We start from the raw sequence: 72,089 nt of genomic DNA on the forward strand, positions 1-72,089 counted from the left end.
CTCAACTAAGACATGATCAACATAATTATGTATTACACAAATACCTATAAGGTGATAAATGCAAGGCAAACCATAACATCACTTCCAAAACAAAGAACTTTTGCCAAGAACAAGAAATGCTATGACAACCACAAGCAAAATTTCTAAAAGACATTGAAATTGCATAAAGCTACAATGGTGAAAACCAAGCAAGACAATGAAACATCCCATCAAGAAAAATATGTTCTTAAGATAGAAACAAAAAAAATAAAAACAAATACAACATTGAAAAATTACCAGCAATGATTACAACTTTGTTCCCAGATGCAAACAAGCAAAAATCAACATTGTTTATAAAGCAAGGCTAATCCTGGCAACCTATACAAAACAACTAAAAAAGCTAATCACAGAGCCAATATTTGAGACAAAAATATCATTCTACTCACCTATGAAAACAAAATACATTGAATTAGGAAGTGTTTCAAAAAACAACAAAGCAAGTATTGACACGTGTCTCGACATCTAACAATATAAAATTATGATTATTACAGGGAAAACCATATCTCTCACACACACCCCAATTGACTCCAACAAGCCAAATTTATTAAACCCCGTCAATCTAAACACAAACAGAATTGAGCTTGCAAGCAATCGTCACACCTAAATTCTAATCGTTATTAAAAAAGAATTGCATGGACACATTGTAACATGAATAACAAATACAAGCCTGCACCATTGAGTCAACAACATTACACAATCTTGGTGCCAAATGGACATAATGTAGAGATCCACCACAACTAACAGTGACACATTACATATAGTAGCCATTTTAAACAACATTGAGACATGTCATGCCACCACAACCTAAAACTTGAGATACTAAGCAAAGATGAAAACATTGACATAAATGAACAAATGGAAGATCCAATGTAGACACAACATATATGTGGTCAGAAATTCCCGAGCCATGATGGTTCATCCAATGAACACCAAAGCATCTCCTTTCAACCATCCACAAGCAAAATCAAAACCTTGTCACTTTAGTATCCAAATGAATGTATGTCAATGATTCATGCGCTTCTAATTATATCACATGACCTTTGTTTATAATGCAAGTGTCTTAAATATCAACAATTTATAAGATATAATTACCATTAAGACACTCGGATAATCAGTTAAACAATCAATACTTCTTCTAAACCAACATCATTAAACTACTTACCAACTAAGTTTAAGGCAAATGTTGAAAAAAGTGTAACTAGATTCCGTCTTCATGACATTGTAATTATGATTTATAAGAAAATGAATTTGTTATGCCTTGTTGCATGGGTTTCATGAGCAAGAGGTTTATTTATTAGTGGCTCCCATTGAGAGCCTTAGGATAAGTCAAAGAGTCAATGCCATGTATTAAGAAACTCTTCTTGAGCATGAGAAAAATATGAGTCTATAGAAATGACAATTATCCCTCCAAGACAAGCACAAGATGAAGTATGCAAGCTAAACAATGAAGAAGACAGTCGTGTCAGCCTCAAAGCATATATAAATGTCATGTCAACTCAATAAAAGAGACACATCGGTTCACATTGACACATCGGTTAAATATGGGAGACATAACCACTATAAATAGGCGTTAAGGTTCAGAATTACAGTCAAGGATTTTTGGACAGCGCTGCAACTTCGATAAAGTAGTGGCTTAGAATCTCAATCAAGTATAAGCACAGTGTTTCAGAATCTCGGTGAGTACAGTGGCTCTACATTTCTCAGATGGTCATCATGATTCCGGTCTCGGTGTAGGGAAGACCTTAATGTAGGGAAGAACACTTTCATAGTCTCGGTGGAGCTATCTCCTCGCAGTGTTTGCATATACGTGATAAGAAAGATCTCGGAAAACCTCACTGTCTCAACATACATTCTAGGTGTAATCTCAATCTTACTGTCTCAACATAAGGAGGATCGCAATGATCCCACAATTGCCCTCACAGTCTCAGCATACTTGTCATGAAATACACTCTCGGCATGCTCACTGTAATCACATAAACACATTCAAGATCCCAATGAAGACAAGGTCAGTACAAAGACCTAGTTGACATGATGATGATCAGTGAGAGTGCAGTAATGAAGATGGAGATATAGTACAGCAGTCATCTTAGTGAAGGTGCAAGAATAATGATCAAGGTGAAGCAGCAGTATTGATCATGATCTCAGCAGTAAGAAGAGCACTGGTGTCTTGGTCTTGGAGTGGCCTAGTAGATCAAGGGTCACGGTCTTGGTATTCATCAATTGGAATCTCTATAGCAAGGATTTTGTGTGGGTTTTCCTCTCCAAGAGGGAGAGATTTTGGCCCTGGAAGGATGCCAACATCTTATGTTCTTGTCTCTTTGTTTTGGTAGCTATTTGATGAACTAACGAAGACACACTCTAATAATAATAAGTGAAGATTGGAATAAGAATAAAAATTGAAAAACACCTCACAAATAGTTATCATGCCTAGAAGAATCTCATTAACTATAATTGCCCTAGATTCTTCAACATGGTATCGAAGCTAAGGTGTTGAAGTCAAAGGAAGGGCAGCAAAAGAGACATACAAGGATCAGTCTTCAAGAAGGGCATCAAAGCAAGATTAAAGAGCTTTGTCAAGATTGAAGGATTAGTCTACAACAGAAATCAAGAATCAGTCTACAACAGTAAGAACTTGTGTCTCCACAACCATCATTCAAAGACCACCAAGACTCTCATCAAGATATCTACAAAGCTATGAAACTCAAAGGACCTCAAAATAAAGATCTCATCATCTTGGAAAAGATTGAAGCAATCCTGACCTACTCTACAAAAGAAGGCAGAACATATTGAAGGCAAGAAGGCATTGTCATCTTCAAGGTTGTAATCAAGCAAGGATCATTTCCTTATCCAAGAAGAAGATCATCCAAGGAAGCAGCAAATCATCCCTATCAAAAGGAGCAACCTTTTCTATTAAGAAAAAGCTTTCTCATTTGAATGAAGATCATTCAAGAAGAAGCCATCATATATCTTCTTCAACCATCATCAAAGCAATCAAAGTGAAGATTTCATCTTCACATGACAAGTAAGTATATTTTCATTCTATTATCAAATTTGGTTCAATGACCTATGAATAGTAAGGACATCTATAGGTTGATGGGTCATCAAGATTCCTTGCATGAAGGAAGGTAGACATAGTCCTCTAAGTAGATGAAGTCATTAAACATATCAAAAGATCTCCTCTGAATTTATGGAAAGGGATACTTATGAAAGATCCCCTCACATAGCAATATTGGAGACATCAAAGTGATGAAGATGATAAATTCAAATTCATTCTCCGAATGTGCAATGAAGAAGGTCACATGAAATCTTATCTATGTGAAAGTAAAAGGTATCAAAGGATGTAGGATATCTTCATAAGGTCTCATATACAAGATCTAGGAAGGAAGATAACCATCATTGATCTATAATGCACTAACAAGGTAACAAGTATCCATGAGATAAGGAAGTTACCTCATTCGACAACTTATGGTCTCTATGCTAAATAGAGAAAGACAAGTTGATGGCAAAAATATTGAAAGGACTAAAACATGTGCAAAAAGGAAAGGCAAGCTTTCAATGCTATGAAAAGTTTATAGAAAGAAGCTCATACCACTAATGGAGGAAGTTGAAGAAAAGGGGCCAAGGAAAGAGGGAGTAACAAATCTCTACTATGAGTGAGACGATATCCCTCACAAAAGGGTCTTGTCATAAGCTTATGTTATAAGATATGACAATTATGATAAGATGCATCGTGGCATCATGGAAGCATTAGAAACAAGAGCTCGTGACATCACCATGGGAATCATGAAATCCATGACAAACAAAACATGAAGGATATAGCTCTTGGGAACCTCAGTGGACATTGAAGGAAAGAATCATCTAGGACAAGGCTCATCATACATCAAGTCAAAAAGGAAAGATCTGTCAGTTGAGGATATACAAGATCCTCAAAATTCTCTGATGAAATCCTCATCGGAGGGTTCACTAATCTAGAGAGGAAGCAAGTGTTTCAACAAGAACTCCAACTTATGGAATCCATGAGATGATGATGTGATGACATGAAGAAAATCAAGGGATTGAAGATCTTTTCAATCAAGGAAGTTGTTGGAAGAAGCCTTGATGACTTGAAGGTAAAATAAGGTATGTATGCTTGTGTTTAATATTATAATGTCATGTCATATGGTTGCAGGTAACATAGATCATTGCTTCTATCTTAAGAAGCACGATCAAGAGAAAAAAAGATCTCCTCTGAAAGGATGCAGGTAGGCGTAAGTCACACTAGATGATATCAACACAATATGTCCTCATATGAAGTATGAGGTGGTTGACCACAATTTAGAAACTCTTATTGAAAGCTCCTGGGAATGGAATGTGTGAGGAAAGAAGAGATCGTGAGATATGCAACCGTGATGAAGGCAATCAACATCCAAAAGACCAAGAAGATTTGACTAGGAGATTTCCCAGAAAGAAATGAAAACACTAATGAAACTCAGAAAAAAGATAAAGACCCTTGACAATAAATATCTTAGGAAGATGTGTCAATATATGTGCAAGATGTTGATACCTACAAGAAGATGTCAAGATGAAGAGCCATCTCGTAAGGTATGATTTAAATAATAATGTTTTGATTTCTTGAATAAAATCTGGATATTGCAGGGCTACTCGAACAAGAGTTGTAAATACAAGTACAACTAGCATCCATGTGGTGGATGGAAGACGCATGATGAGAAAGAAGTAGTTATATAACGAAGGTTCCAAATATGAAGAAGGCCACTTTCCATGAAGAAAGGAATGACATTATGAACCAAGGAGGAAAGTAATCATTGGTTATTGCCCTACAAGGAAGAAGCTCAACTGGTTTTCATGACATCAAGCAGAGAAGTTGATCAAGCAGCTAAAGGACCCACGAAGAAGAAGTTGTTGACGTATAGAAGAGTCCCTAGCTAAGAGGAAGCTCTGACAGGTTCATAATCAAGAGGGAGCTTGGATTGGATCACCCCTGATTAAAAAGGAGTGACAGTGGTGCTTTTCTATTTCATGTGTCATGCACTAAACTAGAGCTAACAATCGTAAGTCTAGGCGAAGGCCATGAAGAAAAATGTAGACACATGATGTCCTCCCTAGTTGAGAGGGAGAGATAGACACAACATTCTTGTCTTCACTTTCAAAAAAAGAATGGAGCACTGGGTAATCATCTGGCATCTGATGCTCTTTGAGGATGTGTAGGGCATCCAAGACAAGAGTAGGCAAGGGGACCGATATTCATTGAGGGTTGGGAACCCAAGATAAGAATAGTCCTAGAAGGTCATACTCAATGAACACCCAGGTAGGTATGTACCTTGAGAGACAATGATGAAGGTGTTTATAGTCATTGGTCTCGCCAACATTGTGCTATGATCTAATGAGAGATAGAGTTGCCAGTCAAAGTCTTGCTGTGAAAAAAATATCGGTAACTATGATTCTATACATATGGGTTACCAAGTTGATTCTTCTTATGAGAAATTCTTCAGATTGAGAATGACCAAGTACCATCATGAATACCTCCCTAGTTAAGAGGGAGTGTTGAAGAAAGTGCAAATAGGTTCGGTCTTCATGACATTGTCATTATGATTTATAAGAAAATGAATTTATTATGCCTTGTTGCATGGGTTTCATGAGCAAGAGGTTTATTTATTAGTGGTTCCCATTGAGAGCCTTAGGATAAACCAAAGAGTCAATGTCATGTATTAAGAAGCTCTTCTTGAGCATGAGAAAAATATGAGTCTATAGAAATGACAAGTAGCCCTCCAAGACAAGCACAAGAAGTTTGCAAGCTAAATGATGAAGAAGACAGTCATGTCAGCCTCAAAGCATATATAAATGTCATGTCGGCTTCAATAAAAGAGACACATCGGTTCACATTGACACAACGGCTAAACATGGGAGATATAACCACTATAAATAGGCATTAAGGTTCTGAATTACAGTCAAGGATTTTCAGACAGCTCTGCAACTTCGGTAAAGTATAGTGGCTCAGAATCTCGGTCAAGTATAAGCAAAGTGGTTCAGAATCTCGGTGAGTATAGTGGCTCTACATTTCTCAGATGGTCATCATGATTCTGGTCTCGATGTAGGGAAGATCTCAATGTAGGGAAGAACACTATTACAATCTCGGTGGAGCTATCTCCTAACAGTGTTTGCATATATATGATAAGAAATATCTCGAGAAACCTCATTGCCTCAACATACATTCTAGGTGTAATCTCATTCTTACTGTCTTGGCATAAGGAGGATCATGATGATCCCACAATTGCACTCACAGTCTCGCCATACTTGTCATGAAATACACTATAGCCATGCTCATAGTAATCACATAAACACAGTCAAGATCTCAATGAAGACAAGGTCAATATAGAGACCTAGTTGACATGATGATGATTTCAGTGAAAGTGCACTAATGAAGATGGAGAGATGGTACAGCAGTCATCTCAGTGAAGGTGCAAGAATAATGATCAAGGTGAAGCAGCTGTGTTGATGATGATCTCAGCAGTAAGAAGAGAATTGGTGTCTTGGTCTTGGAGTGGCCTAGTAGGTCAAGGGTCACAGTCTTGGCATTCGTCAATTGGAATTTCTATAAGAAGAATTTTGTGAGGGTTTTCCTCTCCAAGAGGGAGAAGTTTTGGCCCCGGCAGGGTGTCAACATCTTTTGTTCTTGTCTCTTTGTTTTGGTAGCTATTTGATGAACTATCAAAGACACACTCTAATAATAATAAGTGAAGATTGGAATAAGAAGAAAAATTTAAAAACACCTCACAAATAGTTATCATGCTTAAAAAAATCTCATTAACTATAATTGCCCTAGATTCTTCAACAGCAAACACATTCTACACTAATCGCATTCCTAAATTCTCTACAATCAGTTTTCATTCACACCAAAGAGTTCTTTACAATCATTATTCTCTTTACAATCAATATTCATTGCACAAGATCCTCTACATCTACGAGGCCCTAAAATTCTACCCTAATCACACGCTTACAGGGTATTTATAACCAAAAATTTTGCACGCGTAAAGCAATAAAAAATCATATAAAAGACATTTCAAAATTCTCAGCCAAGTTTTATGATACTTCACCATTATCTTTCTGTTAACATGTCTAGATTTTTAAGGTTTCACTATCACTTTGGATAAGATCATCGATTCACTTTGAAAAAATTGAAGTTGAAATTGCAAATTATATTAGTGTTTTTAAAAGATAAGTCAAAAGCTAGAAAATACAGTGAGCATTTATAAATTAATAAAAAGGTGAAGCATTTTTAGCCAGATAGCGGGGGCTACACAAATAAACCACTATACAGAAAAAGAAAAAAAACGAATAAACCGTTGAAAGTGGTCTTGGATAGTATTTGTCCATGCTTCTCATATTACAAAACCTTATCATTAATAACCATAATAAATTCCTAAACGTGTCATACAAATCCCATTACTTTATCTTCTAATTACAATATTATATTGCAAAATCTTGAAATAAATAAACATAAAAGATTTCCCAAACATATTGTATATAAATCTCATCAATATATCTTCTTATCTGCAATTACAATCAGAGAGAGTTTTGCGCCAAACATAAAAATGAACATTCCCCACCATAAAGTGCACATATCAACCAGCTGTGGACATGCAGTCCTATGAAAAAAAAGTTATTGCACAGAAATCTCAATACCCAACAAATCATAGCATTGGACAGGCTCTGGTTGCTCTGCCCATCAATCGGTTCTCTTATAGTAGTTGATCATTATGTTGAAAACTGTTTTCTGTTTCGACAGTATGGCATTTTTCATTGCAAATCAAAATAACGTTAAATAGTACTAAGAACCGTCCCACATTATTAAAACACTTTTGTCCCTCAGTCCATAAGAGCCTCTCTCGAATACTGCAAACCATACCGCATTTTTAAACCACCTTTTTCGTAGTGTGAGATGTAATACGAGAAAAGAAATTTCAGTTATAAGAGCTATAAGCGTTGGTGGTAAGTCCATAAGAGCCTCTCTGGGATTCAAACAGGAGGTGCTGAGTAGCTGACCACAGTACCCGCAGTATGACTATAGCCTAGAAGAAAAGGTTAAATATTAAATTTGGGCTTGCATTCCTCTGAAAATATATATTGCACAGAAGGACTACTAATTCCAACAAATCATAAAATGTTACACAAGTTCTGGTTGGTCTGCCCATTAGTCAATTTTCTTGGGATATTTGATCCTTACATTGTGAAATGTTTTTCTTTTAAGTTTTGACAACGACCTTTTTCTTTGCGAATCAAAATAGAGCATTAAATAGTATTACTGCAGACCATCCCACCTTATTAGAACACTTGCTTTCTTGATTCCACAGGTTCCTCTCTTAGATTCAAACAGTATGTTGGTTCTCATTCAAATGTTAGTACCATGCAAAATTACAAAAGACCCTTCACTGGGATTTTGTTAACATGTGGATTGAATGTATTATAAGATATTATCCGAATAACAAGCAAAACATTTAAAGGTTACTCCACATAATTACACCTGCTTTCTTAAGTTCAGAAGAACCTCTCAGATTCAAATAGTCCACCTGGTCTCATACAAAAATATTAAACAGAAATTACAAGAGCCACTACAATGGCCTTTTGTTAAAATACGGATTGTATACATCTTGATATTTTATAAGCATAATAAGAAACAAAATAGTTGATAAGTACTCATTCCAAATATTTAATTTTTGGGCAGCTTAGAATATATTTCTTATATACATCCAATCACGAAAGCCTAATTCTAGAGTCAAGATATTTAAACAAGTCCATTAAATTGCAGTTCTCAACATTACCAAGCCTTCAAGATTACTTGTTTTTCCATGACTAGAATGCTTTCTAGAGTCAAGATATTTAAACATGTCCATTAAATTGCAGTTCTCAACATTACCAAGCCTTCAAGATTACTTGTTTTTCCATGACTAGAAAAGGGCACATACGTCTCTGTGTCAGAATTCATCTATGATGGAAATGGCATGCTCTCAATTTACTTAACTATTTTTCAACAGGAAAACCAGCCACCTCACCCAGTTCTTGCCTACTCATGAAGTTCACTCATACCACATGACAAAATACATGCATTAATTAGAGAATTTTCCATATGGTTTACAAACCCAGTATCAAAATTGTGCCTCCTCTGTGAGAATCACTGGAAACAACTACTTAAATCGGCAAGGAAGAAAATGATGGTGCCATAGTATGTAAGGCAAGTTCCACCTTTGCCTCTACAGTATATTAGATTGCAGATCATGAAAAATATCGTCCAAGTGAAAGACCACAAACTAATACAACTAAGTAAATGCTAAAATCTATAGACAGAGCATTTACCACCTTCCTTAAAATGACTAAAGTCTGCAAAACATTTCCGATCTTATTTGCCAAGTTCCAAGCCTCTGATGTTGAGTATGTTTCTTCAGCAGTAGGATCCGCAATATCCTCAGGATTTGGTTTTTCGGAACTCAAGATCATAGTTGCCATAACTAGTGTTATATCTGTTACTATTATTAGAAAGAATGGCCATGGAGGCACAAAACGTTCCAGCACACCACCTAGAGGGTTATTGAGAGATAAAAGGACACTGTGAATGACCAGAAAAACAGCTATTGCTACAGCACACAAGATACGAGCACTTTCAGACGAATCAATAGCACAACTGAATTTACTTATTGTGAAGCGGCTTGAAAAGGTTGATGCAGGGAACTTTTTGCCATCTCCTTTCTTACACACTGAAGGGGAAGAATCTAAAGATCTCGGTGCCAAAGAACCATTTTCATCTCCCAGTTCTGCAGTGTTACTCTTACCTCCTGAATTGAATGGAAAACGATCTAGCAAAACTGAACTGCCATTCATATTATTAACAGCAATAGTAGGTTCATCTGCAAAAGAAAAATCTGAAGATCTCAATGCCACGGAACCTTTTTCATCTCCCAATTCTGCAGTGTTACTACTATCTCCCGGATTGGCTTCAACATGAGCTGGCAAAACTGAACTGACATTGATATTAGCAACATCGGTAGAAGGTTCGTCTGCAAAAAGAAAGGATTCAATAAAACACACGTTACATTAAAGTGTATGCCTTCCTATATCCTTAATAGGAGGGCATTGCCTCATTCCACACCTCATCTGAAAACTGTTTCCTGAATACAACTGAGAATCACAAATCTATGTGGTATGTACTACAGGAAACACAAGTTTACATCTGAAATATTAGCATGCCATTATTTTATCTTTAAAAGCTTGCAACAGAGCAATTCACAAGGCAACAAGAAAATTAGTGAAGTGGAATCATTAACAGTTATTATTACATATTTCATAAAGTGTAACAGCATGTTAGAAAATGGTCATTTTGTAATCCAATCGCCATGTTTTCCATATTGGCATCTGAAACAACTTTATGTTAGAGAAAAAAAAATTAGAAAACTACTTCAGTAATTATAGTGCAAGCAATAACTACAATTATTTAGGATAAGAATCTATATATGGAAACCAGTCAAAAGCACAGGCTTAGATTCTTATCCTAACTAATACACACAGGCACAAAAGGAGTTGGATCTATTGGTGAGGAGCAAGGAATTTTTCAATGATGAGAGAGGTTCAATTCTGATGAGGACTCTTTCTGAAGCCATGGAGTCACATTGATGTAGTGGTCAAAAATGTGGTTGCAACCACAGAAATTAAATTAAATGATATTGTAACCAGTGCACAGATAAGTTGATCAAAGCCTACCCCCATGTCCTTCCAATTTTAAGAGCCCAGTGGGCTAGCTTGTGGATAAATGCTTTGAACTTCATAGTAAGATGTCTCAGAGTCAATTCGCAAGGATGGCTGCCTCTGTTGTGTACCTCACTTGATGTCCCTAATGGGTTTATCGACAGGGAAAACTACAAATTAGGTTGAAAGGAGAGTAGGACCATATAGTTCAACTAACTCTTCAAAGAGTGTTAAATTTAGGGCAGGAGATTCAAAAACCAGGTACAGACCAATTAGAGGCTACGCCACAAAGTTTGCCAAACTTCAATCTTGAGGATTGAAATTCAGTGAACCTCAAACAAATTGAGGTTCATCAAACCTTATGGCCATTAACTAAGTCCACAGCTGAAGCCTGTAACCTTGTGTCACAGCTCAAGCTATAATCTATCCGTGTAGTTTCCATATCCATCATAGCATTTTTATATTTATTAATGTTGCCTTCTTACTACTTTAAGTTTATATTTCATTTTAAAGTTTATATATATATATATATATATATATATATATATAAAAGAGATGGCAAGAACGTTGAACTTTGGGTAGCTGCAGGAGATATTCCCCAGCTACATTAGCCCACAAAATAATAAGAAGGGAAAATTCAAAATTGAACTCAAGTTGGCCACGAAAGAAATTTAAAATGGAGGGAAAATCAAATTTAAAATTTGAATCAAATTAATTTGTTAAGGTCAGCTCCATCTGTTCAAGTTGGCCCAGCACAAACAGACGTGCCCCTTGGGCACCACAGGACCACTATATATACCAATTCGTCTCCCTCATTTGCACACACCAATTCGGATCATCTTTTGCTCTGTTCACTCATGCGAAGAGGAGGATTTCTGGGCTTAATTACACATGCGAAGAAGGAGGATTTCTGGTCTGTTCACACATGCATCAAGACCTTGTTTCTGTATCTGTTCTGAGAGGCCCAAAACCCTAGAATGCTGTCACAGGAAGCCTCAGGACCGAAGGCATGAAGTTAAGAGAGGGCCACAGATGGAGAAGAAGAACTGAGACCTTAGAGTGAATGCTGATCATTGGAGAAGAGCTGGTCAAGCCCTAGGAATCTGTTCATGGCAGAAGGATTGTTAAACCCTTGGAATATCCAGGTTATCTTATAAATCTAAGAATGTACTTTTGATGAATTGATCAATTTCTTCTAAGAAAAGATTGCTGGGTTTTTCCCTAGTTAGAGTTCTCCCGGATAAAATTTTGTGTCTCTTGTTTTTGGCTGTCTCTTCATGATCCTACTGGTATTATTGTATTGTAGTTGAGATTTTCTATGTATAATTGCTTAATGATGAATGTGACATAAGATGAATAAATTAAGAAATCATCAGAAGTAATTATCAGTCTAGAAGATCATGAAAAATCAACATGGTTTCAGAGCAAGGACAAGTTATGGTCTGTGCTTGAAGAAAGTTCTGTGCAAGAAGAATAGGCTGAAGTCTGTGACCCATCCAAAGTCTGTCACGGCCAAAAATATCAGACTGAAATAGGAAGCAGGCCGGAGGCCTGGCCACAGGACCGAGGGCCTCAGTCTGACTGCAGACGGGGGCAAAAATACCTCAGTAGGCAGTGAACAGGACCGAGCAGCCTCAGTCCTGTGGAAAGGCCAGCAAGGCACAGAGAGGAGCTGTTGACAATGACAAGGAGTATCTAAGGCCAAGACTAAAGCTTGTTTTTGAGACTCTCACTGTGGCTAGAATTAAAGCTATATATGCTTGACAAGTCCAAATGAAAACCAAGCTGAACTGATCAACAGGAAAGTCTGTGAGGATACAGTTCAAAGATAAATTTTGTGATCTGTTTGAGGGCAAAGAAGGCAGACTTCTTCAAGCTTGAGAGGATGTTCTGATTGCATTACAAAGAAGTTTTATACAACTGCCATGCACTTTTCATGATACTGCTTATGATGCATGCTAACAATATTTGTCTGTAAGGGACCTTGTTGATGATTACATTCTAGTGGAGCATTGGGCTGTTGTATAAACAGAGAATTTGCACTATTTTTGCTATAAGCCAAGTACTGTCATGACAGGGGTGCTGTAGCTCGAAGAAGGCAGAGTACAAATCTTATAAAGGCTCTATTGGATCATTGATCTTAATACATTTGCTTGGACTGAATTACCAGAAGTAGATATTGGTACTCTGACCAAGACGGAACATCATTGATTGAGTGGTAACATGGCCAACTGCTCACTAAGGCAAGATAAGACCTGCTCAAAAATCTTGTACTATTGTGAAAGTGTAATCGAATAATGGTACTTGACAAGTACGTGTAAGAGATGTCTTGTATTTGCTGTCAATGTTTGCATTGACTTAGATATATTGCTAGGGTTTTGCCTGAACAGGTTGAAAGAGCCAGAGAGAAAGGCTCTCTCGTATAAAACAAGAAGAGTCGTAACACTTGTGCTAAAGTGTGAATCCCTCTTGGAAGAACTGGTAGACTTTAGGTTTTGTAAACCCTTGAAGCCCTGAATCATGATCCTGAGTTTATTCTGAAGTCTGTATTGAAGTTGTGGCATAAACTCGAATTTTTGAAGCAAAACCTGAGCCCCATTTTAAGTTGATCTTTAGACCTTATGTTGTAGCAAGATTGTGCTTTTTGCTGATCACAAGGGTTCATTACTGAAGCTACTAAGAGTATCAATGTATTGATAGCTGTTTATTAAACTGATGTTTAACTTGCCATGGCTAAGTTTGGCTCATACTGATGCCATTGAATATAGTGAGTGTGTTGGCTGTGTCATGAGTGAAGGGCTGCCTGAGCTAAGAGGACAATTGTTGCCATTATGACCATGAAGAGGTTTTATACTGCTGAATCTGCTTGACTAAAGCCTAGTACTGCTAGGGCTGTTGATACAGATGTGTATTTAGCAGAATCATTTATAGCAGGAGTGCTAACATGATGGCCTAACAGCAAAATGACTGATTTAGTACTAAAGCAGCAAGATTGATAGTAATCAAAAGGACAGTCTGATACAAAATTAAAAATCCTAGGGTTTGTGGAATGAATCCCTAAATCAAGACCTATAATGTTGAATACAAGTGAAGTGGGTGTGATTCATCATCATGATGGCATGAGGATGACTTGGACAAAGAAACCCTAGCACATGCAAGGAAGCAAAGGAAAGCAACATGCTGATGATGTGGACAAGGATGATGAGTTTGCAGACAGATTTCAATGATTTCTGCATGAAGGCAAAAGGATCAAGAGGGAGTTGACAACTCTCAAATCAAAAGATAAGTATTTTTCTTCCTCGATTATTGCTTTATTACTTTATTATTAAGTTAGCCTCTTGTCTTTGTTTCTTTTGCTGGGTTATAATTGTTTCTTCCATGCCCTCTTAATGAGGGTTGTAGGTACATCGTGAAGGTTGCCAAGCTCAGGGAGAACAAAGCAATGTTTGTGGCAAGAGAACTCTCCTAGGATCAAGCATAAACTCAGCTAGAGTGATTTGTGTTCGAGAGGGAAATTGTAGTGACATCTAAAACCGTGCCTGATGACAGGAAGAGCTCAAGTTAAGACAGAGCAGGCAGGCCAGCAAGTTTGAAGGATGCCATGATGGAGAAAATTGTGCCGAAGAGAAGTCAGTGGTGACTTCCAAGTGGATCTACAATATCAAGTATGTTGTAGATGGCAACATAGAGAAGTACAAAGCAAAATTTGTGAATATTCTCCTAGAAAGAAGCAGGGGACTATGAGGAGACATTTACTCCAATTGTCAGGTACACTTCTATTAGAACTATTATTTCTATTGCTTCTATTGGAGGTTACATCAGATAGATGTAAAGACCGCTTTCCTCGATGGAGTAATTGAAGGAAAAGTGTACATAGAGCTACCTCAGGGCTTTGAAGTACATGATGTTGAGAATGTCACTAGTATCAGTGTTCATAATTGTATTTGAGTCATGATGTAATGTATTTGTCAAAAGAAAGAAAAAGAAAATTATTTATAAGCATGGGTTTCATGCTTCATTCATTTTATTTCTAGGTCAAAGCCTCCATTGAAGGCTTCTAGGGTTAATGTCATGAGTCATTGTCCATGTCATTTCGTCCTAGACCCTTATTGGGCTCACTATGTCAAAGAAGAAAATTATTTTTATGTAAAAAATAGTCATTTGTCACTCCACCAAATCAGCCTACCCTCCAGTCAAGTTGGCCTCATTGTAGTAATTCGACCTCATAGGATGACTATAAAAGCAATGTTAATCAACCTCATTTGTACATCAATCAAGCAAATTTCGATCTGCAGTTGCAAGAGCAAGAAAGGAGTGTGAAATACCAAGAAAGGAAGGAGAAACCCCAGCGAAGAAGAAGGAGACACTTGTCAAGCAAAAGGAAGCCGAAATTCTCTATTTTTCTGCCACACGTGCAAGTTTCTAGGTCGCTGCAAGAGGGTCGTGTTAGCGCTTAAACTAGCAGGGGTCCTAGGAGGGGATCCTATAGAGCGACTACTAGATCAAGTGGCAACAATCTTGCAATAGCCCACTATCACCTCAGCTAAAGCTCCCTGCTATTTACGTGTTGTAAGATGTAACTAGGTTCGGTCTTCATAATGACATGTAATTATGATCTTTGTAAATGATGAAATAAAAAGAATAAAATTATTTTTGTAATGCCTTGCTTCATGGGTTTCATGAGCAAGAGTTTTTATTTCTAGATGGCTCCCATTGAGAGCTTTAGGATTTGTCAAAGAGTCAATGTCATGTATGAAGATATGTCAAAAGTATTCTAGTTTATAGGACTGTCAAAATAGCCCTCCAAAAGACAAGCACGGTTCTCCTCTTCATGTTGGCCTTTAGAAGGAACAACTAACACAAGTTGGCTCACAAATAAAAGACACATCCCTTCATGTATACAGGTTGGCACCGTTGGCTTATTTATGGACATACTACTATAAATACATCGCTATGATCTTCGCAGAAGGACAGTTCACAACTCGGCTATCTCTGAGATTTTCGGAGGTCAATTATAGAGACAAAAGTTCGGATTTGGATGAATAAAGACAATCAAGCCTTGAAATTCGGGTAACAAATAGAAGACAAGTTTGGACAAAACACAGAAGCGTAACGAAGGGCCAGCAAGGGTTTGTTTAGGGCCAAACACAGAAATATCAGTTCGGATTTATGAAGGAAAGTCTCGGTACCTCAGCAAAGGAGCACTGCCTAATCAAAGACATATATATACTACATTTTGGTACTGTGGAGAAACCACAGCTCGCTGAAATGATAGGAGTCAGGACTATGATTCGGTACTATAAAGGAGACAGCTCAGTAATATACCATGGAGTTTCGGTGCTGCTTCAGTGATATTCCAGTGAAGTATCCGGTGCTACCTCAAGAGGAAGGTCACAAGTGTGTGACATAATCTCACGACTGTTACGAGGGAGAAAGGTCTTTGTGCTATCAATAGTATCTATGGTTCAGTGACATGACTTCAGAATTGGTGCTATGGGAGAAGGAGAAGTTCGGCATCCTTAACAAGTTCAGTGATTACAGTTTGGTATCATCACATATGGTGCAAGATCTAAAGTAGGAGAAACCAAGGAAGTTTAAACAAGAAGATGAAAGAGAACTTGTGTCTTGGTCTTGGAGGGGCTAATCAGTCAAGGGTCTTGGTCTTGGTATTTGTCAATTGGAATCTCTATAAGAAGAATTTGTGTGGGTTTTCCTATCAAAGAGTGAGACATTTTGGCCCTGGCTTATAGCCTACATGATGTGTCTCTTGTGTATTTATGTTCATGCATTGGTTATTGTTTGATGAAGAAGAACACTAATAATCTAGCATAAAGAAGAAGATCCTAATCTAGAGAAATAAAAAACATTCACAAGTAGTCACTAATGGAAGAGAAATCAACTGACACTAATGCCCTAGATTTCTCAACATGGTAACAAAGCTAAGGTGTTGAAGTCAAAGAAAGGGCATGTAATCAAAGAGACATTCAAGGATCAAGTTTCAAGGAAGGCATCAAAGCAATTTGAAGGTTATCAAATCAAAAGATCAAGATCTACATTGAAGAATAAAACCCTTGATCAAAGAAGCAGTATGCAACAGCAAGAGCTTTTGTTTCTATAGTTATCATCAAAAGGCCACAAAGACCCTCATCAAGTTGTCTACAAGGCAAGATAGCTTGAAGGACTTTAAAGATGAAGATCACATCATCTTGGAGAAATTTGAAACCCTAGAAGCATTTCTGATCTATGCTACAAGAGAAGTCAAAGTATATTAAAGGCAAGAAGGCATTGTCACCATTTTCAAGGTTATAAAGCAAGCAAGAATCCTCTCCTTGCCCTAGAAGAAGATCATCCGAGGAAGCAGCAAATCAACCTCATCAAAAAGGAGCAACCTTTTCTATTGAAGAAAGGCTTCTTCATTTGGAAGAAGATCATCCAAGAGGGAGCACTAATACATCTTCTCCAACCATTATCAAAGTGATCAAGGTGAAGATTTCATCTTCACTTGTCAAGTAAGTATTTTTCATTCTTTAATCAATTTGGTAAAATGACTTCGTGTTTGCAAGGAGATCTATAAGTTGGATGGGTCATCAAAATTCCTTGCATGGAAAAGGAGGATAGATATAGTCCTCTAAGAAATTGAAGTCATTGAACATATCAATGGAAAGGTCTCCTCTGAATTCATGGAAAGGGATTCTTATTAAAGGTCCCTTCATATAGCAATATTGGAGACATCAAAGAGATGTATATGATAATCTAGTAGGAATACTCTCTGAAGATACGGTCTACACAAAATCAAAGGTATCAAAGGATGAAGGATATCTTCATAAGATCTCATCTACGAGATCTAGGAAAGAAGATAATTATCATTGATCTATAATGCACTAACTGATAATCAAGCTAATAGATATCCATGGGGATAAGAAAGTTACCTCATTCGACAACTTGTGGTTTCTATGCAAGAAGACAAGTTGAGGGCAAAAGTGTTGAAGAATCAAATGAAAGGATTCAGACACTTTGTCAAAAGAAAAGAAAAACATAGCTAAGATTCATTGCTATGAACATTACAGGAAATATTGTCCTTAGCTTAAGAAGGACAATATCAAGAAGGATAGAGAAGAAGTCCATTTCACCGAAGAAGTGGAGGAAGTTGAAAGAAGGAAGTCCAAGGAAGAGAAGCATTAGAAGCAAGAGCTCGTGACATAACCATAGGGAAACATGAAGGACTGCTGGAACAAAATCTATGGTAGTCAACTTTGAAGGATATAGCTCTTGGTGACCTCATTGGAAGATCAAAGGAAGAAGTCATCCATGACAAGTCTCATCATACATCAAGGAAACATCTGCTAAATAAGGATATGCGAGATGGAATCCTCATTGGAGGATTCACCAATCTAGAAAGGAAGCAAGTGTTTCATCAGGAACTCCAACTTATGGAGTTCATGGGATGATGGTATGATGACATGAGAGATGAAGCAGATCAAGGGGTTGAAGATCTTTTCAATCAAGGAAGTTGCTGAAAGAAGTCTAGATGACCTAAAGGTAAATAAGGTATGCTTGTATTTAATATTATAAATTCATGTCGTATGGTTGCAGGTAACAAGGATCACTACTTCTATTTTGAGAAGCATGATCAAAAGGAATCTCCTCCTATGAAAGAATGTTAGAAAGGCATGAGTCACACTAGATGAAATCAACATAATATGTCCTCATATGAAGTATGAGGTGGTTGACTACGATTGAAGAACTTTGATTAGAAGCCCCTGGGAATGAAGTGTGTGAAAAGATAGGAAGAGATCGTGATAATATGCAACAAAGAAAGAAGGCATTCAACATCCAAGAAGATTTGACTAGAAAATCTCCCAAAAGAATGTGAAGACTCTGATGGAAGTCGAAAAAGATAGAGACCCTTGACACTGAACATATGTGGGAGATGTGTCAATCTGCATGCAAGATGTTGATACTTACAGGAAGATGTCATGGTGAAAGATCATCACAAAGGTAATTCTAATTTGAAGTGTACATTGATTATTTTTTAACTAACATCTGGTTGGGCTTATGTAGAACTGTAAAAGGGAAGATCTGTGAATGACTTCCAAGCAGACCATATGGAAGGATGTAATGTTCTTCCGGAAATATGGCATGAAAGCAGAATGACATGAAGCAAACATGGATGGAAAATCTGATGGATCACTTTCTGATGAGTTGAGAACATGACTAACTCATGAATAAAGTGATGGATGATCTATGCCCTATATATAGAAGTTCCCAAAAGTTGAAGACTCCTTAAAGAAATTCATGACATCGAAGAAAGGAGCTCTTCATGCAGCTGATTGTTTTAGGATCTCCACATGAAGAGCTGCTATAGGTCCTGGTTAAGAGGGAGCCTGAGAAGAAGTTTCTTACTTGGAAGAAACTCGGAAATTCCTAAGCCGGAAGCTTAGGTACATTCCTCTGTGATAGGAATGAGTACATTCCTTTAATGGAATAAAACCTCCTGGTATAAAAAGGAGCGATAGACACGTTGTTTTGTTCTTCACCTGGGAAGACAGAATGGAGGATTGTGTAATCATTTGGCATCCAATGCTCTTGTGGGATGAGATAGGGCATCCCATGAAAGAGTAGTCGTGGAGGACCGATATTCTTTTGGGACTGGGGAGTCCAAGAAAAGAATAGTCCTTATGGAGCATATCCTGAGAGAACCCGAGTGGGGTATGTTCCGAGAGAGACAATGATGAGTGTGTCTATAAATCATTGGTCTCGCCAACATTGTGCTCTAATCTTGTGGAGAGATAGAGTTGTTAGTCAAGGCCTTGCTATATAACAATGTTGGTTGATATGATGCTATACAAATGAGTTACAAATCTGAATTCTTCTTATGAGAAATTCTTCAGATTGAGAATGACCAAGTACCATTATGAATACCTCCCTAGTTAAGAGGGAGTGTTGTGAAATGTAACTAGGTTCGGTCTTCATAATGACATGTAATTATGATCTTTGTAAATGATGAAATAAAAAGAATAAAATTATTTTTGTAATGCCTTACTTCATGGGTTTCATGAGCAAGAGTTTTTATTTCTAGATGGATCCCATTGAGAGCTTTAGGATTTGTCAAAGAGCCAATGTCATGTATGAAGATATCTCAAAAGTATTCTAGTTTATAGGACTGTCAAAATAGAGCACGGTTCTCCTCTTCATGTCGGCCTCTAGAAGGAACAACTAACACAAGTTGGCTCACAAATAAAAGAGACATCCCTTCATGTATATAGGTCGATTTATTTATGGACAGACTACTATAAATACGTGGCTATGATCTTCGTAGAAGGACAGTTCACAACTCGGCTATCTCTAAGATTTTCAGAGGTCAATTACAAAGACAAAGGTTCGGCGTTGGATGAATAAAGACAGCCAAGGTCTGAAATTCGGGTAACAAATAGAAGACATGTTCAGACAAAACACAGAAGTGTAATGAAGGGACAACAAGGGTTTCTTTAGGGCCAAACACAAAAATATCAGTTCGGATTTATGAAGGAAAGTCTCGGTACCTCAGCAAAGGAGCACTGCCTAATCAAAGACATATATATACTACATTTTGGTACTATGGAGAAACCACAGCTCGCTGAAATGATAGGACTATGATTCGGTACTATAAAGGAGATAGCTCAGTAATATACCATGGAGTTTCGGTGCTGCTTCAGTGATATTCCAGTGAAGTATTCGGTGCTACCTCAAGAGGAAGGTCACAAGTGTGTGACATAATCTCGGGACTGTTACGAGGGAGAAAGGTCTTTGTGCTATCAATAGTATCTATGGTTTAGTGACATGACTTCAGAATTGGTGCTACAGGAGAAGGAGAAGTTCGGCATCCTTAACAAGTTCAGTGATTACAGTTCGGTATCATCACATATGGTGCAAGATCTGAAGTAGGAGAAACCAAGGAAGTTTAAACAAGAAGATGAAAGAGAACTTGTGTCTTGGCCTTGGAGGGGCTAATCAGTCAAGGGTCTTGGTGTTGGTATTCGTCAATTGGAATCTCTATAAGAAGAATTTGTGTGGGTTTTCCTATCAAAGAGTGAGACGTTTTGGCCCTGGCTTATAGCCTACATGTTAAATTTGGACAACTAGGTCCAAACTCCATGTTCTGATGCTCAGATTAAGAGGCTAATATTTTTGTTGGATTCCTCTTTCTGAGAGGTGTAAAATCCATATAAAAATAGTCTTAATCCGATGAGCAGAACTTATATTTTGAATTTATTATTCTTAATAAATTATATGTGCAAGGTCAGCCAGTTTTGTAATGTAGGCTCACATGCCCAACAGATGTGTCACACACCCTCATTGATGGATATATATACAGGAAAAGTTGGAGAGAATTTGTACACAACAAAAACTCACATCTTCCTCTCTCATCCTAAAAGTACGAGCTACCTGGAGGACGAATTTCAGCCACACGTGGGAAGGACGAAGAGGATTTTTCTGCTGCTAGGTTTTCTGCTGCTAGGGTTTCTGCTGTTAGGGTTTCGCAGAAGTTTGACCAGCGTTGACTTTGGTCACGCTTGGTCCAAACAAGCTGAAAACTTGTGGGAGGTTCGATTTTTGAAGGCCGTACTACCTGGCACAAAAATCGAGGTCAAAGGGTTGACCGTTTTGCTGCTGCGTTGACTTTTAGCTTGCTGCCCTGCGTTGACTTTTCAGGACAGCGTTGACTTTTGTAGAACTGACTTGGGTTGACTCATCTACTGGTTGGAGGGTTGTTGTGACACATGCTGGGCTGGCTGACCAAAGGAGACTTTGCTGGTTGAAGCATCCTGTTGACCGCCGAAACGAACACATACATTTTTCTTGTTTCTGATTTGTCTTCTGTAAGATCTGCTTATATGTTCTATCTGCATTTTGCTTATCTACTTGTATGATTGCTGTGAGAAAAGTGAAATTGCTCTTAGCATAGAACATCTACAAAATTTTACATGGGATCGGAGCTGAGGTGAAGACAAACTCTATCTATAGCAATCATCATCGAAATAATCATGCCCTAATCGAAGTCAATGGATGCCTTTGTGTCGCTGTACATAGAGGATTATATACGCTATCAATGATATACGTTGTAACGAGAAGATATACAGCGCAGCTGTAGAGGATATGTTTAGGCAGTAAAGGAAGCCGCAGTCATAAGGACATGAGGCTGCAGTCATGAAGAGTCAAGTCGTAGTGATGAAGAGGCATCTGCAGGCTTAAGGCTCTGGCCAAAGTGCGAAGAGGAGTATTTCTGTGTCTTTTGTTTATGATCTGATTGGCCAAGTAAGGAAGGAGGCTAGCTGAGCTTGTAAAGAGGAGTTCTGAGCATAAAGGCAAGGGTTATTCTCTATGCACAGGCCGTTGAGTGATTTTGAGTTTTACAATGGGACAAAAGTCTGTTTTGAGAGGGCCGAGAGGCCCAGCAAGGAGCAGGAAGAAGGCCGCAGTACCCTTGACCATCAACGTAGGAATTAAAGAGGTTTGAAGGCTGTAAAGTGGGCTGTCGTAGAAGCCACAGAAAGCCCTAACCAGGGCCGAAATTTCAGGGTCCTGTGCATTGGTCAAAATGTAGTTGTGGACAGAAATATGACGTCTATCACAGGTATGTGCTTGTCTTTTATAATGATGAATTTGCCAGATACTATGGTCCAGATTAGACAGTTTGCAATTCTGGTATAATGGGCTGTAAGAAGATGCTTGGTAAAGCTCCAAGTATAGTCCCTTGAGAAGGACAACAAGGGCTGTTAGAAGGTAGATGATTTGGAGTCTTAAAAATGGATACATGGAAGAGCTTAAGGGTAGTCAAGTGGGCTTATTATCAGACCCCATCTTCTGTACGTATGACAGTGAAATATGACAGAGTTTTTGACAGTGATATTCTGCACTCATTGTAGTGTCACTTACTCTTATGACAGTTATGCATAGCAGTGATATTGTTCTCCTGACAAGTGATGAATGGAGATGATATATGGAAGAGATATTTGTTCCTATGACAATAATGTTTGGGCAGCGACTTTAGTGATATTTGGACAATGTTTCTTGATGTATGGAAGTGATTCTTGTATGACAGTGATTTATATGGCTATGATGTGACAATGATATATAGGACAGCATGATGATGATGCATAGGCAGCATTATAAGATCATGAACATGAAGGGCAGCAGCATAAAGGTGTATGTAAGGGCTGTGCTGAAGGAAAACATACAAGGGGATCTTTCCCCTCAAGTGTCACAAAGACATCTGAGATATTGCAACTGGTCCATTCTGATCTTTCTGGTATGTTGCCTGTAACATCCCTGGGGGGATGTTCTTACTATATGACATTTACTGATGACTTCTCTCGCAAAACCTGGATATACTTCTTGAAAAAGAAGGATGAGGCTTTCATGTGGTTCCGTACCTTCAAAGCCTTGGTGGAAAATATGACTGGAAAGAAGATCAAGATTTTGAGGACTGACAATGGCACTGAATATGAGTCAAATGAGTTCAAAGACTTTTGCAGAGAAGCTGGCATTAAGAGGGAGACTACCACTGCATATACTCCTGAGCAGAATAGTGTTGTTGAACGCAAGAATAGGACTATTGTGGAAGCTGCCCGTGCCATGCTATGTGACCAGGGTCTTCCAAAGTTTCTGTGGGGAGAAGCTGCAAATACTGCTGTGTACATTCAAAACCGATGCCCTCATTCCGCTTTGGACTCCAAAACTCCCGAAGAGGTTTTCTCTGGTAAGAAACCTGATGTCTCACATTTTAGAATTTTTGAATGTCCTGTCTATTTTTCATGTGCCGAAAGAAAAGAGAAGTAAGTTGGATGCTACTGGGAAGAAAGGAATGTTTGTGGGCTACAGTGAGACTTCTAAGGCATATAGAGTCTATGTACCTGGTCAAAGGGAAGTAGAGATAAGCCATGATGTCACTTTTGACGAAGATGCTTCCCTGAAGAAAGTAGTAGATCTTCCTAGATCTGAAGAAAACCATGAAGAAAGACCTGGAAATCTGGAAGAACCCCAGGATGAGACTATGCCTGATGTTGAAGGGCCAATGGACCCTATTGATCCTTCCCCTTCTCTAGGAAAGAGGCCATCATGGCTCAGGGACACCCTCGAAGATGCTGAGGGTCATGCTGCCCCAAGGGGAACATTCCGAGAAAGCAAGAAGCCGTGTAGATACCAAGGGTATCTAGCTGCCATGAGTACTATTATACAATCTGAACCTGGATCTTTTGAGGAAGCCATCAAGCATCAAGTCTGGAAGGATGCTATGCATGAAGAATATGAGGCTATTATGAAGAATGATGTTTGGGATGTGGTCCCGAGACCGAAGGACAAATCTGTTGTCACCGCTAAATGGCTCTACAAGATTAAACATGGATCTGATGGGAGTGCTGAAAAGTTTAAGGCAAGATTTGTTGCCCGTGGCTTCTCTCAAAAGGAAGGAATTGACTATGACGATATATTTGCACCTGTGGCTCGATATACCACCATCCGATCCATCATAGCCCTTGCTGCTACGCAAGGATGGAGTCTTCATCAGATGGATGTCAAGACCGCTTTTCTGCATGGTGCAATAAAGGAAGAGGTGTATGTAGAACAACCTCTGGGATTTGAAGTTCAAGATCGAGACACTTATGTCTGCTGGTTGAAGAAAGCCCTCTATGGGTTAAAGCAAGCACCCAGAGCTTGGTATGAGAGGATGGATAGTTACTTGATGAAGCTGGGCTTCACTCGAAACAATGCTGATCCAAACCTTTACTTTAAGGTTGTGGAAGGAAAGCCTCTCATTCTAGTGCTGTATGTGGACGACCTCTTCCTGACAGGTGATGACCCTCTCATTCATCAATGTAAGAGGGAGCTTGTTGCTGAGTTCGAGATGAAAGACCTAGGACTGATGCACTATTTCCTAGGCCTGGAGGTCTGGCAGAGACCTGGAGAGATTTTCCTTTCTCAAGGAAAGTATATTGTGAAGCTTCTGGAAAGATTTGGGATGGTGGACTGTAAGTCCGTGTCGACACCAATGGAACTCAACTTTAAAAAGTTGAGTGGCAGCGCTGCAGGGCCTATCTTGGCCAATCCTACTGAGTATCGTCAACTCATAGGAGCTTTGATGTTCTTAGTGAACACCCGTCCGGACATATGTTTTGCAGTGAATACTTTGAGTCAACAGATGGTTGAGCCTCATCATTTTCACTAGGTTGGTGCCAAGAATCTTTTGAGATATCTTCGGGGCACGATAAACCATGGGCTGAGATACACTGCCGGGAGTGTGATACTCCGGGATATACTGATGCCGATTGGGCTGGCAGTGTGGTGGATCGTAAGAGCACATATGGATGCTGTTTCAATCTTGGTTCTGCTTCGATCTCATGGATGAGCAGGAAGCAGAAGTCGGTGGCTTTGAGCACCGCGGAGGCCGAATACATTGCTGCTAGTATGGCCTGTTGTGAAGCAGTTTGGTTGAGGAAGCTCTTTAGTGAGCTGTTCCAACATGTGCTAGATACCACTGTAATACTCTGTGATAATCAGAGTGGGATTCGTATGACTGAGAATCCTGTGTTCCACGACCGATCCAAGCATATTGATATCAGGTACCACTTTATCCGGGATATGGTACAGCGAGGCGCCGTAAGGCTCGATCATATAGGAACTGATGAGCAGGTCGCGGAGATTCTCACTAAGCCCCTGGGGAAGGTCAAGTTCCTAACCTTCCGTGAGAGTCTTGGTGTCGTGGAAAGACCCTATGATGTGGGTCCTGTTGGACGATGAGCTCTGGGAGCTCTGGGGGGCTTTGGGGATAGCTTCTCGAAGCTATAAGCACTCATAATGCTTCTGCCCCACCCTTGTGATTATTGAGCTGGTTCGCCACTCATTTAATCTGTGCCCCGTATGCATCCTACCCATTGAGTTCATGGCTCATGGGAAGTACCTCTCATTTGGCCAATGAGGTGTGGAAAAGCTAGAGACTATTAGCAAAGACTGATGGACGCATCAGAGATTGCCGTACTCTCTATCTAGGATGCCATGGTCCAACCACTTGATCTGGGATCAAGATTTGTGAGGTCTGGGACCTCTGGACTGATTATGTCAGTCGGGGAATGATGTCTTTGTGACTGACCCACTTCTGTTCTGAAATAAAGAAGCCAGCAAAGCAAGTTTCGGCGGGATGACTCACGATGTTAATTGCACTAATAGATGGAGTTCTCCCTAGTTGAGAGGGAGTGTTAAATTTGAACAACTAGGTCCAAACTCCATGTTCTGATGCTCAGATTAAGAGGCTAATATTTTTGTTGGATTCCTCTTTCTGAGAGGTGTAAAATCCATATAAAAATAGTCTTAATTTGATGAGCAGAACTTATATTTTGAATTTATTATTCTTAATAAATTATATGTGCAAGGTCAGCCAGTTTTGTAATGTAGGCTCACATGCCCAACAGATGTGTCACACACCCTCATTGATGGATATATATACAGGAAAAGTTGGAGAGAATTTGTACACAACAAAAACTCACATCTTCCTCTCTCATCCTAAAAGTACGAGCTACCTGGAGGACGAATTTCAGCCACACGTGGGAAGGACGAAGAGGATTTTTCTGCTGCTAGGTTTTCTGCTGCTAGGGTTTCTGCTGTTAGGGTTTCGCAGAAGTTTGACCAGCGTTGACTTGGTCCAAACAAGCTGAAAACTTGTGGGAGGTTCGATTTTTGAAGGCCGTATTACCTGGCACAAAAATCGAGGTCAAAGGGTTGACCGTTTTGCTGCTGCGTTGACTTTTAGCTTGCTGCCCCTGCGTTGACTTTTCAGGACAGCGTTGACTTTTGTAGAACTGACTTGGGTTTACTCATCTACTGGTTGGAGGGTTGTTGTGACACATGCTGGGCTGGCTGACCAAAGGAGACTTTGCTGGTTGAAGCATCCTGTTGACCGCCGAAACGAACACATACATTTTTCTTGTTTCTGATTTGTCTTCTGTAAGATCTGCTTATATGTTCTATCTGCATTTTGCTTATCTACTTGTATGATTGCTGTGAGAAAAGTGAAATTGCTCTTAGCATAGAACATCTACAAAATTTTACACTACATGATGTGTCTCTTGTGTATTTATGTTCATGCGTTGGTTATTGTTTGATGAAGAAGAATACTAATAATCTAACGTGAAGAAGAAGATCCTAATCTAAAGAAATAAAAAACATTCACAAGCAATCACTAATGGAAGAGAAATCAACTAACACTAATGCCCTTGATTTCTCAACATTACGAACTTTCACCGATAGGAGGAGACACGGTATAAGAGGAATCACAAGGATGGATAGGTCAATGATGAGATAAAGAGTGATTCCTAAAGCCTATTCGCAAGAGAGGCTTAAATAAATGGCTTACTTGCTTTAGAAGCAAGGTGATTGGCTCACTAAAAGGCTGAAATAGGAGAATATCCCTTGACAAGAGGTATCCTAGACCTAAGAATCCTTAAAGAGAAAAGGTTTCTATGTAATACTTGTGAAATTTGAATCACAAAGTTGCAGGACCACAAAGAACCCAAGTGGACCCAAACTAGGTCAAGGGTGTGGGGTTGATCATCAATAGATGGGCTTGACCAGGTTTGGGAGGAGAATAGGATCAAAGGAATAATTTTCTCTTGGAGTTTAAATGCAATGATCCAAATGAAGACACTAACCCAAGGGGACCTAGGGAGAAGAACGGTCTTCGAGCTAGGGCTTGCAATATCTCAGGATTCCACCGTCGAATTAAGCTCAAAATTGGAGGACCCCTTGAGAAGACACCAGTGTAGTTCTAGACCGAATTTCAAGGGTTTTTTATGGCTACAAATGATTTCGTGTGATGCCCTAGGAGGCCTTCTAGGGTTAGGCCTAGAATTGGGAGAACGAAAGAAAAGAAGGGTTATTTTGATCACCAAAGGAAAGCGAGGATCAGTTCCTTGTCTCTTTGGACTAATGGAGTCAAGTTACACCTAGATCGAGAATTTTCATATGCGAAGGAGCCCTAATTGACCTTTGCTAATCCTTCCATGTGCAACAATTGGGTCATTAGAGATTTAAACTTCGGCTGGCAAAAGAGACGAAGTTTCAAGGTTTGTTAACCTATTAGTGTGCCTCTAGGAACATTCACCCTCCCTCTCAATGGCAACGCATACAACATATCAATCATTCAAGGCTTTAAGAAGAATTTTGCATTACTTATGGCCCATACAAGAACAATGATAAAAATATCTCATGCATTAGACAAGTAAGAAAACGAAATAGCATTAAATTTTACTTACAAGAGAGAGAGAGTATATCCATTCATCAACTTCGCATAAATAGAAGCTCCAAAGATAATAGCGAAAATCCAAACATCATAGTGCATCAAGAAACTCCAAATTTTGTCCAAGTGAACAAGTACGAAAATCTCAACAGATACTAATCCAATCCAAGTGATGATGAGAGGAATGAATGAACCTCTCACCTATTTATACAATCCAATCGGGGATTTGAATGGACTAATTTGCCTAATTTAGCCCCAAATTGGTGACAAGCCCACCAAGATAGCTCCAAAATAGAAAGATAAGCCTCTTAAGAGGGAAAATAGTAAACATAATGAGTCATTGGGCCATTGAGAAGGCCTAGTGGAGTCCAAAGTGTGCCAAGTTGAGATAATAGACTCCAAACGCAGTGTTCAAGGGGTTGGCCCCTTGATATCCAAGCAGTCATATGTGGTGTCCCCAAGTGGGTGTGGGGGCACAATGACATCCCAAGTGGATCGATGATGCCTGTAAACCATCTATAAGGGCTAGAATGATGACATAAGCCCTCCCTTTGTCTCCCATGGCGAGATCCTCATCTGGGCCCTGGAACATCTGCCAAGTGAATGGTACAAGTGTGTAGCCAGTTGGGCATGGTGATCTAGGTGCATCATCCTCATTCGAAAAGGTGGAACACGAGCAATCAATAAATGGTGTTGGGGGACCGATGAAATGCTCTCTACTATGGTGGAGGCCCATGGCTCTCAACACTCACCCTACAAGTGCCAATGTGACCCTCTAGAGGGCTTGGACCCCATATAAGGAGACCAAACCCCAAATGGAGACCCACCTGCAATCATGTATAAGATCCAATGTGTCCCCTCACCTTCCAATCTATGTTGCACGAACTTCTAGGAACCTAGCGTTTCGGGCCATACCCGTAGCTGAAGCTCCGAAACTCGGTCGAAACTGGACCATCATGTAATCATGTATGAGAGTTAATATAGACTTGATTTTCCTTCTAAATTGTCATCTATGGGTATTATTCCCTTTTTTCTTGCAAGATAATGTGTTATTCACTTATATATAGATTTCTATATATATATATATATATGAAATTCTGGTTGATGTTCCAACCAACGTTTCAATTTTTTTAGAGGTGATGTTTCTAAACATACCCGTTTCGGAAACTCTGAAACACTTTAGCGCTTCATGCAACTTAGCTTCCAGTACAACAAATCATTAGAGTAATCGAGTAAAAGAGCTTAGAAACCATGGAAAACAAATGGACACTTCATAGTGGTATGCCCTTCCATAGTGGGTTTTGGCATGTACAAGTGCCTCCAAGCTCAATAAAGAGGTTAACGAAGGACCCTATTAGGTGGTTTCAGCCTCTAAAGGGGGTGACATGTCCATGGTACATCCATCAAATGGTAGGTGGCATGTCCATGGTACATCCATCAAATGGTAGGTGGCATGTAATATAGTGATGGAATGTAGTGGGCATGAAGGGGAAGCTCCGGGCCATATGCCATGGTACAAGGGTAGCTAAAATAAGGGAATCCCACACTTGGGTATATGGATGTAGGAGGGAGAAATCATGGTACAAGAGTTACCCCAACCTTTGTTTTTCCACCCTTCTTCATATGCCTTTTGCCTTTTATTGAAAATAATTGCTTGGGGCACAAAGGGATAAGAGCATGATGTGTAGGATATAGTAGTAGATACCCCCTTAAGGTGGGGCGATTCATTGCTCACTAGGGGTTGGGACAATCATGGGTTCCTTAATGATGGAGGGGGCTCATCAAGGGCCCATAGGAACCAGGGTGATGGCCATAAATAAGGGGTAGAGTTGATGTTTGGATTTTTCCCACGCACTAGATTTGTATAAACCAACCATCTTTTGCATTTTGTGGTATATTTCTTGTTGAGAGTGGAAAGATTATGCTTTTTCTTTTATTTTTAGCTACATCAACATTTGGGGCATTGTTCCAAGCTCGACCCAAGGTTAGACAATGGGAGGGGTAAGCTAACCTCTTATGGATCCAATGGACAAATGTGGACCCAGATGGGAAAAATGATGAATGGGGTTGTAACGAGCGAAAGGGGAGTAATCTATATAGTATTAGGAAGTGGGACTACGCAACCAAAATTAGGGTTTCCCATGTAGTGCCATCCCTAAAACTTAGTAGCCAATAAAAGAGATCCCACGGGACTAGGATACAAGATTAACCATCAAATTGCGCAGAGGAGACAAGAGTACAGACCTAGTCCACTCTTTTCCCCGAATCCCCCCACTAATCCATGCCCAAAAGTGTTCATGATAAGTAAACAAAAATACCCAACTACACAATGAAAATCCATACCTTACATACGATCATAACAGATGAGCAAGGAACCACATGGCTCACTCAAGTGGCAAGGAAATGGCATATCTAGCTATCTAGTGGCCGCAAAAGGTTGTTGGCTACCAGTTGAGGACCATCTAGGAGAAAATTTTCTCCTATGGATATCACCCACAAATTGGTGGGTAACAGGCCAAATTACGGATTTGTAGTAGGGCCGAAAATCTAATTTGTTGCAAGATTGAAGCAATTTGACTAGAGTTGACTATTGAAGTTTGTCTAATAATCTTGGGAGGCTGACTTGGTGGATTGGAGGAGGTCTTTTGGTCTGGTCAAAAGTCTTGGTTATCCCATTTGATTTGATTCTAAAAAAAGAGGAGAAGATTTTGAGTTTTACCCTAGAAGAGGGGTTTTAGCCCTGGCTGAGAGCCTATATCCTATGTCTCTATTGTGTTGATCTTCATGTACTTATGTTTTTGGTAGTTGCTTGATGATAAGAAGATAAAAGAAGATAATAAAGATTCAAGAATAATCACAAGTAACTATCAAGATAAGAAAATCTTTTTGCCTTTTGATTTTCTAACATGGTATTAGAGCTAAGGTGAAGAAGAACGAAAAAGGCAACTTGAAGGTCAATAGCTCTCATCATGTTAAGGAAGGATTCAAGAGAAGAAAGGAAGTCTTAAAAGGATATCTAGTTTTCATCAAATAAGTTCACCTATGGCCTCATCAATGAAATCTAAGAACAAGCTTCAAGGAACCTCTAACTATATAGCATGGAAGACAAGGATGGACCTCATCCTTGCAAAGAATATTCTTGCAATGAACTTAATAGTGTATGGAGTCAAAGACAACTTGATTCTCTACATATACACTCTAGACTCTTCAATAAAGATGTATGATGCTCTCTCAAAGCTATTTACAATCAAGAATATTGGGCAAGTAGCAAGTCTAAAGAATGAACTTTGAACAGTTAAGATGACAAAGGATGATACAGTGTCCTCATATTTTGTAAGAATTGCCCATATTAGAGATGAACTACAAGCAATTGATGAAGTAGTCCCTGAAAAAGAACTTGTGATTGTTGCCCTTCTAGGACTACCAAAGTCTTGGAATGCCTTTGCAACTAGAATTAGTAGTTGGAAGAATTCTCCATCCTTCGAAGAAATGTGGTCTGCCTGTATACAAGAAGAAGCTCATCTCTCCTTGGTAGAAGGCAAGCAAGAAAATGAAGCAAATGTTGAAAAGTAACTAGGTTCGGTCTTCATAATGACATGTAATTGTGAATTTATGTAATTGATGAAAAGAAGAAAAATAAAATTATTATTGTAATGCTTGTCTCATGGGTTTCATGACCAAGGAATTTTATTCTAGTGATGGCTCCCATTGTGAACCTTTAGGATTTTCCATCTAGTCATAAGAGTCAATTTGAGTCTATTTCACGTATGAAGGACCCTTCTTGGGCATATTACATTTTGTATGAGTCATTAGATAAGTATAATTAGCCCTCCAAGACTCGGCTCACCCTCCTACAAGTCAGCTTATTTTGACAAGAAACAACTATAAATGGGAGTGCTCGGCATCGTTTCAGAGGCAGATTTTCAGTCACCACAATCTGAAGTGCGAGGTACAGCAAGTCTGAAGTAAAACAATGCGAAGGTGATAAAGGAGCCTAAGAACCAGCGAAGAGAGAGGAAGAAGTTGCGAAGTATTCCAATATTGTTTTGGGACTATTTTGGGCAAAGGAATCTCCACGCATACAAAGTTTCAAAACTGTCTGTTGCAGCAAGGAGGTTGAGAAGGTTACAAGCAAAAAAAGTTAACCAAGTTAGGGTGAGGGACAAGTCAAAGGTAAGCCAATTCAAAAGGAAGATGTCTCCTTCTAAAGAGAGGCTTGTTAAGGGTCTAAGGTAGTCAACTATACGATCAAGGGTTTCAGATTTGGAACCAAAAGTTGCAGAACTAAATCAAGTGGTCGAAATTCAAAAGGCAAGCCAAGAAATAGAAGAAGCAAAGGGGTTTGACAGGGTTGACTCAAGGAAGAGGAAGAAGGCTCTGTGTCTTGGTCTTGGAGTGGCAAATAGGTCAAGGGTCTTGGATTTGGTATTCGTCAATTGGAATCTCTATAAAAAGAAGAATTTGATCGGGTTTTTCTCTCAAAGAGTGAGAGCTTTTGGCCCTGGATAATAGCCTATATTTTGTGTCTCTTATCTCTTTATGGTTTATGCATTGGTAGTTGTTTGATGAAGAAGAACACTAATAACCTAAGTAAAAGAAGACCCTAATCCAAAGAAGTACAAAGCACTCACAAGCAGTTACTAATAGAAGAGAAATCACATAATTTCTATGCCCTAGATTTCTCAACATGGTAATAGAGCTAAAGTGACTAAGTCAAAGAAGGGAATCTTATCAAGGGACACTCAAGGATCAAATCTCAAGGCATCAAAGTGAAGATCATCTTGAATTCAAAACAATAGATCAAAGAAGTCTACAAAGAAGTGGAATCACCATCAAAAGGGAGAAGGCCAAAACCCTACATCTGCTCAAGTTAAAGTGCTTTGAAGACTATTTATCCAAAGGAAGCTAGATCAAAAGGAAGTGTCATCTCACTCTCTATGGGGATCATTCTTGAAGAAAACTACCTTCATCAAGGAAAAGTTTTCTATCATCTATATCATCATCAACATCAAGAAAGCAGCAAGGAGGAGCATCCTATCAAGTATATTTATGTCCACATTTGAATCTGTCAAAATGTCTTTTTGCAAGGAAAGCAACAAATTGGTTGGGGCTTCAAACTATCTTGCATGGAAGAAAAGTGTTGAAAAGTGTAACTAGGTTCGGTCTTCATAATGACATGTAATTGTAAAGAGATGAAAAGAAGAAAAATAAAATTATTGTAATGCTTGCATCATGGGTTTCATGAGAAATAGAATTATTTTTGAGTCAAGGCCCCCATTGAAAGCCTTTAGGAATTTTGTCATCTAGTCATAAATGAATAAAAGAGTCATTGTCATGTAATGAAGTCATCTTACACATTGTAAAGAGTCACTCTTGTCTATGAAAAGTATTCCTCCAAGGCCTTGTCACTTATCCTCTTCAAGTCGGCCTACAATGAATGAAGAACTTGCTAGATGATGTCAGCCCTCCTCCTTGTGATCTTGTCGGTCTAATGGACATGAGACAGAGTGTATAAATAGCCACACTCGGCCTCACTTAGGAGCAAGCAATTCGGTGAAGAGAAGTGCGAAGAAGGGATAGCGAAGGAAGGATTCTTCTAGGGTTTTTGTCTTGGGTCATATACTCTCCCACATGTGAAAGAAGAAGGATCGAAGGCATCAAGAGAAGATCGAAGTAGAACTTGTTGTTGCATTAAAGTGACCTTGTTTGGGCATAGATCTCGCAATAAGCCGAGGAGAAACACTATTCTAGGGTTTTTGATTTACGGCTAATTGAGGAGACTGAGTTTCTCTGGGTAAGCCGAGAAGAGCAATAGAGACTGAGATTCTCTAGAGGAAGCCGAGAAGAGCAATGTGGAAGGATAGAGACCAAGATTCACTGGAAGGATAGAGACCGATATTCTCTAGAGGAAGCTAAGAAGAGCAATTCAAGAAAAGAAGGAAGCCGAGAAGAGCAATTCAAGAAAAGAAGGAAGCCGAGAAAGAGAAGAGGCAGAACATCAAGGATAGTGACAAGGGTCTTGGAAGGTTCTACAGTCAAGGGTCTGTGTTCTGATTGGATTTTCCTTTCAAAGAGTGAGAGGTTTTGGCCCTGGCTGACAAGCCTACATACTGTGTCTCTTGTCTTCTATTGCTTATTTGGTAATTGTCTTGATGAATAGAACACATTGATAACACAACAAACAGACAATCATAATACAAGAAGGAAAAGCATATCACAAGCAATTATCAAGAAGAGAAATCTCCTAATCATTGATGCCCTAGATTTCTCAACAAAAAAGACAAATATAAATCTCATTGAAAATGAGGTGATGGAACATGTCAAAGGATTTATCACAAAACCAAGAGAGGAAGATGTTCAAGCTCTTGCCAAGTATATGAAAGGGGAAGTAAGGGCTCAAAGGATTTTCACAGAATCCATCAAGGATCCCCTCATCCCATATGTATCTAAACTCAAAACTTCAAAAGAAATCTATGACAAACTAGCAGAGTTGTATTCTGTAAGCACTGTTGGAGAAGTCATCTCATTAAGGAAAGAACTCTACAAGCTGAACATGTCTAGGGAAGATGGAATAGCCTCATACTTTATGAGGATATCTGAGATCCAAGATCAACTACAAGATCTGGGAGAAGTCATGTCTGATAGTGAAATGACTACAGTTGTATTAAATGCACTACCAGAGGAGTGGGGTAACTTTACTTCAAGTATTTATGGGAAGAAAGAAGCTACTCCATTCCAAGATCTATGGTCACTATGCAAGATTGAAGAATCTAGACTAAAGGCCAAATATGATGTGGGAGCAGATAAGCAAAGTCAAGCTTATGCTACAATGGCAAGAAGAAAAGGAAATTTTGGAAAGTTTGGTTCTTGGAAAAAGAAAAGGGACATGTCTAAGATTCAATGCTATGGGTGTCAAGAATATGGGCACTACAAAAGAGATTGTCCTAAGGTCAAGAAGGACAACAAAAGAGGAAGAGAAGAAGCCCATATCGCCAAAGAAGTAGAGGAAGCTGAAAAGAAGAAGTCTAAGAAAGAGGACGTAATAGATCTCTATTACTGAGATAGTCTTCCTCACCTAAGTTCTTCTCAAATTCCTAAGTCTTATGTTGTAAGATATGGCTATCACGATTCAGTAAATGGGATGCATCAAGGCATCATAGAAGCATTGAAAGCAAGAGCTCGGGACATCATCATAGAGAAGCACGAAAGAGAATTTGGAAGTCGAGGATATAGCTCTTGGGAATCTCATTGGGAACATAAGTGGCAAGGTCATCTAGTACAAGGTTCATCATACATTTGTCAAAAGGAAACATTTGCTGATGGGGATACTTTATATCCTCAAGATTCTATGATGGAATCTTCATTGAAAGGTTCACCGATCATGAGGAAAAGCAAGTGCTTCATCAGGAATTCCAATCTTGTGGAATTCATGCGATGATGGTATGATGACATAAAAATGAAGCAAATCAAGGGATTGAAGCACTTTCAATCAAGGAAGTTGTTGCAGGAAGTCTGGATGACCCAAAGGAAAAATGAGGTATGTATGCTTACATTTGATATTATGGAAGTCATGCCATATGGTTACAGGTATCATGAACCAATGCTCTATCTTAAAAGCATGATCAAAAGAAAGGATCTCCTCCCTCAAGGGGATGCAGGAATGCATGGGTCACACATTCACGAGATAAAATCAACATAATATGTCCTCATATGAAGTATGAGGTGGTTGACTACAATTGAGGAACTTTGATTGAAAGCTCGAGAATGAAATGCGTGAAGAAAGGAAGGAATAGATCATGGAATATGCAACCATGGTAAACACAATCAACATCCGAAAGACTCCACTATATGTATAAAAGTTCTGATTTCTTCCCTAAAATAAGTGATCCTATTAGATATGACAACATGAGTTAAACCCCAAATTAGGGCATTAGATATAAGCTTAAAGAGACCAGTAATACCAAGAAGATTTAACTAGGATATCTCCATGGAAGATATGAAGACTTTGATGGAGTCTGAAAAGGAAAGAGACCCTTGACAATATATATCTTTAGAAGATGTGTCGATATGTATGCAGGACCTGATGCAAACTAAAAAATTTCATGATGAAAGACCATCACAAAGGTAATGTTAATGTTCATTCCTTTATTTTTGAACAAATATCTAGATGGGTTTATGCAGGGCTACTGAGGGAAGATCTATGGATGTCTTCCACCACCGATGCACATGTAGTAGGATGAAAGATCCTTAAGTAAACATGGCATGAAGAAAGCAGCATGGCATGAAGGAAGGCCAGATATGGACTGATGGATCACTTTCCAATGATGACATGGCTAACTCATGAATGAAAGTGATGGATGATCGGTGCCCTATGTAGAAGTCCCAAACATGAAGAATCCTTGATAACGAAAAGAAGTTCATGAGGAGTTCTTCAAGCAGATAGTTGTCCCATCATCTCCACCTGAGAAGTTATTGTAGGTCCCTAATTAAGAGGGAGAGATAGACACATCATTCTTGTCTTCACTTGGGAAGACAAAATGGAGGATTGGGTAAACATCTGGCATCTGATGCTCTTTGAGGATGCATTAGGGCATCCAAGATAAGAGTAGTCGTTGAGGACCGATATTCTTGGAGGACTGGGAATCCAAGATAAGAATAGTCATGGTGGAACACACCATGAGAACCTGATTGGGGTATCTTCCGAGAGAGATAATGATGAGGGTGTCCATACATCATTGGTCTCGCCAGCATTGTGCTCAAATCTCATGGAGAGATAGAGTTGTTAGTCAAAGGCTTTGTTATGTGACAATGCTGGTTGATATGATGCTAAACAGATGGGTTACCAATCCAACTCTTCTTATGAGAAATTCTTCAGAGAATGACCAAGTACCATTATGAATACCTCCCTCGTTAAGAGGGAGTGTTGAAAAGTAACTAGGTTTGGTCTTCATAATGACATGTGTAATTGTGATTTTATGTTATTGATGAAAATAAGAAAATAAAATTATTAATGTAATGCTTGTCTCAAGGATTTCATGACCAAGGAATTTTATTTTAGTGATGGCTCCCATTGTGAGCCTTTAGGATTTTCCATCTAGTCATAAAAGTCAATTTGAGTCTATGTCATGTATGAAGGACCCTTCTTGGGCATATTACATTTTCTATGACTCATTAGATAAGTATAATTAGCCCTACAAGGCCAAGCAAAGTCTCCTCCTCAAGTAGGCTCCAAGAAGGATAATTATATCTCCTACAAATGACACATCGGCTCACCCTCCTACAAGTCGCCTTATTTTGACAGGAAACAACTATAAATAGGAGTGTTCAGCATCATTTCAAAGGCATATTTTTGGTCATCACAATCTGAAGCTTGAGGTACAGCAAGTATGGAGTAAAAGAGTGCGAAAGTGATAAAGAAGGAGCCTAAGAACCAGCGAAGAGAGAGGAAGAGGTTGCGAAGTATTCCAGTATTGTTTTGGGACTGTTTTGGGCTAAGGAATCTCCACACATACGAAGTTTCAGAACTATCTATTGCAGCAAGGAGGTCAAGAAGGTTACAAGCATCAAAAGGTAACCAAGTTGGGGTGAAGGACAAGTCAAAGGGAAGCCAAATCAAAAGGAAGAAGTCTCCTTCTAAAGAGAGGCTTGTTAAGGGTCTAAGGTAGTCAACTATACAATCAAGGGTTTATGATTTGGAACCAAAAGTTGCAGAACTAAATCAAGTGGTCGAAATTCAAAAGGCAAGCCGAGAAATAGAAGAAGCAAAGGGGTTTGACTAGCGTTGACTCAAGGAAGAGGAAGAAGCCTTTGTGTCTTGGTCTTGGAGTACCAAATAGGCCAAGGGTCCTAGTCTTGGTATTCATCAATTGGAATCTCTATAAGAAGAAGAATTTGTTCGGGTTTTCCTCTTAAAGAGTGAGAGTTTTTGGCCCTAGTCGATAGCCTATATTTTGTGTCTCTTGTCTCTTTATGGTTTATGCATTGGTAGTTGTTTGATGAAGAAGAACACTAATAACCTAAGTAAAAGAAAATCCTAATCTAAAGAAGTAAAAAGCACCCACAAGCAGTTACTAATAGAAGAGAAATCACATAATTTTTATCCCCTATAATTCTCAACAAAAAATTCCTCAAATTCCTATTCTGCTCATGTCAAGAAGAAAGGAGGATATAAGAATTTTAAGGGGCCAAAGAAAAATCAAGGGAAGATTAACCTCTCTAAAATAGAATGTTATCATTGTCACAAGATGGGACATTATAAGAATCAATGCCTCAATAGTCCTAAGAAGAAGAAGAGAGAATGGGATCAAGCTACGATTGTTGTCAATGATAACCCTTCAAAGAAGTCTAAATCTAAGGACCCTGAAGCCTAAAGACTTATTCTATTAAGTCTCATATATCCTTCACTTATAGTTTAGGCTATTGCTCTGATTAAATTTCTCTTATGTTTGTCAATCTCTTTATTCTAGGGTTTATAGATTTAATATGTTTTGTTCTTGAGTTGTTTTGATGAATTAAAGGAATCCCTCACAAGTCTAGGTTGATGTAAGATCAAGAGGAAGCTTCCCCACCTTTTTCACAAAAGATAAGTATCTTGTTCTTTATTTCTTTTCATTATTGATTCCCTCTATTTGTTTAAGTTTCATTTGTGCTTGTTTATAGTCCTCTCTCGTGTTGGAATGAAAGTTTGCGGGCATACTCTAAAGAATGCTTTCCATAAAGGATTATGACATAATTCAGAGGGAAACTCCAAAAGGAAGAAATAAGCTTTGTTTCAAAGGAAGCCCTTCAAAAGGAAACCCTACAAGGTTTGTAAAAGAAGCAATTCAAGGTATGTATAAAGATTTGTAGCAGTTCTTCTTCATATAAGAAGGTACGATCTTTTTGAAATATGCTTTATATTACCAACTCTCTCATTCTAGGGTTTTGAATCATAAAGATTCTTATTTGTTAGGGTGATTTAGATTAAATAAACCCTTATTATACTATCTATCTTTTGTTCACTTTGGTAAAACCCTAATCTTTAGGGATCACTGCAAATGCTTAGGGTATGTTAATAATGAAACCCTAGTCTATTAGGATTTGTCAATGATGTCTAGAACATATGATGAAACCCTAGCCATGAGACCCTAGATTGTTTGATGAATTAGGGTTTATGACAAAATCTTGTAATAATGAATAGCCTAAGAATGAAACTTTATGTGCATATGCTTCTATATGATTGAAACCCTAACTTGGTTGTTGTGTATATTAAAGTTTTGAAGAATGTAAAATGCTTCCGTTATAATTTTGATCAGTTTAGTTTTGATGTTTGTATCTAGGTTTACGACAAAAACCCTAGTAGAGATTGATATGAGATTCTAGGGCATGATAATGAAACCCTAGATATAAAATGCTTTCGCTATGATTAAAGTCCTAACTTGATTTAGTTGTTTAGTCTTGATGATGGAATCTAGGGTTTGTGACAAAACCCTCGCAAAGTTTGTTATAAGAAGTCTAGGGCATAAAAGGTATAACCCTTGTTGATTGTAAACCTAACTAGGTTTAGGTTTTGGATGTCTAAAGTTTGATTTCTTTTTCTAAGATGCTCCCACTATGATAACATGCTAACTTTATATTGATAAAGTTGACTTCATACTCTATATTTGTGCTTGGTTGTACTTCTTGTTGAAGATTTGTAGATACATAGTCTTCAAGATGTTGAAGATGCTTACCTCATATTTAGGAAAGTATGAGGTTGAATTTGGTGCCGCTGGAGAAGTTGAAGAAGGAAGTTTTCGTCGAGATGTGCTTACCCTGGAGTTTTGTGCTAAGCATACAAGAATATATACATTGGAAGTTTGATATTGATTGGGGGAGCGTTGAGAAATATAACTAGTATCAGTCTTCATAATTGTATTTGAGTCATGATGTAATGTATTTGTCAAAAGAAAGAAAAAGAAAATTATTTATAAAAAAAAATACTTATAAGCATGGGTTTCATGCTTTATTCATTTTATTTCTAGGTCAAAGCCTCCATTGGAGGCTTCTAAGGCTTATGTCATGAGTCATTGTCCATGTCATTTTGTCATAGACCCCTATTGGGCTCACTATGTCAATGAAGAAAATTATTTTTATGTCAAAAGAGTCATTTGTCACTCCACCAAGTCGGCCTGCTCTCTAGTCAAGTCAGCCTCATTGAAGGAATTCGACCTCAGAGTATGACTATAAAAGCAGTGCTACTCGACCTCATTTGGACAAGCAAGAAAGGAATATGAAATACCAAGAAAGGAAGGAGAAACACCAGCAAAGAAGGAGACACTTGTCAAGCAAAAGGAAGCCGAAATTCTCTATTTTTCTGCCACACGTGCAAGTTTCTAGGTTGTTGCAGGGGGGCCGAAAGTTTGAAGCAAGGGGGGGCGAAAATCTGAGATGTTGCAGCATTGAAGCAGTTTGACTAGAGTTAACTATTGAAGTTTGTCTAATCATCTTGGGATGCTGACTTGGTGGATTGGAGGAGGTCTTTCGGTCTAGTCAAAGGTCTTGGTTATCTCACTTGATTTGATTCTAAAGGAAGAGAAGAGAAGTTTTTGGGTTTTCCTGAGTTCAATTTCCTTGCCTTTTGAAGATAATCTCATAAAAAGATCTTGAAAATTAAAGGCCATTATTCCCAATGATTGTAACCATTGGACACCTATTATGACATCATCCCTGCCCATTTGGATTGCAATCATATGACTATCCAATAAATACTCCCCCATATTGAGCTTAATAGTTTAGCATTTCCCTAAACAATCTATGGTGCCTCCATCTGCAATCATTACATAAAACTCTAGTGCTAGAAATACAAAGCAATTAAGAAGTTCTGCTAATTCGCAATTGATGAAGTTATGGGTACTACACCAAAATCAATCAACATTATTACCTCTTTCTTTTTGATATATCATTTTATCTTGAGGGTTTGTAGAGGACTAGTGCCTGCCAATGGATGACAAGATATGGTTGGAAATGTGAAAATTTCTAAGTCTGACACATCAGAAATCCCTACTGCATTATCTGGTTTATTATCTCCTACTTGTTCTTTCCATTAACAAGTTATTTATTAATATAAATACCGAAATAAACACAAATGCAGCCTTCACACATATACAGATCAATAACTGAAATAACTGAGACAACAAAAGGGACACCGTTATTTTTGGACAATCGTCACCGAGAAAACCCAATACGGGAAAACCGATGCAGCAGATATGAGGGTTTTATTATTATGCAGTTTTGTGAATACAACTAGGGTGCCAGAAATGGCTCACCCTTCAGAGATTTTCCTTAGCAAAAGTACCTTGCTCCGGAGACAGATATTTCAGCTGATCAGCAACCAGATGATGATTCCCACAGTGACTTCAATAGTTCCTCAGTTGGACAAGGAAAGTTGCTCCAAGCTTCTCTCTGGAACTACGTCACCCTCCAGGGATTGTGTCACCCTCTACAGTTCTACGTCTGCCTCTCAGCTCTCAACCTGCCCCACAAAAACACCACAGTGCAACTCTTTCTGCCCAACGTCAGCTCTACTAGCCTCTGCATCTACTTGTGTCAGCTCTGGCTGTCTCTGCGTCAGCCCAGGCTGCCTCTGCGTCAACCCAGGCTGCCTTTGCGTTGTCTCTCCGGCACTATCTCTGCCTCTCTGCTATGTATTCTCGGCCTTCTGTCGAACTGCCCCTCGCTGCAACAGATCACTAACTCGATTTCTCAGCAAACCCTGCCCCAAAAAATCGAATTCTTAATCAACTTGGTGTGTCTCCAACTGACCCTCAAGCCTCCTCTTATACTTTTCATGTTGACGATTCAATGGCCGAAATTAAGTCCCTAATCAACGGCTAACATTAGATTTGGCTTGATCCTCGTTATTTAGAACTTTCTCACCCATATTATATTAATACACATTAATATTTTAATTTTCCTAAGTTTAGACTTAGGGTCTCATTAAAAATATTAATTATTTCAATATCTCTTCATCCGGGTGGAATTTCTCCAAACGATTTTTGGGTCTTGGAGATCTCATGTGCCTTAGCCTCTCCACCAATTTTCATGGCTTACGATGCTACCAAAAATCAAGACTCCCTCTTAGCGAGGAATGTGCTCTAGTAATGCTTCATCATAGAAACATTACACTGATCCTCCACACTGGTACCTGTGTTGATACTTGGCCTGCTGCCTCACATTCCATGCATTGTTGCTTCCTGTACTGTTGCCCATGACACTGCCACTGCCATTGCCACTGCTACATCTGTACTACAGCTCCCTCTCAACATGTTGCCCATGCTACCCCTAGCACTACCACTGCTAACTGCTGCACTGCAACCTAGTTACCGAGAAGTAGGTAACTGACTTCCCCAAATACTGACATCCCGGTCAGTCTGGAAGCCTCGTGATGCTGAAGCTACCTCTGCTGCTAACCCGTGCTCCCTCTGCTACCACTGCGTTGTTGCATCCTCTTCTGTGCCTTTCGGATTGCTGCAACCTCTACTGCGCTACTACAGAATTCTGCACTCTAGCCCTACCTTGTTGCTCCACCTAACACATGTCATCATGCTACTGTCGTTAAGGGCTCCCGTAGCCGAATGTGATCCAAGAGTTTGGGTACCTCAAGGATCCTGCCCCTAGCATGTAGTCCTCCTGACTACAGCTCGATGTCTCCCCACCTCTTCTCTAGAGGTGCATGAGCACTCATGGCACAATCATCATCAGTCTCGACCTCTTTCTCCGCCTTAGCTGGAGCTACCTTTGAATCGGAAGCTTCTCCCTTGCCTTTCTTCCTGGGACACTGGGATGCATAATGACCCAGCTCCCCACAATTGAAGCACTTGACCTTGGAGATATCCTTCTTCTTCCTCTTCCCTTGTTGTCCTGCAGATGCTAGAGCCGCATCCTCCTCCTCCTCTTTCTTGACTCGAACTCCCTTACCACTACTCCCCGCCTTGGTCATCCTCCTGATCTCTTCCTATCGAAGAGCTGCCCACATCTCCTCCCAACCAGGAAGAGTAGCCCTGCCCAAAATACTTTGGACAAATGTCTCCCACTCCTCGAAGACTGCATTCAGGGCAGTCTTGACCATAAATTCTGGTTCCGGTGTAGACCCCATGGAAGTAAGTTGGCCACAAATCTCCTGCAACCTGAGAAGGAATGGATCTATTCGCTCTCCCTTATGCATCTGATATGACATCAGTTGATTCTCCAATAGCATCTTCCACTGCACAGGAGAGCCCTGATATAAGGTGGTCAGGGTGTCCCACATCTCCTTTGTTGTGTTCTTCTCTGCAATATGTGGTATGACATGATCTTTGACCCCGTCTAGAATCATGCACTTCACCCTCACCATTGCCTCCTCATACTTCTCATTCTCAGCTGGGTCAACTGGGATAGCGACTACTTTCAAGGCAAAGTCCTTGATGCGATGTCAATCCAGGACTTCCAGGATCCTGGCCTTCTAGATGACAAAGTTGGAAGCCCCGTCCAACCTGTCCTGATCCCTCAGTCCGTTCACTGCCATTTCAGCTCCTCTTCTAGACTCCCTCTGAGTCCTGATTTCCCTCCTGGAAATCCTCTGGCCAGTTATCAAACTGCTCCTCTCCAATCCTCCTTGCAACTACAACTTGAATCTGGATTTCTCAGCTAGAAATCCGTCGAGGTAGTGATTCCCTCTACCTTAGTTCTGTCTCCTTAGACACTGTTTTGTATCGACAGAAACAGCATCCCACCAGCTCCTCAAATCACAATCTGCCCACAACTCCCCAAGCCTCGGCAACTAAAGAAACTAAGCCTTTCAGGCTCTGCGCAATCCCGACAAACGCTGAATCTGCTCCTCCAGCCAACTGCGTCAATCCTACTTGGCTGAGCAGGATGACATGGCTCTTTGTGAGCCTCTTCTGCCTCTCTCTGCCTCTGCGTTGGCCCTTCCCTTGGCTCGAAATGATGACGCAGGCTCTGCGTCACTTCTTCTCTTGTTGCTTCTGCTCTGGAACAAAGTTGTCTGTCAGGACAGCTACTTTTTCTGCAAATTGTCAAATTTCTGTTGGTGTCTTCAGTTCTCCTTGATTTGCAATCGCTCTGATACCATGTGAAAATTTCTTAAGTCTGACACACGAAAAATCCCTACTGCATTATCTATTTTATTATCTCCTACTTGTTCTTTCCATTAACAAGTTGTTTATTGTTATAAATACCAAAATAAACACAAATGCAACCTTCACACATATACAGATCAATAACTGAAATAACGGAGACAACACAGGGGACACTGTTATTTTTGGACAATCGTCCCCAGAAAAACCCAATGCGGGAAAACCGATGCAACAGATATGAGGGTTTTATTATTATGTAGTTTTCTTAATACAACTAGGGTGCCAAAAATGGCTCACCCTTCAGAGATTTTCCTTGGCAAAAGTACCTTGCTCCGAAGACAGATATTCCGACTAATCAGCAACCGGATGATGATTCCCACAGTGACTTCAATTGTTCCTCAGCTGGACAGCGAAAGCTGCTCCAAGCTTCTCTCTGGAACTATGTCACCCTCTATAGCTCTGCGTCTGCCTCTCAGCTCTCAGTCTGCCCCACGAAAACACCACAACGCAGCTCTTTCTGCCCAGCGTCAACTCTGCTAGCCTCTGCGTCAGCCCAGGCTGCCTCTGCATCGTCTCTCTGGCACTATCTCTGCCTCTTTGCTATGTATTCTCGACCTTCTGCCGAACTACCCCTCATTGCAACAGATCACTAACTCAATTTCTCAGCAAACCCTGCCCCAGAAAATCAAATTCTTGATCAACTTAGTGTGTCTCCAACTGACCCTCAAGCCTCCTCTTATACTTTTCCTGTTGACGATTCAACGACCGAGATTAAGTCCCTAATCAATGGCTAAGATTAGATTTGGCTTGATCCTCGTTATTTAGAACTTTCTCACCCATATTATATTAATACACATTAATATTTTAATTTTCCTCAGTTTAAACTTAGGGTCTCATTAAAAATATTAATCATTTTAATATCTCTTCATCCAGGTGGAATTTCTCCAAACAATTGTTGGGTCTTAGAGATCTCATGTGGCTTAGCCTCTCCACCAATTTTCATGGCTAGAGCACATCCGATGCTACCAAAAATCAACAAGAAAAGTCTCTTCTAGCTCTCGATCTTATGATAGTTCCAATTCTTGATCTTCTTTATCTTCACAATCTATATAAAATAATTTCTTCTCACTACATTTATGCCTCTTACTGTACTTGTTGTCACAATTGAAACATAGTCTCTTTGTTCTTCTTTCATCCATTTGCTAAGGTGTCAACCTTGTCAATTGAGTGTGGTTAAGAGAGGGAACAAGGTTCTCTCTATAGTTGTTAGTGAACACGCTTCTAGTAGCCATATTTTTGCTTTCCACTTTTCTTGCCATACTGAAAGCATGTTCTAGTCATTTAGATTCAAAGAAGTGCACCTCATGTTGAATGTTCTCCTTTAAGTTGTCCATAAAGAGATCTAACAAATTATCCTCTGGAATGCTCTTTACCATGAGACTAGGCTTTTGGAATTGTTGAATGTGCTCTACGATTGGACCTGTTTGCCAAAAATTTATCAATCGACTAAAGAATGTGTTGTAATTAATATCCCCATAATGTGTTATCCACTCATTTGTAAAATGGACTAAAATATAATAGTCATTTTTTCAATCACAAAGCCATTGGTACCAAACAAACTAATCAAGTTCTAAATACAAAGTTGCAAGAGTTGTTTTTTGTGAAGTTGTCACTTGGTGTAAATCAAAGAATTGGTCTATCTAGAATATTTATGCTATAGGGTCTTTCCCATCAAATTTTCTCATATCAATCTTGGAAATCAAGTAGTTCCTTGGTGTCAAGTTGAATCCTCAATGATGCAGATCTTGAGATGATGAACAACCGTGATTCGGGGACTCAATATTTATTTCCTCTACATTTTCATGATTTCCTTGCATCTTGATATCTCCTTTCGGCAGTCTCTTACCTGGGGTATGTAAAAAGATGTCAATCATGGACTTCTCCAAACCTTCCATCTTTTCCATATATTCCATATTTTCATCCATCATCTTTTCCATTTGTTCCCTATTTTCATCCAATTTCTTTTCCATCGAATGAAAAATCTTTTCTTTTTCTTCTTGATTCATGGTTGAACTCTCTACAAGTTTGCTTGGTGAAGTTATTTTTGGAGCACTCTTTACCATGTGAAAAAATTATAATACTCATATTTTTCTCTTTATCACAAATTTTGAATCACCAAAATAATCTTCCAATCAAAATATATGCCACTTGTAAGTTACATACCTTTCAAACCCTAATTTGGAGACTATTTGGATGGCTAACTTTTGTCTTGATATATCTCTGAAATTTGAACCCTTATGAGCATGAAATTTCAACTTGCAATACTCTAATGTGTCTTCTTAAACTCTTGAAAATTTCAAAGCCTGGAACCTACCATAAAAAGTTATAACAAATATGCCAAAGTTGTTGGACATTGGATAAACCAACGCTCCCCGTGTGTTTCGCAACATGGACTAATCACCTCTTGTGGATCCTTATCTCTGGCAATGTGATCGTTGACTAACACCTGCGGGTTTTGGTCTAACGGCAATCGTGATTCCCAACAAATGGTATCAAAGCATAGGTCACGAGTTCAATACACACCTGACTAGCGTTGGGGGGGAGATTGTTGGACATTGGATAAACCAACACTCCCCGTGTGTTTCGCAACATGGACTAACCGCCTCTCTTGGATCCTTATCTCTTGCAATGCGATCGTTGACTAACACCTGCGGGTTTTGGTCTAACGACAGTCGTGATTCCCAACAAAAGTGACTTATTTAAGACTAATTTCAAGACTGGTCAAAAACCTTGTCTTCCGCATGATATATCTTCAAAATCGAATTTTTTTCTACACGTAATTTGCTATGTCTCCTCAAGATTCTGAAAATTTTAGAGCCTCATACTTCACCTTAAAAAATATATAATAGCAAAAATTGCAAGATGACTCATTTAAAACTGATTTCAGGATTAGTCACAAGCCCTATCTTCCATAAACTATATCTCCCAAAGTATAACGAACCAAAACCTGAAATTTTGACCACTTGCATCCTGATATTTCTCCTTAATCTCCTCAAATTTCTTTGTCTGAAACTTCCCAAAAAAAAATTATAGCAAAAAAGACAAGATGACTCGTTTGAAACTAATTTCAATGTTAGTTAAAAACTATATCTTCCATAAACTATATCTCCCAAATGTAATGAACCAAAACCTGAAATTTTGACCACCTGTAGCCTAATATTTCTCCTCAGTGTCCTCAAAAATTCATTGTCTAAAATGTCCCAGTAAAAATTATCGCAAGAATGTCAAGATGTTTTAATTGTAGGAATAAAACCCTAGTATCATAGGCTATTATACAAATGTTAGGAAACAAATACCAAAATAACTTGAAAATAGAAAGAAAAGAAGTTTGACACCTTCAGATATAGATATCAGAATGAAAAATAAGCCTCTTCAAGGGAGCTACATCCTTTTACAATAAAACAAACGTACAACAATGAGATGATTCTAAAACTAGGTCCCCTTGGTGTGTGTGCATGTGTGCGTGTGTGTGTGTGTGTGTGTCTGTATGTGTGTGTAGGAGACAAAGGGTACAATTACAATTAAATGGTTTAACCGACAACACTAATATAGTGTGTATGTTGAGTAGGAGACAAAGGATACAATCACGATTAAAGAGTTTACTCAACAACACTAATATAACAATAGAAATATAACTCACTATCTAGGGCTTTACATGGGTTTTATGCTTAACATGGGAGAGATTAACATAGTAACTTGGTAGATTTTATTTTTTTGTCCAACATTGATAATGAGAAAAAATGTGGAGGTCAAAACCGAGAGAAGAGAGGGAAAAGGCAAAACCCACCAATAATTATACTCGACTTGAAACAAGATTCAAAACAACCCTTTCCTTTATGATTTGTTTCTTAACAATGTTTTTGATGCTTAAGTTTTTTAGTTCACTTTCAAGTGGTCCCCTTAGATCCCACCTTAGCCCTTATCTTGCAAGTATTCCTTTAACTTGTTTCAACTTCTTTTTGTTACTTTGAAGCTTCCCTCCAACCCCATACGCTTTACCATTCCCTTCTTAAGCTTTTCCCTTGAGCACCAAACCCCTTGTTAGATGGAAAATTAAAAAACTAGATCTATAGAATGATAATTCAATTAGACAAATGATAACGCAAAAACCTTGATAGATATTTAAATTAGTACAAGTCAAGATTTAGAAAGCTTGATTTGTCGAAAGACATGTGCAAAGAAGGATTGTGCACACAAACAACATTAATCATTGGTCCTATCTGATTAAATTGTGGAATCCCCAAATCATTGGGAAGGATGGAGAGATCATATTTGTGAACAGAAGGAAAAATCCTTGCAAAGAAGGAATTCTTGCTTAGTAGCACCTATAAAAGCTAATTCTACACTTAGAAGGACTAATAGATTTCTTTAAAATAATACTAAGCAAAAGCTTGTTGTCAAAAGTGAAAATCAATTATCCACCAAAAACCCAAAGAGAGCAAACAACATGAGAAACAAAAGTGCTAGAAAATAAAATTCAAATGATGAACATCAAACAATGACTTTCAAAGTAGAATGAAACAATAGTTCTCCCTAGAGGATTTAAAATGATTGAATTGACAGAAAGAGGATGACAAAAGCAGGATAACAACTAGAAAAGGAAATGAAATCAAGCCTAAATGACCTCAAAGACGACATGCAAGAGTTGAGCTCTATGTGTGAAAGAAGAAATCTTTTTTGCTCATGCGGTTCACCTCAATCTTGAGATGAAAATAAATGCTCGAGGCTTTCAACATCAACCTACATTAATGAAAATTTAGATTTCCAAGTAAAACTTTTAATGCAATCTTTTTTGTTCATGTGGTTCACCTCAATCTTGAGATGAAAATAAAATCTCGAGGCTTTCAACATCAACCTACATTAATGAAAATTTCGATTTCCAAGTAAAACTTTTAATGCCCTCACTCTTATGGGAATGAAATTAGTCAATTTGACAAGAAGAGCAAAACAGTCCACCTAGATAATTGTGAGCATAAGCTTCAAAAACTAAAAACTTTGGAGTTCAACTTCCATACCTTGGTCTCTATGGTAGCCATTAACATCAAATATCTACAAATGGAAAAATTAAAACATATTTGACTAGACAAGGTGATTGTTGGAGGTAGGGGAAAGGAAAAGGAGGATTATCTATCCACATCCAAGTAATGCTTTTAACAATTTCGTTATACATGGTACAATGATTGGAAGCAAAAAAGCCCATTGAAATGCAGGTTGGCATTGTGGCTTGCCCTCAACAACCGACTTTTGACTTGGGATGTTGGTTTAAAAAAGGGATGGATCGAGCCAAGGAGTTTCCCTCTGTGTTGTGCTAGCAAGGAATCCATTAATCATCTTTTTGTCCAATGCCCCTTTGCAAGGAAAATTTGGTCCCTTTTAAAGGCTATCTACAATCCCACAAGCACTTCATGGAATAAACATAGTCTAGAGGAATGTGCATTGGATTGGGCTGTAAACAAGTTGGTACATGAACTATTGGCTTTTCTGGCCTCGTTCGTTCACAGCATATGGTGGGCTAGGAATTTGGCCATGTTTCAGGATAAGTTTCTCCCTGTGAAGGTTGTAGCAGGCACAATCAAGCACACCTACAAAAAATTCAGATCTGAGGTCAAGCAGAAAAAACAGAAGGTGCCTATCATGCCGTGTTCGGAGGATGGCATTCCCTGGAGATTTTTTGACGGGGCAAGCCATGGGAATCCTCCCATTTGTGGGGCTAGTGCTGCACTTTACATCAAACATGCCCATTATTATCATATTTGTTTCTCTCCGGGTAGGGAACAAATACCTGGGCTGAATTATCTGCTCTTTGGGTGTTGGTTCATACAGCAATTTTTTTATGATGTCAAAAAACTTCAAATTCTTGGAGATTCGAAATTAGTGGTGGATTGGATAAACAATCAGATTGACATTTTTGCTCCACATTTGGCACATATCCTGTTTGCAATTCAAAGGGAATTTGGTCAACTAGAATGGTACAACTGCAAGCATATATACCATGAGCTGAATACATTAGCAGATCGTTCATCAAAGGATGCCTTCATTGGAAGGCAAGGACAAGTAGTAATACACAAATTCTTTGAGGGAAAAGCCTTAGAGGCAGTAGTCTTCGAAACCTAAATTGTTGATCAACCCATTAAGGGGTTTATTTGCTACGGTTAAATTGCTGTAATGGTAGACGAGGATGTTGTGATTTCCTGATGATATGGTCCTGTGGACTAGTTTTTTATTTTTTTTTAGGACCTATGGGTCAGCACAACATACATTTTGATATGAAATATAATGTTTTTTTCCTGGAGAAAAAAATAATACATGTTGCAATCATTGATTGATATTTTGATTTTGTTTCTAGTAAGATGTATAAAGGAGAGGACTTTTCTTATACATCAATGACTTTGATACTTTAGACAACAAAACATCTCTCAAGCTATTTATCAAGTCCTTTTTGGCTATTGTGTATATAATGAAATTAGTCAATCAGCACGTTACCAAGCTCAACATTTCAATGAAATACCTTCAAGCTAAACCCCAACCTTTTTATGAAATGCCTTCATGCTAAACACGCATATTGGCAATATAAACCAGCTGCAAAAGTCTAAGAAATACTATACATTTTGCTCAATGGCCTTAACTACATCCATAACAATGTTTTACATGCTCAACCTCTTTCCAATTTTTTACATGCTCATTCTTCCATAGATTACCAGATGCAATAATAGAAGGGACCTCATTCTCTTGGTACTCAACATCCATGACACAATATAAAGACAACTCCATGAGAGTGAACATGTGAGCGTACCTTTTCCAACTATTACTGGAAGAAGAAGAATGCGACACCACATGGAAAATGGGATACACTCAAAACTTCTGGGTTATAACTCTACCAAAGGGGGTCCTATTACAAGAAAGACATCAGGTACACCAATCACAATTTTTAAAGCTCAATAACCAGTTTGATCGGAGAGCAAAAAAATAACCATTTCCACCAAAAGTCAGTCACTGCAACCAAATTTACATCCTTCCCCATGTTAACTTATAGGTTGCTTTGAATCCACATGTGACATGGACACTGAATACGCCTAATATCCTCAATAGAACCGTCATACTTTCCGACCATATATACCTTTTGATATAAGTGGTATCTGTTGTGCAAGGAACGAGATTACATTTTGGGGGTTCCACCATGGCAATTGGGATTCGAAGCCATCTCAGACGCTTTTCTTTCCCTTAATTGCTTTCGCCACTCCAATAAACGCTCGCCTTGATTGTTTTCCATGTTTCTAGGTCCGGTAAATTTCCCCTTGCATTGCCTCAATTTCTTCAATGTTCTTTACTCCACACTGATATATACTCTACTCTACTATTGGTAGTAAACAACATTTTAGATGACAGGAATTTAGAGCATTTCGGTTCCAATAAGACAAACGACAATTTAAATTATGCGTCTTACATCATACGACAGATATCTTACACCAAAGGAGTTGCTAACAGATATCCGAGGGTTGTGAAACCAAAGGGATTTCAAATGATTGCCATTCGGCGTTTCAAGCAATTTTAGTGTTTATTCAAGAAACCTACCACCAAGCAGACTTATGACCGGGACTCAAAGAGATCCTCTGAATTTATTTCATGGAGACGCAATGATGAGAACGATAAAAATCGTAAAGAAGAAATACCGCGACTTTCAATGGATGAGTTGCCATTAACGAGCCTGGCAGAATTGTCGCCCTGATCAAGAGAATCGGCGGGCAGCTTTGTAGGCGTAGGCACGAACTTGTGCTCCCCTGTGATAAAAGCTAATCGATCTGTGCCTCTTTCCAAGATCTTCCTTCGTCGAGCCTCCCTTGCGTCCTTAGCGCTCTGCATTTTGGTTTAATTTCCTCCTTACGCCTGCTAACTTGACAAGGCCCGAAAATTGTCATTTGGAGGCGGCGTTTATATGGAGAGGGGTCGTCGACCCACCACGCTTAAAAACTCTATGGATATGCTGGGTAGAGTTGGGTAGAGTGGCTTTAATTTCGTGTTAGGAGATGACATTATGGTAATACAGTGATAATACCTCACCGTTTTGGATATGCATTTTTCGGGATCTCGCGTTTCAATCTTTGCAGTAAATCATCGTTGAATTTATTAAATTGTAAATTGTGGTGAGATAAATGCATCGCAATTATGAGATGTATGGATTTGTGGGAATTATGAGATGTATGGATTTATGTATATAATTTTATTTTTTATTTGAGTTTCGCTAGGTTCAATTTTCATGGGAGGATGGAGGATAGAAGTTACTTTTGGGTAATTAAAGTTATTAAGGGGTGTTTAAGTTTGACTAAACTTCGCATAATTTCAGTGAAAAGCATCTTAATGTGGGTGATTATATTTTTTCCCTCCAATATAGGGTTGGCCTTGGCCTAAGCTCGGCTAGATTAAAAAAAAAAAAAATCTTTACATTTTTACCCAAATTATATATTTATCCTAAAGCTCAGCTTAGACTCAAAAAAAAAAATCTTTACATTTTTAACCAAATTATATATTTATCCTAAATTTATAAATAATAATAAATAAATAAATAAAAGAAAAGAAGAAGAAAGAAAAAATTAATTATATTTATTATAGATTAGTTTGTCATAGATTTTATATATATAGAAAGAAAGAAAGAAATTGTTTTAACTTCCATGAGGCAAAAGATAGCCTATGGGACAGATTGCTTCTTCATTTGCTTGATGTATTCGGCCCTTTTTCTATGAAGCTTCACAATAAATGCTCCCAGCTTCTCAACAAACCCCTCGCTAAATAGATTATCCCAAGAGCTAGCTGTCAGCATACCTGCATAACTTTCCCTACTGTCTTCGAAGGCCTCGCATTCTAAAATGAAATGTTTTTATGTTTCCACTTTTCCGGAAGAACAAAAAATGCATACCCTTTCCTCCCACACTTCCTTTGGCCTTTTCCAGCGCCCTATTTCGCAACAGAGTTGATGAGAATTAGTCATTAACTGAGCAATAAGAATTTTGGCTCTCCAAGAGATATTGGCCTCTATGTATGCTTTTGGTTGATGATTATGAGTGGGATTAAACACTTCAATATAGTAATTTTTCTTTCTTCCTAGCTCCTTGTCCCAAGTACGTTTGTGGAACTTTTCCATAACAAAAGCTTTTATCTCTTTGTTGTTTATGGGACACACGTTCAAGCAAATACCCCATTTACTAAACCATTTGTTATTTTGTTGCATCCAAGTTTTTTTGCTCTTGCACAATCTATCATTAAAGACAACCTTAGGCCATCTACCCTCTTCCATTTGCTCATTTTTTTTAAATACCTTATGACTCGCACCATAGCAATTGCTTCAATAGGAGCAGTCCCTGTTTCACTTAACAAGATATCATAAGAAACTGCACTTTTAATCTTAAATTTGTTTGTAATCAAACGCTTCTAAATTTTCTCAATTTGTCTCCACTGCATGTTGGAGGTACTGCTAGCCCACAGTTCACAACCATAGAGAATCACCGGAATCACTAGAAGCCCAAAAAGAGTTTGAGTGGTCTTCCAGTCCCATAACTCTGCCTCTCTACACCTATTTTGAAAAGCATAAAATGCTTTCCAACCCCCCAAAGTTCTTTTCTTTCTACAACCATTCCAACTTAGATTTTTGTTGAAGTCAATTCCGAGGTATTTGTAATCCGCAACTTCTTCCAGAATGTTGCCTTCAAAGTAGAACTTATGTTGGTTATGTTTTCTTTTCTTAGAGAAGACCACTACTTTCGTTTTACTGATATTGACTTGCATCCCCACACTTCTACAAAAATTCTCAAGGGATAGTAAGTGCTCTTGCAAACTAAGAGTCGATTTAGCAATCAGAATAAGGTCATCTGCATACAAAAGAAGCCTTATAACAAACTTGCACAAATAGATACCATCACCCCCTTGTGAATTTAACCACTCCTCAAGCTTCTCGATATATAAACCAAAAAGGGTAGGAGACAGTGGGCAACCTTGCTTGACCCCGATATCACTTCTAAAACTTTCAGAAATGCCTACTAAGGTTCTAATTTTGACTTTCACCTCTTCATATAGCCTATGCACAGCTGCTCTCAAATGTTTAGGAACCTCAAGTTCCTCCATTCTCTGCCAAAGTTTATCCCTAGGAACTGAGTCAAACGCTTTTCTGAAATCAACAAAGCAACAAAATACTTCTTCCTTTTTCTCCCAAACCTTTTCAATGATGTGCCTTAAAGTTATATGGAGTCACTCAATTTTGTAATAGAAGTCTTTTTTATTATTAGAATTTGGAAAAATAAGAAGTTGGAGCTTTTATGGATCTAGAGTTTTAATTGAATTTTTGAGAATTAGGTTGATTTAGAATTAGGTAAAAGTCTTAAAGGCATCCTTCCATCAGGCATGAAACTTGGATGATGGTTGAACTCTTGTTATGCTAGAAATTTTCATCGAATTATTATAAGATTGGTAGCCAAAGAGAGGGTCCTTTGACTACAATATTAGCTTACTCTAAGATGTGGTGCACAATCTATGATATTGATATTGTTTGTAATGTTATTGCTAGAGTAAGCAGGGAAAGAATTTACACCTCAAAGTTTGCATTCAAATAACCAAAACTTACACTTCATATAATGTCTTATAAAGCATCTTTATCTTGTAATTGGTATCCATGTGGGATTATTCATAACCCACATCCAACAAGAGAATGATCTATAATTTTAGACCCGATGACCTTATCAGTGAAGCTTGTCTAGCATATTTTTGTAGATGGATTTGAACATTCAATTGAGGGGGTGAATCATTAGATTGATGTGATAACATCCTCTCTCGTCCCAATTCCAACATCAGCAAGTGATTTTGGTGACATGCTTCGTGGGCCCTCTTTCATCTATGGTTGTTTTTTTCAAATGAAAACCTTGTGGGGAAACCTAAGGGGTTTTTCCTTATATTTGTGGATGTCATGACTATTAAACTCATCAACATACACTAGTGAGCCTCACCCAAGGGGATTCTATATTAGCATTTCTTGGCACATAATTAGCCAAATGCCTAGCAACATTAATGACAATTGCTTAAGATAACCTCCTGGGCTTGAGACCTTGAGATTATTATTATTATCATACGCTCATCGCATTAGCCCTAAAAGTTAGCTCAAATGGTCATGAGAAGACATGTGACCTCTTATCTTTGCCCAAAAAGGTTGGAGTAGTCATAAGTTCGACTTTATTGAACCCCTCAAGGTTAAGCTCCATAATTGGGGTTAACAATTTACCCCATTTACTATCCATGAATCACGAGGAAGAACTCAGAGGGTTTTCCACGAGGATTTCCTTAAAAGTTAGCCATGAGAATTAGCTCAACTGGGCATGAACCAAATGTGAGACCACTTATTTCTCCCCCAAAGTTGGGGAGGTCAAAAGTTAGACTCTTTTAATCACCTCAAGGTCAAGCTTCATAATCAGTGATGACAGTTCATCCATTCACCATCCATGGATCATCGATAAGTACTTGGATGGATTTTCACAAGGGTTTCCTTGGACAAAAAAAAATCACCACATAGTGGAATAGTGACAACATGCTCTACAACATAAGGCCATAATTTTCACCTTATTTTGTATGTAATCAATTGGTTCATGATTATATACAAAATTTTATCTTTTCATGGAATATTTTATCATTTCTTACCATATTTTTATAGTGTTGTTGGTACTTTATTTTATATATGCAAAAATGGAAGAAAATAAATTTAAAAAACAAGAATTTTATAACTATTCTGGTAATGGTTTAAAAATTAGGAAATAAAATACATAAACAAATTTGTCACAATATAGATCAAAATTGTTAGCCTCCAAGGGGGTATCTCACTTGGCAAAACATGTAAACATGTTGTGTAAAATATTATGATGTCCTTAGTTTGATCCCCTCAATTTAACCCGCGTTTATGTTAGGAGAAGGCATGGTGCAATTATGAATTCCACTAGTATATGTGTGTGTGTGTGTGTGTCATCTAGAAACAACAATCTCTCTCTCTCTCTATGTGTGTGTGTGTGTGTAGAGAGAGAGAGAGTTGTTTCTAGATGACATAATGGACAAAAATTAGGATGAAAATACAATTACAAGTCAAAAATAAAATTGTAATAAATATGACTATGATACTATGATTCAGGTGGTCATCGATGGTTATTTAAAAAATAGTCTTGAAATAGTTTTTCTATTCTAAAATTTCAAGTGCTTTTTGGGTTCTCCTTGTGCATTTTTCAACATTTTAACACATAAATAAGGGCATTTGGACTAGTCTACAAATTATCTTTCCAACAAGTTAAAGAGGACCTAAAAACAAAGCAACTCCCAAAAAGTTGTGGTCATGGTAAGATTGGCCTTTTTTCTGCCCATATCATTATCTATCTTAGCATCATACTAAATCCTAACCTCATATTAGAGTTAGATTTCTTACATCTTTGGATTTTAGCTTCTGATGATGGTTTAATTAGCATTATCATTAAATATGGTTTCAACCTTTTGTTGTGGGTTGAGAATAACAAACACATCGCTTCTCAAAGATAGCTACCACCATTCTATCCATTACATTTGTACAACATTTTTCACTATTCTTTGAGCAATAGGACTTGGATTTAATTGTATCTCTATACTTATTTCCTATCTCAATGATATTTTCATTTTATTCTCAACATAGTTTTGATCAAACATATACAACAATTCTCTCTATGTTGTTCTTTTGACATGTCCCTGTGATGCCAAGGTAAAAGTAATTGGACCTCAAACTAATCGAGCCTAGTGAAGATTATCCTTGTCATTTGATCCGGATTTAAACAGGAACGCAACAAATTACAGAGATAACCATATACACAAAGATGCAGCGGAAATAATACTTCATTTCATTAATGGAAAATACTGAAATATGCTTACAAACAGAAATGGCAATAAACTAGCTAGGGCGATGGTAGCTTATCTCTGAGAAGAGATGTGATGGCTACATGCCTCTGAACTGTATTACAATGAGGCTCGAAGGCCTATTTATTGTTGAGAAACAATGGAAAACCCTTCACATACCGAAACCTAACCCTAGAAGATGAAACGCCAAATTGTGGGCCCCGTTTGGGTAAATTGGTACATCAATTTCCCGGGGTCGTAACTTTGGCATACGATCTCCGTTTGACGCGTACGATAGCTCGTTAGAAAGATCTATCCGAGTACTACCACTTTGGGGGGCAACATAGCGCTCGGTCGCCCCGGAATTCCAAAAAAACGTCGTTTAGGGCCTCAAAACGGCTCCGGAAGTTCAGGACCCGAAAAACTGCTAAAAATAGTAAACTGTGCTACAATTAAGGAAACTGAAAATGCTGAGAAAGACAATGGTGGGGGTCCAGGTGGACCTGGCAGGTGGCCACCAATATCCACCTGGATCATTCCTCCCCCCTTAGGAAGCAATGGTCCCCATTGCGTTGAGCTCCTCCATGAGATGAGGAAACCTCTGCTGAACTTGTTCCCTGGTGAGCCACTTGCCCTGCTGAAGGAGTTGGCCTGCTTTGACAACTCGATACAGTTGGATATGCTGTTGGCGAGTGTTCTTGATCTGTGTGTCCATGATCCGATCAGTTGCAGCTTGTTCCATGCAATCTGGATTTAATTCTGTGGGTTTGAGCTGTTCTGCAATGTCGGATGTGTCTAGCAATGGTGGAAAGTATGGCCGAAGGCGGTCCACATTGAACACTGGGTGCAGGCCAAGGAATGGGGGAATGCTGAGCTCAAATGCATTGTCTCCCATAGCCTTAGTAATGGTGTAAGGACCATATCGAAGTGGTCTCAATTTCCGATAGGCTCCAGTAAGGCGTTCCTTTTGCAAATGCAACCAGACTTTGTCGCCCACCTGAAACTTGTGTGGCACCCGGTGTTGATCATGTCGCTGCTTGTACTTGGCATTTGATTTCTCAAGAATGTCATGGACCTGCTGGCGAATATGTTGGATGCGCTCAATGAAGCTGGTGGCCTTATCTGTTTCGGACTGGACATGAGCTGAATTCATGTGAGTAGCTGCAAGTGGCATGGCCACATCAATGGGGCATAGTGGCTGGAATCCTAAACCCACCTGAAAAGGGCTATGGCCAGTGGAGCTGTGAAGAGCTCGGTTGTAGCTGTGCTGAACATAGGGGAGGCTCTCGTCCCATGTGCGTGGATGCTTTGAGTTATACATGCGCAGAATGTGCACAATCATCCTGTTGACAACCTCTGTCTGGCCATCAGTTTGAGGATGGAAGGCTGTGGACTTCGTGAGTTTGGTGTCCAGCATTGACCAGAGACTGGACCAAAATGTGCTGAGAAACCGACTGTCCCGATCTGAGATGATAGACTGTGGGATCCCAAAGTGCACCCACACTCGTTCAAAGAAGAGTTTAGCAGTGGCTTCTGCTGTGATATTCTTCTTGCAGGCCATCTTTGAGAACCTGTCGACGACCACAAAAACACAGTCATTTCCATGCTTAGTGGAAGGAAGGCCTGACATGTAATCCATGGAGATGGATTCCCAAGGTCGACTAGGGGTAGGCAACGGGGTATAGAGGCCTTGCTTCTTAATGGTCGGTTTGGCAATGGCACAGGCAGTACATGATCGGATGTACTTCCCAACATCCTGTCGAAGATTCGGCCAATAGAAATAGTTTTGCAGTACTGCCACTGTTTTCTCGACCCCGAAATGCCCAGCAGCCCGACTGTAGTGTGCTTCCCAAATCATCTTGGCACGCTCGCTTGAAGGAACACAAAGGTGACCGAGGTGGCATAATAGGGCATCCTGGAGGTGAAAATCTGCAACCTGCCGACCCTCCAAGAGTGTCTGGTATGTGTGGCCGAATTCTGGGTCGCTTTTGTAGAGAAGTGGCCAATCAGAAGTCTCGTGCCCGCAAGAGTTGAGCACGGTGGTTAGCGCCATGATCGGTGGTCGACTGAGGCAATCTGCAACATTATTGGTGCTGCCCTTTTTATACTTGATATTCAAGTGAAACTGTTGCAGGTATGTAGACCACTTCTGATGGCGATCATTCTGCAATTTCCCTTGGGTCTGTATGAACTGCAGAGGTCGGTGGTCTGTGTGGATGACCGTTTCCTTCCCCAAAATGTAATGCTTCCATTGTCGGCAGGCCTGTACAATGGAATACATCTCTTTATCATAAGTGGGGTACTTCCGGACTGTGTCTGAAAGTGTTTCACTGTGATATGCCACTGGATGTCCATGTTGAGTAAGGACTGCCCCAATAGCATAGTCAGAGGCATCTGTCTCGACCTCAAATGGTTGTTGTAAATCTGGTAACGCGAGCACTGGTGCCGTGCAGAGGCGATCCTTCAACTCCCTGAATGCCTTCTGTTGAGATTCAGACCAAAAGAATTTTGCTTTCGCCCCGCCCTTGGTGACTTGACTCAAGGGCCAAGAAATATGAGAAAATCCCAACACAAACCTGCGGTAGAAGTTGGCAAGACCTAGAAAGCTGCGGAGCTCTGTTAGAGTGGTTGGAGAGGGCCAATCCCGAATGACTTGGACCTTGGCTGGATCGACATGCACCCCCTGTTCATCAATGATGTATCCCAGATACTGAACCTCGGTCATGCCAAAAGTGCATTTCTCCAAATTGGCACATAGCTTGTGTTGCCGCAGTGTTTGGAGAACCTGTCGGATGTGGTGGAGGTGCTCTTCCCAACTCTGGCTGAAGATCAGAATGTCATCCAAGTATACTACTACAAAGGAGTTGGTGAATGGCCGCAAGATGTCATCCATTAGCCTCATAAAGGTTGCAGGAGCATTCGTCAATCCGAAAGGCATGACCAACCATTCGAAGAGGCCCTCCTTGGATTTGAAGGCAGTCTTCCACACATCTGAGGGTTCAATTGGTACCTGGTGATATCCTGACTTCAGATCGATCTTGCTGAAATATTTCGCCCCCTTTAGTTGGTCTAGGAGGTCATCAATCCGCGGGATCGGGTACCTATTACGGACAGTGATCTTGTTCAGCGCCCGATAGTCAATACAGAGTCTCCACGTCCCATCCTTCTTCTGTACCAACACTATCGGGCTCCCACAGGGCGAAGAACTCGGACGGATGTGACCTTTCTGCAGGAGCTCCTGAATCTGCCTCTTGATTTCATTGTTCTCCAGAACGGAGCGCCGATAAATTGGTCCATTGGGTAGCGGCGCACCTGGGGTCAGATCGATGGAGTGCTTGACTTGACAGTGCAGAGGAACCCCTGCCGGGGAGGTGAAGATGTCTTCGTACTCCTCCACAATCTTGTCCATCTGTAGCTGCCGTGCAGAGGGACCCCGTTTGGAGGCCGCGGCCACTGTCTTCTTCTTCCCTTGAGGGCGTATCATCAGGAAAACAAATTTCCTGGTTTTGGAAATGATCTTACTGCATTGTTTTGCAGTAATCAAAGAGATGGCGGCAGGTGGTGCTACCTCTGGTATCCTGAACAACTTATTTCCCAATGTAATAATAACAGCACGGGGCCTTGATTCATACACAGCATGTCGCTTCCACAAGTATGGTTGTCCTAGTAATACATCACAAACTTCAAGGGGAGCAATGTCACACAATACCTCATCCGTGAAGGGCTTGATGTTGTATGGAAGGCGACACTGCTGGCTCACGCGAAGATCTCGCCCTTGGTGAAGCCACCCAATGGTGTATGGTTGTGGATGTGCTGTGGTCGGTAAGCCCAACCGCTTCACGACCTCTGCCGAAATGAGGTTCTTTTGACTCCCGCTATCAACAATGAACTGTATCGGGGAGCCCTTTACCCACATCTGGGAGTGGAAGAGACGCTCCTCCTCCTCTGGATCTTCGGGTTCATTTTTCTGGATCTTTGCGGTAGCAACAGTGGCGCTGGGATCCGCATCAATGATCTGCTTCCCTTTTTCATACCCCTTATCGGGTTCTGACTCAGAGTCGGAACATGCATCTGATTCTGAAACCTTTAGCTCAGCCACCAGTGACTGCTTGGCCCGACACTCACTTGTGTTGTGAGTGGAGCTCTTATGGAACTCGCACCATTTTCCAGTGTCCTTTCTCGGCTTCGCGGCGTTGCTCTTTGCTTGCAGCTTCGGCTGGTTGTCTTGGGCTGTCCCGCCTTGGCTTTGTCCTTTGTTCTGTGGTTTAGGGGCACCTTTCCCCTGCTTTGGATTCGCAGATCCAAAGTCTCGCTTCTTTTGTTTAAACTTCTGCTCGACCTTGACGGCATACCGGTATGCTGCGCCGAGCGAGGGGATGTTTAGGAACTGTATTTCTTCCTGGATGTACTTGTGCAGGCAGCCACGGTATTTGAGTATCAAATGTTGCTCCGAATCCTTGATACCCAACTTTGTGCGAAGGGTATGGAAAAGATTGGTGAACTCCGGCACGTCTTGGTCCCTTCCCTGCCGCAGCGTGGTCCACTTTATGTATTCATCCTCATAGCTTCCGACAGGGTAGTACTGCTCCTTGATGGCATCCCGGAACGAATCCCAGGTGGGTGCGGCTGAAAATAGTGAGCCAGTACTTTCATCCTTCTGCTCGCAGTAGGTTTCCCACCAGTCCTTGACGTGGGGGGCTGCTTTGAGAAGAGCAAAAACAATCTTTTCCCGACTCGAAAATTCATGAACAGAAAAATAACCCTCTAGCAGATTTAACCATTTATCTACGGCATCGGCGTCTATCTGACCCTCGAATATGGGGATTTCAAAATTAACTTGTACCTTAAAGGGTGTGGCGTTTCCAGAGGAGCTGCTGGAAGCCGATGCGCCGCTTCTGGGTAGCCGCTGAAGGATCTGCGCAAAGCTGTCCATCATCGCGTTCCGTTGTCGCTCGAGCGCTTCTTCGAGCAAGATTTTGATGGGATCTCCTGCCCCCTCGTCTTTCTTCTCGTCCGCCATGGGAGGCCGTCGGGATTTGCGAGGCTGGTCTTGCAAAGGTTCAACCAGTTCAAGCCCTAACTCCTTATATCCCGACCTTGTTGGGGACATGCAAAGAAAAACAGAGAAAAAGCAGACCGCTCTGATACCACTGATCCGGATTTAAACAGGAACGCAACAAATTACAGAGATAACCATATACACAAAGATGCAGCGGAAATAATACTTCATTTCATTAATGGAAAATACTGAAATATGCTTACAAACAGAAATGGCAATAAACTAGCTAGGGCGATGGTAGCTTATCTCTGAGAAGAGATGTGATGGCTACATGCCTCTGAACTGTTCTGTGTATTACAATGAGGCTCGAAGGCCTATTTATTGTTGAGAAACAATGGAAAACCCTTCACATACCGAAACCTAACCCTAGAAGATGAAACGCCAAATTGTGGGCCCCGTTTGGGTAAATTGGTACATCAATTTCCCGGGGTCGTAACTTTGGCATACGATCTCCGTTTGACGCGTACGATAGCTCGTTAGAAAGATCTATCCGAGTACTACCACTTTGGGAGGCAACATAGGGCTCGGTTGCCCCAGAATTCCAAAAAAACGTCGTTTAGGGCCTCAAAACGGCTCCGGAAGTTCAGGACCCGAAAAACTGCTAAAAATAGTAAACTGTGCTACAATTAAGGAAACTGAAAATGCTGAGAAAGACAATGGTGGGGGTCCAGGTGGCCACCAATATCCACCTGGATCATTCCTCCCCCCTTAGGAAGCAATGGTCCCCATTGCGTTGAGCTCCTCCATGAGATGAGGAAACCTCTGCTGAACTTGTTCCCTGGTGAGCCACTTGCCCTGCTGAAGGAGTTGGCCTGCTTTGACAACTCGATACAGTTGGATATGCTGTTGGCGAGTGTTCTTGATCTGTGTGTCCATGATCCGATCAGTTGCAGCTTGTTCCATGCAATCTGGATTTAATTCTGTGGGTTTGAGCTGTTCTGCAATGTCGGATGTGTCTAGCAATGGTGGAAAGTATGGCCGAAGGCGGTCCACATTGAACACTGGGTGCAGGCCAAGGAATGGGGGAATGCTGAGCTCAAATGCATTGTCTCCCATAGCCTTAGTAATGGTGTAAGGACCATATCGAAGTGGTCTCAATTTCCGATAGGCTCCAGTAAGGCGTTCCTTTTGCAAATGCAACCAGACTTTGTCGCCCACCTGAAACTTGTGTGGCACCCGATGTTGATCATGTCGCTGCTTGTACTTGGCATTTGATTTCTCAAGAATGTCATGGACCTGCTGGCGAATATGTTGGATGCGCTCAATGAAGCTGGTGGCCTTATCTGTTTCGGACTGGACATGAGCTGAATTCATGTGAGTAGCTGCAAGTGGCATGGCCACATCAATGGGGCATAGTGGCTGGAATCCCAAACCCACCTGAAAAGGGCTATGGCCAGTGGAGCTGTGAAGAGCTCGGTTGTAGCTGTGCTGAACATAGGGGAGGCTCTCGTCCCATGTGCGTGGATGCTTTGAGTTATACATGCGCAGAATGTGCACAATCATCCTATTGACAACCTCTGTCTGGCCATCAGTTTGAGGATGGAAGGCTGTGGACTTCGTGAGTTTGGTGTCCAGCATTGACCAGAGACTGGACCAAAATGTGCTGAGAAACCGACTGTCCCGATCTGAGATGATAGACTGTGGGATCCCAAAGTGCACCCACACTCGTTCAAAGAAGAGTTTAGCAGTGGCTTCTGCTGTGATATTCTTCTTGCAGGCCATCTTTGAGAACCTGTCGACGACCACAAAAACACAGTCATTTCCATGCTTAGTGGAAGGAAGGCCTGACATGTAATCCATGGAGATGGATTCCCAAGGTCGACTAGGGGTAGGCAACGGGGTATAGAGGCCTTGCTTCTTAATGGTCGGTTTGGCAATGGCACAGGCAGTACATGATCGGATGTACTTCCCAACATCCTGTCGAAGATTCGGCCAATAGAAATAGTTTTGCAGTACTGCCACTGTTTTCTCGACCCCGAAATGCCCAGCAGCCCGACTGTAGTGTGCTTCCCAAATCATCTTGGCACGCTCGCTTGAAGGAACACAAAGGTGACCGAGGTGGCATAATAGGGCATCCTGGAGGTGAAAATCTGCAACCTGCCGACCCTCCAAGAGTGTCTGGTATGTGTGGCCGAATTCTGGGTCGCTTTTGTAGAGAAGTGGCCAATCAGAAGTCTCGTGCCCGCAAGAGTTGAGCACGGTGGTTAGCGCCATGATCGGTGGTCGACTGAGGCAATCTGCAACATTATTGGTGCTGCCCTTTTTATACTTGATATTCAAGTGAAACTGTTGCAGGTATGTAGACCACTTCTGATGGCGATCATTCTGCAATTTCCCTTGGGTCTGTATGAACTGCAGAGGTCGGTGGTCTGTGTGGATGACCGTTTCCTTCCCCAAAATGTAATGCTTCCATTGTCGGCAGGCCTGTACAATGGAATACATCTCTTTATCATAAGTGGGGTACTTCCGGACTGTGTCTGAAAGTGTTTCACTGTGATATGCCACTGGATGTCCATGTTGAGTAAGGACTGCCCCAATAGCATAGTCAGAGGCATCTGTCTCGACCTCAAATGGTTGTTGTAAATCTGGTAACGCGAGCACTGGTGCCGTGCAGAGGCGATCCTTCAACTCCCTGAATGCCTTCTGTTGAGATTCAGACCAAAAGAATTTTGCTTTCGCCCCGCCCTTGGTGACTTGACTCAAGGGCCAAGAAATATGAGAAAATCCCAACACAAACCTGCGGTAGAAGTTGGCAAGACCTAGAAAGCTGCGGAGCTCTGTTAGAGTGGTTGGAGAGGGCCAATCCCGAATGACTTGGACCTTGGCTGGATCGACATGCACCCCCTGTTCATCAATGATGTATCCCAGATACTGAACCTCGGTCATGCCAAAAGTGCATTTCTCCAAATTGGCACATAGCTTGTGTTGCCGCAGTGTTTGGAGAACCTGTCGGATGTGGTGGAGGTGCTCTTCCCAACTCTGGCTGAAGATCAGAATGTCATCCAAGTATACTACTACAAAGGAGTTGGTGAATGGCCGCAAGATGTCATCCATTAGCCTCATAAAGGTTGCAGGAGCATTCGTCAATCCGAAAGGCATGACCAACCATTCGAAGAGGCCCTCCTTGGATTTGAAGGCAGTCTTCCACACATCTGAGGGTTCAATTGGTACCTGGTGATATCCTGACTTCAGATCGATCTTGCTGAAATATTTCGCCCCCTTTAGTTGGTCTAGGAGGTCATCAATCCGCGGGATCGGGTACCTATTACGGACAGTGATCTTGTTCAGCGCCCGATAGTCAATACAGAGTCTCCACGTCCCATCCTTCTTCTGTACCAACACTATCGGGCTCCCACAGGGCGAAGAACTCGGACGGATGTGACCTTTCTGCAGGAGCTCCTGAATCTGCCTCTTGATTTCATTGTTCTCCAGAACGGAGCGCCGATAAATTGGTCCATTGGGTAGCGGCGCACCTGGGGTCAGATCGATGGAGTGCTTGACTTGACAGTGCAGAGGAACCCCTGCCGGGGAGGTGAAGATGTCTTCGTACTCCTCCACAATCTTGTCCATCTGTAGCTGCCGTGCAGAGGGACCCCGTTTGGAGGCCGCGGCCACTGTCTTCTTCTTCCCTTGAGGGCGTATCATCAGGAAAACAAATTTCCTGGTTTTGGAAATGATCTTACTGCATTGTTTTGCAGTAATCAAAGAGATGGCGGCAGGTGGTGCTACCTCTGGTATCCTGAACAACTTATTTCCCAATGTAATAATAACAGCACGGGGCCTTGATTCATACACAGCATGTCGCTTCCACAAGTATGGTTGTCCTAGTAATACATCACAAACTTCAAGGGGAGCAATGTCACACAATACCTCATCCGTGAAGGGCTTGATGTTGTATGGAAGGCGACACTGCTGGCTCACGCGAAGATCTCGCCCTTGGTGAAGCCACCCAATGGTGTATGGTTGTGGATGTGCTGTGGTCGGTAAGCCCAACCGCTTCACGACCTCTGCCGAAATGAGGTTCTTTTGACTCCCGCTATCAACAATGAACTGTATCGGGGAGCCCTTTACCCACATCTGGGAGTGGAAGAGACGCTCCTCCTCCTCTGGATCTTCGGGTTCATTTTTCTGGATCTTTGCGGTAGCAACAGTGGCGCTGGGATCCGCATCAATGATCTGCTTCCCTTTTTCATACCCCTTATCGGGTTCTGACTCAGAGTCGGAACATGCATCTGATTCTGAAACCTTTAGCTCAGCCACCAGTGACTGCTTGGCCCGACACTCACTTGTGTTGTGAGTGGAGCTCTTATGGAACTCGCACCATTTTCCAGTGTCCTTTCTCGGCTTCGCGGCGTTGCTCTTTGCTTGCAGCTTCGGCTGGTTGTCTTGGGCTGTCCCGCCTTGGCTTTGTCCTTTGTTCTGTGGTTTAGGGGCACCTTTCCCCTGCTTTGGATTCGCAGATCCAAAGTCTCGCTTCTTTTGTTTAAACTTCTGCTCGACCTTGACGGCATACCGGTATGCTGCGCCGAGCGAGGGGATGTTTAGGAACTGTATTTCTTCCTGGATGTACTTGTGCAGGCAGCCACGGTATTTGAGTATCAAATGTTGCTCCGAATCCTTGATACCCAACTTTGTGCGAAGGGTATGGAAAAGATTGGTGAACTCCGGCACGTCTTGGTCCCTTCCCTGCCGCAGCGTGGTCCACTTTATGTATTCATCCTCATAGCTTCCGACAGGGTAGTACTGCTCCTTGATGGCATCCCGGAACGAATCCCAGGTGGGTGCGGCTGAAAATAGTGAGCCAGTACTTTCATCCTTCTGCTCGCAGTAGGTTTCCCACCAGTCCTTGACGTGGGGGGCTGCTTTGAGAAGAGCAAAAACAATCTTTTCCCGACTCGAAAATTCATGAACAGAAAAATAACCCTCTAGCAGATTTAACCATTTATCTACGGCATCGGCGTCTATCTGACCCTCGAATATGGGGATTTCAAAATTAACTTGTACCTTAAAGGGTGTGGCGTTTCCAGAGGAGCTGCTGGAAGCCGATGCGCCGCTTCTGGGTAGCCGCTGAAGGATCTGCGCAAAGCTGTCCATCATCGCGTTCCGTTGTCGCTCGAGCGCTTCTTCGAGCAAGATTTTGATGGGATCTCCTGCCCCCTCGTCTTTCTTCTCGTCCGCCATGGGAGGCCGTCGGGATTTGCGAGGCTGGTCTTGCAAAGGTTCAACCAGTTCAAGCCCTAACTCCTTATATCCCGACCTTGTTGGGGACATGCAAAGAAAAACAGAGAAAAAGCAGACCGCTCTGATACCACTGATCCGGATTTAAACAGGAACGCAACAAATTACAGAGATAACCATATACACAAAGATGCAGCGGAAATAATACTTCATTTCATTAATGGAAAATACTGAAATATGCTTACAAACAGAAATGGCAATAAACTAGCTAGGGCGATGGTAGCTTATCTCTGAGAAGAGATGTGATGGCTACATGCCTCTGAACTGTGAACTGTATTACAATGAGGCTCGAAGGCCTATTTATTGTTGAGAAACAATGGAAAACCCTTCACATTCCAAAACCTAACCCTAGAAGATGAAACGCCAAATTGTGGGCCCCGTTTGGGTAAATTGGTACATCAACTTCCCGGGGTCGTAACTTTGGCATACGATCTCCGTTTGACGCGTACAATAGCTCGTTAGAAAGATCTATCCGAGTACTACCACTTTGGGGGGCAACATAGGGCTCGGTCGCCCCAGAATTCCAAAAAAACGTCGTTTAGGGCCTCAAAACGGCTCCGGAAGTTCAGGACCCGAAAAACTGCTAAAAATAGTAAACTGTGCTACAATTAAGGAAACTGAAAATGCTGAGAAAGACAATGGTGGGGGTCCAGGTGGACCTGGCAGGTGGCCACCAATATCCACCTGGATCATTCCTCCCCCCTTAGGAAGCAATGGTCCCCATTGCGTTGAGCTCCTCCATGAGATGAGGAAACCTCTGCTGAACTTGTTCCCTGGTGAGCCACTTGCCCTGCTGAAGGAGTTGGCCTGCTTTGACAACTCGATACAGTTGGATATGCTGTTGGCGAGTGTTCTTGATCTGTGTGTCCATGATCCGATCAGTTGCAGCTTGTTCCATGCAATCTGGATTTAATTCTGTGGGTTTGAGCTGTTCTGCAATGTCGGATGTGTCTAGCAATGGTGGAAAGTATGGCCGAAGGCGGTCCACATTGAACACTGGGTGCAGGCCAAGGAATGGGGGAATGCTGAGCTCAAATGCATTGTCTCCCATAGCCTTAGTAATGGTGTAAGGACCATATCGAAGTGGTCTCAATTTCCGATAGGCTCCAGTAAGGCGTTCCTTTTGCAAATGCAACCAGACTTTGTCGCCCACCTGAAACTTGTGTGGCACCCGGTGTTGATCATGTCGCTGCTTGTACTTGGCATTTGATTTCTCAAGAATGTCATGGACCTGCTGGCGAATATGTTGGATGCGCTCAATGAAGCTGGTGGCCTTATCTGTTTCGGACTGGACATGAGCTGAATTCATGTGAGTAGCTGCAAGTGGCATGGCCACATCAATGGGGCATAGTGGCTGGAATCCTAAACCCACCTGAAAAGGGCTATGGCCAGTGGAGCTGTGAAGAGCTCGGTTGTAGCTGTGCTGAACATAGGGGAGGCTCTCGTCCCATGTGCGTGGATGCTTTGAGTTATACATGCGCAGAATGTGCACAATCATCCTGTTGACAACCTCTGTCTGGCCATCAGTTTGAGGATGGAAGGCTGTGGACTTCGTGAGTTTGGTGTCCAGCATTGACCAGAGACTGGACCAAAATGTGCTGAGAAACCGACTGTCCCGATCTGAGATGATAGACTGTGGGATCCCAAAGTGCACCCACACTCGTTCAAAGAAGAGTTTAGCAGTGGCTTCTGCTGTGATATTCTTCTTGCAGGCCATCTTTGAGAACCTGTCGACGACCACAAAAACACAGTCATTTCCATGCTTAGTGGAAGGAAGGCCTGACATGTAATCCATGGAGATGGATTCCCAAGGTCGACTAGGGGTAGGCAACGGGGTATAGAGGCCTTGCTTCTTAATGGTCGGTTTGGCAATGGCACAGGCAGTACATGATCGGATGTACTTCCCAACATCCTGTCGAAGATTCGGCCAATAGAAATAGTTTTGCAGTACTGCCACTGTTTTCTCGACCCCGAAATGCCCAGCAGCCCGACTGTAGTGTGCTTCCCAAATCATCTTGGCACGCTCGCTTGAAGGAACACAAAGGTGACCGAGGTGGCATAATAGGGCATCCTGGAGGTGAAAATCTGCAACCTGCCGACCCTCCAAGAGTGTCTGGTATGTGTGGCCGAATTCTGGGTCGCTTTTGTAGAGAAGTGGCCAATCAGAAGTCTCGTGCCCGCAAGAGTTGAGCACGGTGGTTAGCGCCATGATCGGTGGTCGACTGAGGCAATCTGCAACATTATTGGTGCTGCCCTTTTTATACTTGATATTCAAGTGAAACTGTTGCAGGTATGTAGACCACTTCTGATGGCGATCATTCTGCAATTTCCCTTGGGTCTGTATGAACTGCAGAGGTCGGTGGTCTGTGTGGATGACCGTTTCCTTCCCCAAAATGTAATGCTTCCATTGTCGGCAGGCCTGTACAATGGAATACATCTCTTTATCATAAGTGGGGTACTTCCGGACTGTGTCTGAAAGTGTTTCACTGTGATATGCCACTGGATGTCCATGTTGAGTAAGGACTGCCCCAATAGCATAGTCAGAGGCATCTGTCTCGACCTCAAATGGTTGTTGTAAATCTGGTAACGCGAGCACTGGTGCCGTGCAGAGGCGATCCTTCAACTCCCTGAATGCCTTCTGTTGAGATTCAGACCAAAAGAATTTTGCTTTCGCCCCGCCCTTGGTGACTTGACTCAAGGGCCAAGAAATATGAGAAAATCCCAACACAAACCTGCGGTAGAAGTTGGCAAGACCTAGAAAGCTGCGGAGCTCTGTTAGAGTGGTTGGAGAGGGCCAATCCCGAATGACTTGGACCTTGGCTGGATCGACATGCACCCCCTGTTCATCAATGATGTATCCCAGATACTGAACCTCGGTCATGCCAAAAGTGCATTTCTCCAAATTGGCACATAGCTTGTGTTGCCGCAGTGTTTGGAGAACCTGTCGGATGTGGTGGAGGTGCTCTTCCCAACTCTGGCTGAAGATCAGAATGTCATCCAAGTATACTACTACAAAGGAGTTGGTGAATGGCCGCAAGATGTCATCCATTAGCCTCATAAAGGTTGCAGGAGCATTCGTCAATCCGAAAGGCATGACCAACCATTCGAAGAGGCCCTCCTTGGATTTGAAGGCAGTCTTCCACACATCTGAGGGTTCAATTGGTACCTGGTGATATCCTGACTTCAGATCGATCTTGCTGAAATATTTCGCCCCCTTTAGTTGGTCTAGGAGGTCATCAATCCGCGGGATCGGGTACCTATTACGGACAGTGATCTTGTTCAGCGCCCGATAGTCAATACAGAGTCTCCACGTCCCATCCTTCTTCTGTACCAACACTATCGGGCTCCCACAGGGCGAAGAACTCGGACGGATGTGACCTTTCTGCAGGAGCTCCTGAATCTGCCTCTTGATTTCATTGTTCTCCAGAACGGAGCGCCGATAAATTGGTCCATTGGGTAGCGGCGCACCTGGGGTCAGATCGATGGAGTGCTTGACTTGACAGTGCAGAGGAACCCCTGCCGGGGAGGTGAAGATGTCTTCGTACTCCTCCACAATCTTGTCCATCTGTAGCTGCCGTGCAGAGGGACCCCGTTTGGAGGCCGCGGCCACTGTCTTCTTCTTCCCTTGAGGGCGTATCATCAGGAAAACAAATTTCCTGGTTTTGGAAATGATCTTACTGCATTGTTTTGCAGTAATCAAAGAGATGGCGGCAGGTGGTGCTACCTCTGGTATCCTGAACAACTTATTTCCCAATGTAATAATAACAGCACGGGGCCTTGATTCATACACAGCATGTCGCTTCCACAAGTATGGTTGTCCTAGTAATACATCACAAACTTCAAGGGGAGCAATGTCACACAATACCTCATCCGTGAAGGGCTTGATGTTGTATGGAAGGCGACACTGCTGGCTCACGCGAAGATCTCGCCCTTGGTGAAGCCACCCAATGGTGTATGGTTGTGGATGTGCTGTGGTCGGTAAGCCCAACCGCTTCACGACCTCTGCCGAAATGAGGTTCTTTTGACTCCCGCTATCAACAATGAACTGTATCGGGGAGCCCTTTACCCACATCTGGGAGTGGAAGAGACGCTCCTCCTCCTCTGGATCTTCGGGTTCATTTTTCTGGATCTTTGCGGTAGCAACAGTGGCGCTGGGATCCGCATCAATGATCTGCTTCCCTTTTTCATACCCCTTATCGGGTTCTGACTCAGAGTCGGAACATGCATCTGATTCTGAAACCTTTAGCTCAGCCACCAGTGACTGCTTGGCCCGACACTCACTTGTGTTGTGAGTGGAGCTCTTATGGAACTCGCACCATTTTCCAGTGTCCTTTCTCGGCTTCGCGGCGTTGCTCTTTGCTTGCAGCTTCGGCTGGTTGTCTTGGGCTGTCCCGCCTTGGCTTTGTCCTTTGTTCTGTGGTTTAGGGGCACCTTTCCCCTGCTTTGGATTCGCAGATCCAAAGTCTCGCTTCTTTTGTTTAAACTTCTGCTCGACCTTGACGGCATACCGGTATGCTGCGCCGAGCGAGGGGATGTTTAGGAACTGTATTTCTTCCTGGATGTACTTGTGCAGGCAGCCACGGTATTTGAGTATCAAATGTTGCTCCGAATCCTTGATACCCAACTTTGTGCGAAGGGTATGGAAAAGATTGGTGAACTCCGGCACGTCTTGGTCCCTTCCCTGCCGCAGCGTGGTCCACTTTATGTATTCATCCTCATAGCT

General features: G+C 40.8%; 1 protein-coding gene across 1 annotated transcript; it reads right to left on the reverse strand.

Annotated features, from left to right (window-relative positions):
* Positions 1-9,124: 9,124 nt before the first annotated feature.
* LOC149229754 (uncharacterized) lies at positions 9,125-52,158 on the reverse strand. The gene is made up of 2 exons (XM_089378725.1): positions 51,861-52,158; positions 9,125-10,085 (listed from the first exon to the last, which is right to left on the reverse strand). The coding sequence occupies exons 1-2, from the start codon at positions 52,048-52,050 to the stop codon at positions 9,307-9,309; spliced, it is 969 nt and encodes a 322-aa protein (XP_089234851.1). The 5' UTR covers positions 52,051-52,158; the 3' UTR covers positions 9,125-9,306.
* Between the last annotated feature and the right edge of the window lie 19,931 nt (positions 52,159-72,089).

This window comes from Pinus tabuliformis, chromosome J, assembly GCF_031772625.1.
Source record: "Pinus tabuliformis cultivar Carrire ecotype Pingquan chromosome J, CPIR1, whole genome shotgun sequence".
NCBI classification, from domain to species: domain Eukaryota; kingdom Viridiplantae; phylum Streptophyta; class Pinopsida; order Pinales; family Pinaceae; genus Pinus; species Pinus tabuliformis.

Bases quoted from the DNA above. Each gene is read 5' to 3' on its own strand.
- LOC149229754 (XM_089378725.1), bottom strand. From the start codon at position 52,050: ATGCAGAGCGCTAAGGACGCAAGGGAGGCTCGACGAAGGAAGATCTTG. The intron at 10,086-51,860 runs GTATTTCTTCTT...TTCTTTTTGCAG, and splicing joins CTCATCCATTGAAAGTCGCG to ACGAACCTTCTACCGATGTT.